Source organism: Mytilus edulis, chromosome 11, assembly GCF_963676685.1.
Source record: "Mytilus edulis chromosome 11, xbMytEdul2.2, whole genome shotgun sequence".
Taxonomy (NCBI): Eukaryota; Metazoa; Mollusca; class Bivalvia; order Mytilida; family Mytilidae; genus Mytilus; species Mytilus edulis.
The window spans coordinates 19,304,054-19,376,142 of record NC_092354.1 but is presented as its reverse complement, the minus strand read 5'-3'; the positions used below and the strand labels follow the sequence as shown (position 1 = coordinate 19,376,142).

Below are 72,089 nucleotides of genomic sequence, written 5' to 3'. Positions count from 1 at the left end.
TTTTTTCTCTTCTGTTGCCAATCTCTCTGGGTTTTTTTCATTTTTGATATCTATGTTTTTGTTTTCAGGTTTAAGTCTTTGTAATTAAGTTTTACATTTCTTGTTCTTTCTGTGGTTATATTTCTCTAGTGTGTCCCTGAGGTGGATCTTCTCTTAGAGTTTTTTCTCAATTTTCTGCTCATCAAAGTTATAGTAGATGTTGACTTTGATAGTGTGTTTTGATCCCTTAGTCTGTCTGATTTTTCTATTCAAGTAAGTTTAGTAAGTTTAGTTTTCATCAACTATCTTTCCCATCTTTCATTTATTTTAAGGTTGGATCCGCAAGATGAACTCAAAATTTGTGAAACTTTCAAAGATAAAAATATTGAATATGTGCAAAACTTCTTATTGTGGTAAATTCATGTCAGGAGTTCAACAAAATTAATTGTTTGTTTTTACAGTTATAATAATATAAAAAGTATTAAATGAAACCATTATTAAACTTTTGAAACTGAAATATTGTTTTTTTTTCTCATAAAATGCACAGTTATAGTAGATGTTGACTTTGATAGTGTGTTTTGATCCCTTAGTCTGTCTGATTTTTCTATTCAAGTAAGTTTAGTAAGTTTAGTTTTCATCAACTATCTTTCCCATCTTTCATTTATTTTAAGGTTGGATCCGCAAGATGAACTCACAATTTGTGAAACTTTCAAAAATTATTCTACACATCAAGCCACAAAATTCAGCCTATTTTAACCTTGCAACGACTGCCATTTACACAAATTGGTAGCGAAATGTGATGAGACGTGAACGTAAAAAACATTAAAATACTATCCTATAATTGTCAAGGACTTCACATGAAGGAATCAAAGAGCAGAATGTTCTGAGGGATACGATTGCCATAGTTTTGATTGACACATGTATAGCAGTTCTGCCAACCTTTTATTAAGCAAATGCGTGAGATTTGGCCAAAATTGAAAAGATCAAAGAGGAAAAAATAGATCCAAGGATAATGCCGCAAAAAAAGCATGAACATGCGTGAGTCGCACGCATTTTTTGCAGCCCTGGTACAGCTAGATAGTATTATTTTCAAAACTAATTCGACTGCACATGCAAAATGTAATAATCTGAGTAGTCACTCAACTTTAAAAATAGCCAATCCCGGATACAAGTGTATGAGCAATGTACTTATTGTGTTTTATTTTTGTACTATCAATTCCAAGTTTACTTTCCACAGCAGTCACTGAGAGTGAGAGAAAGTATTTCACTTCGTATCTTATCACCGTTAATTCTAGGAGGAACCCCATTTCTAACTCTTTAAATATTAATTTCCTTTGGGTCAGTGGGCATGACTCCTTTCCGTACACACTCCTCTGTTTAAATTGAGATCGTTCTTAATATATTAATACGACGTTTATCGACATCTAACGAGTTAATTTTTCTTGACGAGTCGTATTGTATTTCGATTTTGACGGGAAATACTTCCGGAAGGGAGACAACTCGAAACGATAATATGGAAGACTCCATTTCGGCTGAAGGGGTGTTATAGGTTAACCTACATTTATTTAATTTAAATGATGCATATGAATTAAAATTATGCAACAACAATAACTCTCAATAGCAGACAGACATAGAAAGAATCCAATGAGTTTCAAATTAATCAATGAAGCGTGGAATCCAGAAAACCCACTCAATCTGATACCCCTTGAAATCAAAGAAAACTTTACGCATGCGCATTAATACATAAACAAACCCGCGACTTGCAATTTGGAACAAGAACGTTTATTTTAAAAATGATATGATAAATGGTTCTCCATTTCTTTATGAGAGTACAGTATCAAATATCAGTTTCATAACGGTAAAATATATAGAAAAACTCCACTTCAGTTCTTATGTGACAGAAATAGAATTATCGGTCAGAGAACTCTTGCATTTATCAAAACTGGGAAATTCCCTCTGACGTGTTTCTAAATTTATAAAAACACTAAATATAAATACTGCTTAATTCTGATTTTCCGTGTTGTTAAAAACACGCATAAAAGTCAAAGGAAATTTCAAACATGAAGATTATGAGAAGAACATTACAGGAAAGTTGTTTATGTTCAATCCTTTTGCTTGTTTTTACCTTTTAAAGCAAGACAATCATAAGAATCTGAGATGTTGCTGAATGTTTAGAATAAAACGGTTGACGTGAGGGTAAAAGTCTACAGATTGCTTGAAAGCAATCGTATCCCAAAAAACGGGGAGATATTTTTGATTATCTTAATTCAAAAGATTTAAATATATATTGTCTCCAGGATACACACTTTATAAAACAATATGAAGTTTTGATAAAAAACCAATGAAAAGGCCATTGTGTTTTCATTTCATTTGCTTCAATCAAACGAGGAGTTGCTATACTGTTTTAAAATAATTTTGACTATAAAATACACAAAATTAAAAAAGATGGAGATGGCAATCTAATGGGATTGGATCTTAATATTGAAGACAAGAGATTTACTTTGATAAATGTTTATGGGCCAAATATTGATACTCCCTGCTTCTATGACAAATTAACAGAAATTATAGATTTCTTTGGAAATCAGCTCTGTATTATTTGTGGGGACTTTAATCTTGTTCAAAATTTCAACCTTGAAACCCATAACTATATAAATATTAACAATCCAAGATCTAGAGAGAAAATTGTAGAAATTAAAGAATATAAGAATCTGGTTGACCCATTCAGAGAAATATACCCTGATGTTAAAAGGTTTACATGGAGAAGGAAATCCCCTTTTAAACAATCGAGATTAGATTTCTTTTTGATTTCTGAAAGCCTTATAGGTGATATTTGTGAAGTAAACATTGGTAAAAGCTACAGGTCAGATCATTTACCAGTGATTTTGACTTTAAATATAAATGAATTTATAAAAGGCAGAGGCCTCTGGAAATTTAATAACTCTCTCCTTCATGATCCTGAATATGTAAAACTAATAAAACAACAAATTACTAACACAGTTGAGCAATATAAAATGCCAGTGCATAGAGGGGATGCTTTACATAGTATTGATAATTTAGATATAGATTTTTCAATTAATGATCAATTATTGTTGGAGACCCTTCTCCTTGGGATTAGAGGTAAGACTATTTCTTATTCAACATTTATAAAAAGAGAAAGGACAAAACAGGAAATCTAACTGACTGAGGAGATACAAAATTTAGAAAATGAGGTAAGTATAGAGGACACTCCTGATGAAATAGAAGCCAAAAAATGTCAACTTAGAATTTTGAGACAGAACAAGGTTAAAGGTCAATATGTTAGGTCACGAACCCAATGGATTGAAGAAAGAGAGGCCCAACAATTTTTTTTTGTAATTTAGAAACTCAAACTTTGTCAATAAAACTATTAAAAAACCAGTTACTGATGAAAATACTGTAGTAGAAAATCAAAAATATTTTATGAGAAACTTTACAAAAGACAAGAATGCCTTAAAAAAGTAAACTTATCAAGGGAATTACTATCTTTGACATCTAAATTAAATGATATCGAAAAAGAATCATTAGAAGGTAACATTTCTTTTGCTGAATTAACACAAGCTTTGAAAAGGATGAAAAATAATAAAAGTCCTGGGTCAGATGGTTTTACTGCAGAATTTTTCAAAGTATTTTGGATAGACATTGGAAAGTTTGTTTTGAGGTAAATAAATTATTCATATCAGATAGGGGAAATGTCTGTCACACAGAGGCAGGGAGTTATCACATGTATTCATAAAGAAGGCAAGTCAAAACAGTTCTTAAAAAAATTGGCTTCCAATTACACTTTTGAATTCAACATACAAACTAGCTTCTAGTTGTATTGCTGAAAGGATAAAGTCAGTTCTAAATAGAATTATCGATTCTGATCAAACAGACTTTATCCCGGGTAGATTTATTGGGGAGAACTGTAGACTTATATATATATAAAAAAGAAGATGTGGTATTATTGCCAATGAGACAACTATCCACAAAAGACCAAAATGACACAAACATTAACAACTATAGGTAACCGTACGGCCTTCAACAATGAGCAAAGCCCATACCGCATAGTCAGCTATAAAAGGCCCCGATAAGACAATGTAAAACAATTCAAACGAGAAAACTAACGGCTTTATTTATGTAAAAAAAATGAACGAAAAACAAATATGTAACACATAAACAAACGACAACCACTGTATTACAGGCTCCTGACTTGGGACAGGCACATACATAAATAATGTGGCGGGGTTAAACATGTTAGTGGGATCCCAACCCTCCTCCTAACCTGGGACAGTGGTATAACAGTACAACATAAGAACGAACTATAAAAATCAATTGAAAAAGGCTTAACTCATCAGATAGACAAAAAATACAAGTGGACGTGGCCGGGTACTTATACATCCCGACACAAAAAGACACAATGAACAGATCTGAGAGTACTCGCAGTTATCTGACAGCTAGTTCAAAGCCACTAACAACTAATAAAAGATTCATGCATCTAAGACTAAACAATCAATCTGTACACATCCAACATCCAATGGATTTAGTGTAAAGACGTCATAAACAGCCAGAGAAATACATGACCTTGTGCAATGCCAAGTTACAGGTATCGACAGATTGTAGATCCATGAATATGTATATGTATATAACATACTAGTACTATTTAGTTAGCTTTTAATCTACTGATAACAAAATCAATATTTATACCAATAAAAACAATATTCAATGATCTTATTACAGTGTTGAATAGGTAACCTTTTAGAATAAGTTTATTTAAAGGAGCGACAAGTTTACATGGATCATTTCTAAATTTCCGGGCACGGTTAACAACATTTCCGTAAAAATGAGGATGTGCTATCCCGTTTGAAATAAGTTTACTACAGGTACAACCAAACTTCAAAACCAAATCTTTATATCTATGGAAAAATTTAGTAAAGGTTTTAAGTAATTTATGGTAACGATATCCCTGGTTTAATAATTTACCAGTAATACATAGGTTGCGTTCGTTAAAATCAAAAACGTCACAACAGACACGAAAAACGAACAAGTTGTGAAATATAAACACCGTAACATGGTGCCAAAGGAACATCACCATCTAAAAATGGAAAATTAACAATAGGGAACGAAAAATCGTCTCTTTTGTCGTAAATTTTAGTGTGTAGTTTCCCGTTTACAACTGAAAAATCTAAATCCAGGAAAGGACAGTTATTACCGAATACATTTGATTTATTTAAAGTAAGTTCCTTGGGGTAAATTGCAGCAGTATATTGAGAAAATTCTTGATTATTTAACGAAAAAATGTTTTACAATTTACAGAAGAAAATGATATCCCTGGTATATTATTACTCATTGATTTTGAGAAGGCCTTTGACTCTATATCTTGGGCCTTTTTTTTGAAACACTGAAGTATTTTAATTTTGGAGACTCTATTATGAACTAGAAAAAAACATTTTATAACGATATTACATCTACTGTCACCCAGAACTGCTGTCTGTCAGACTTTTTCCGTGTGGAGAGAGGTTGTAGACAGGGTGATCCATTGTCTCCTTACCTTTTCTTGCTATGTGCTGAAATATTAGGCATTTTAGTAAGAAACAGAGATGAGATCAAGGGTATTACGATACACGATTCAGAGTATATCTTGTCTCAATATGCAGACGACACATCACTTATTTTAGATTGGTCGCCTTCCTCGCTGGATGCATCTCTCCGTATATTACAATTCTATGCTGAGATATCAGGACTGAAAATTAACTTAAACAAAACAAACAAGTTTTCGACATGGTTTAGTGAATTGAGAGTAGATTACCGTGAAGAGGAACACTGTGGGGATTTTGAAATTAGTTTAGTGTTAAAGGAAAATATTCACTGAATCGATTCATATAAGGTAGGGATTTTTAGCATTAAGTTGAAGGGTAGAAAAAGCGTCCGAAGCGGAGACTGTCGTGACCTAAAAAAAAATTCGTTAGCCACCTTCTTCTATATGGATAGTCGACCTTCCTATGGATAGAAACAAGTGCCTGTGCCATATAGTCAGCTATAATGAAAGGAATATTGAATTTTCTGACAATCATAAGGGGAGTAGGAAAATACATACTGTTAACTTATTTTCGCGAGTAGAAAAATAACGGGAATATAAATCGTCGCGAATATATATAACTTTCATTATTTATCAGATGGATGGGCCGGTGCAAAATGGGTCGGGGCAAGCACTTTTTTTGTGGAAATATTTGGATGGGCAAGAACTTTTTTTTTAAATGTTTAGTGGATTGGCCAGAACATTTTTATAGGTAAAATATTGCTATCAATTTTATTTTGTAGGAAATTTATTTTGCTGGCACTCAAAACATGTCTCAACAAACTAGGTTCATTTCTGTCAATTCTAAGGATTTAGTTAAGGAATAAATAAGCCAGAATTATCTGTTTGGACTATCTTTTAAAATATTTTGACCTTTTAAAATACCAAGTTGCTTAATTGTTTGGTGTATTGCTGTTAAATTAATGGATTTAATTGATAGGTAAGAAAAAAAAACACTCATATTTTCATTTTAGGCTTAATTCAGATAGTCACCTTTAATTTTTTTCATAACTTTTTCAAATCAACTTGGATTTTAATAAAACTCTACAGCTATCTCAATCATGTATTGATCTTACAGAAAGCAAGTTTGTTTGGTACTCTGGTGTATTGCTGTCATTTTTATGGATTTTATAAATAGGTAAAAAAAAAACTAAAATTTTAAGTTTAGGCTGAAACTAGATAGTCATCTTTAATTTTTTTTATAACTTTTTTAAATCAACTTGGATTTTAATAAAACTCTACAGCTATCTCAATTATGTATTGATCTTACAGAAAGCAAGTTTGTTTGGTACTTTGGTGTATTGCTGTCATTTTTATGGATTTTATAAATAGGTAAAAAAAAACTAAAATTTTAAGTTTAGGCTGAAACTAGATAGTCATCTTTAATTTTTTTTATAACTTTTTTAAATAAACATGGATTTGCATAAAACTCTACAGATATTTCATTTATACTAGAACGCACCCGTGATATCGCGGGTTCGTGACTGATATATAACTTTGCGTATGCCTTATTTTAGTATTGGTATTGTCATCTGATAAAGTCATGCCGATTATAACATGTATAAGGTGCACAGTTTTCTCTGCTTATAAAATCTTTCTGTTTGAACCCGTCGACCTGGAACCTATCAATTATTGGTAATATTAATAATTTGGAAAACAAAAGGGCCTGGAATGGAGAATTTTTACTCAACAGCTAGTATACAGCAAAATTCTAAATACACTGTTTGGAGGTGCGCCTGTCAGATGCGGAACGTACAGATAAGGTAATAGGTAACAGGTGAATATACTATTGGTATCAGTGTCGGACTCGATCCGGAACTTCTTAATTATTGGCAATATTAATTACGTGGAAAACAAATGGGCCTAGAGTGGTGTAATTTTTAATCAAAACCATTGTACTATATTAGTTATATATAAAGTTGAATTATTTGATTCATCGTTTTTACGTGATGACGGCTGACAAATTGGACCTCGTAATTTTAGTATTATAGATATTGATCTTACTGAATGCCAGGTTGATTGATATTTTATTGTGTTGCTGTCATTCTTGCAGATGTAATAAAAAGGTTAAAAAAAGCTCAAATTTTCAGTTTAGGCTAAATCCAGATAGTCATCTTTAAAAACAATTATAACTTTTTTCAATCAACATGGATTTTCATAAAACTTTACAGATATTTCATTTATATATTGATCTTATAGAATGCCAAGTTGTTTGGTAGCTTGATGTGTTGCTGTCATTCTTATAGATTTAATAAAAAGGTTGAAGAAAAATCTCAAATTTTCAGTTTTAGGTTATTTCAAGATAGTCATCTTTAACTTTTTCAAATCAACTTGCATTTTCATAAAACTCTACTGCTATATCATTTTATATTGATCTTACTGAAAGCCAGGCTATTTAGTACTTTGTTTTTTTCCTGTCATTTTATGGATTAAGTAAATAGGTTAAAAGAAAGTTACAATTTTAAGTTTAGGCTAAATTCATATGGTCATCTTTAAATTTTTTTATAACTTTTTCTAATCAAATTAGATTTTTATATAACTGTACAGCTATCTCATTTATATATTGATCTTACAGAATGCCAGGTTGTTTGATAGTTTGGTGTTTAGCTGTAAAATCTAGTGAATTAATTAATAGGCGAAAAAGGCTGCATCAACTATAAACATGCTCTGTTATTAGGACAATTATTAGTAATTCAGCATATGATAATATGTTTACTAGTCCAAGAGTTATTGTTCCTTAATTAAAATTATTTCCTTTATTTTAAATCAATATTGTATTTGAGGCCCTACATATAAAATCAAAATTCAAAACAGTGTTGCTGTGGCCATTGATTGACACATTAAATTCATCCATTGACTGGGACAATTTAGGTGAACGTTTGTATGTAACGACCATTGCTCACTGTGTACTTTTTAAAGACACTTAAACTATGGGGTCACCAAAGGTTCTCAACACCTTAATAAAGTAATTCGAAAAAATTAATCAGAAATAACACGATGTTTTGATTTATATCAATTATATAAATCAAAACATAAAGGTTATTTCTGATTAATTTTTCAAATTATTTTATAATAAAAGGCGTTAAGAAACCTTGGTGACCCCACAGTTTAAATGTCTATCGTAGGTACGTCGTGAACAGTGGTCGTTACAGACAAACGTTCACGTAAATTGTCCCAGTCAATGGATGAATTTAATGTGTCAATCAATGGCCACAGCCACACTGTTTTGAATTTCATTCTATATACATTATATGGAATTAACTAGCACATGTTAAATTTTGTATTAACACCACAGTCTATTCTTTGATTTCAAGATATACAAATTTAAAAACTTTAAAATAGAAAAAGAACCTAAATCATTTTTGATTAGTCGTATAGTTTTAAAGGGGCAAGGACTTTTTTATAGATTTTTTTAGATGGGCAAGGACTTTTTTTCAGAATTTAAAAGGATGGGCATTACCTTTTTTAATGAAACAATATTTAGAATGCACCGGCCCATCCATCTGGTAAATATTGAACGTTCCCTTATTTCGAATAGACAGAAAAAATATTACTGTCATTCCTTATAATTTAATTCTTATTTCCATTTTAAACCGGAATACATCATGAAAAAAACTTTGATGATGTCACGGTCGCATGACAAATTTATGTCTTTAAGCTGATAAACAAAACGACGTCAGCCAATCGGTAGATGTGTTACATCCAAAATTAAATCATACTCAATGAATGAAACGTGAAAGATACACGAACATTATCGGTTATTTGCTGATTTTGTGAATTAAGTAATTCAAAAGACCTTTTTTTGGGGACTTCGCGGTCTGGTATTTTTTAGCTCGGGATTTTAGGGTTGCTCCTTTCGCGATCCAGGAATTCTTCTTTTGAATTACGGGATGCAGGGATTTAAATTTCTTTAAATTCGATAATGATAAATTTATAATAATTTGTATTTAATGGATTAGTTAGAATAAAAAATAGAAATTAAACATAAATGCACATTAAAAGAATAAAATTATCCTACGCTTGAATAAATGTAATGTATGTTAAAAAAAACTCTAGGGTGAAAATTATTTTCTAAAAAATCGAATTTGACAGAAATAAAAAATAAAATATCTATATTCCGACTTAAAATAAAGTTTGAGTGTATACAATCAATTTAAAGTTAGAAATGTCTAAAACTAGATGCATTTTGATATGATAATCATATATTCATGATAATCTATTTTCAAAACCTAAACTGTTTTGTATTCTTTTTTGACTTGTTTGAAATGCCTTTTTTAGTGATAATTATCAAGAGAAATATCGTTTATTCCATTATGTCAATAATTATAATTAATATTTTAAAGAAAAATTTTCAAAGTTAACAGGGGTTGTTTCTACGAAATCTATTAGGGATATAATAAACATAAAATTGGCATTGAACTAAAAAAAAAAAAGTCGAGATTTTGACAATGCAAATGATAAAATCTCTGTGAGTAACATTTGATATCTTTTCGCTAATAATTGCGAAAATTTCCAGATTTATTTCACATATTAATATTCCCGATCCGATGACATTTAATTTTGAAACCAGATTCGGGTACGTTTAAGCTTGGATTAGAAGTTGCTTCATAAATTAATTAAGTTCCAAAAAGGAAGAAATATTCTGGGATCTATTAAAATTTCCGCAGGAATAAATATAATATTCGTAGCCTACGAAGCCATTTTGGTTACGCATCCCCACATGCTTCTTCCTTTCTCTGGATCTTTACACCCTTTATAGGGTAACCATACTTCCGTATGTCGAACAGCTCCACCACCAAAAAAAATAAAAATAATATATACATGAAGAATAAATTATTAACAATCGTAACACAACAACATTATATATATACACTGTATTTACATTTTTTCTAAGTCTTTATGTGTTTTTACAGAGGAGGTTTACATGTTTTATTTGACTTTTACATGGGAAGTTTACGGTTTTTAATACTTTTAACATGCAATTAAAGGATATATTTTAATTTTACTTTTAGCAGTTATTTTCCATATATTTTATTTATTTATTTTTTTTAATATTTTTTTTTATTTTGTTTATTATTTTTGGTTACTGATCAATATTCAATATGATACGCACATACACTGCCTTTAAATGTGGACCTATAATTGCTTCTGTGTCATTTTTGTCTCTTTTGGAGAGTTGTATCATTGGCAATCTTTTTTCTAAGAAGTGTTAATCTGGCGTTCCATCTATGTAATATTTGTGTTAGTGGTTGTCGCCCGTTGTTTGTGTTTACTTTTGAGTTCTCGGGCAAGTTTCCGTGTGAAATTAGAAGTACTTCTTATTATCAACAAGAAAACGTGAGTATACTCGGTTATATTATAAAAAAAAATATTATTGTCAGTTTTCCTCAATATAATACTGGTCAAATAATGCAAGAGAAAATATAAAAAGGTTGAAAATGTACAATTATTATTATTTTATTCAATTTGAAAAAAAATACCCCAATATACTTACGTTAGGATTATGAAGAGATGTGGTTGAGTTTTTACACAATCATAAGTACTTATATTGTAATAAGTTAGAGATAAAGAAATAAAATCTATTCTGAAAAGGAACTGTTTTATACTAATAACTATTTTTAGATTATCTTCTTAAGAAATATATATATGGAACGCCAGAATGACAATTTTAATTCATATTAGCCTGGGTTCATGGTCTACTGGTTAAGACCGATGGCTACAGTGCTGAAGGTCCCTAGCTCGATTCTCACTCCAGACGTTGAATTTTCAGTACATCAGTAGGGTGATTTTCACCATCCCACACACATCTCTGGTACATTCAGACCGGTGTTTAAACTAGTTTCGATACTTCGGCGGCCTCGGTAGGTCAAAGTTGTTCCCAGCTTGATCTGGAGATCAATCTTCTGAAATCTCTTCGGGTCATATGTTCCCGCCGAGATGCCCGGTGATTCTCTCCGAGTAGTTCGGCTTCCTCCACCATAATATCAGACCTGCCGATCTCCTACACGCTCCCTTGGGCGGTGTTGAGGTGGGGACTCTTCTGATGGTAGGTTAATATTGTAAAGGACACACCTCCATTAATCCTTAGGGAGTGTACAAAAAAAGGATCCGCTGTACCCTACCAGAATCAAGGGATGCGTCTTCACTCTCGAAGTACATACATACATTAGCAATAAATAGAATTTAGCCATTGAAGTGACGAAAGTAATAGTGAAAGACGTTTATCCTAATTTAACGAATCCATTATGTACCCTTATGTTGATTCAATGCTAAACATATGGTTATAAATTATTTTATAGAAAATCCACAGCCTTTCTAATTAAACTCTCATGTTTGATTATTTAATGCTTGGTAAATAGAGGATTATTACATGCAGTTTTTTGTGAACATTGCACATACTGTTACGAATATTATTAAGCAATACAATTCGTGTACATTGCAGATTGTTAAAGCAAATAAAATTGTATTAATAATTAATATTTCAATATTGAATTTAGGGTGCAATATATATATATATATGCATATTAAAACGGTACATGAATTAACATGATTGATGGTCGAAATGATCGGAACTGGAACACATATAGTTAACTTTCCGATATTTGATGTCCTATCCTGAGACGAGAAAGGTCTGTATTTCAATGAAAAAAAGTACACTATCAAATCATATTATGATTAGCAAACATGTTACAACTCTTCTATAAAAGCATGCAGAGCAAACCTTTTTATCAACTTGCTTGCTATTTGTTTGGTTGTTTGTAAACAACATGTAGATAGTATGTTTCAGACTGTTAATATATACTGGAATATGATTGGTCAATAAACATTAACTTCGTTTCATCTCAATTTTAATTTTCCAATCAAATCCTAGTATATGTTAATTTATTTTCAAAAAGTAGCTAGCTGAGCACACAGACGCAATGATCACTATTCTTTTTTTTTCATAATAGGGAAAGAGCAGACCGGGTCATTATGGATCAGACTTCAAATACAATCATTAATACGGGAGACAAACCTGGTAAAAGTATTCTTTTCAGAGACATCATGCATCAGAATACAGATACCATGGATACGGGAGACAACTCTAGTAAAGGTGTTTTTTTTCAGAGACATCATGCATCAGAATACAGATACCATGGATACGGGAGACAACTCTAGTAAAGGTGTTTTTTTCAGAGACATCATGCATCAGGATTCAGATACCATGGATACGGGAGACAATTCTGGTAAAAATGTTGTATGTAGTAATGGATTGGATCAAACTGGAATCTTACAGGCACAGAATAGTCATGATTGTACAAATAGTATTGCGAAGCCAATTCAATGTGATGAATGTGGTAAAGGGTTTTGGAGCCCTAATAACCTACAGGTACACATGAGAAATCACACTGAAGATAAACCTTACAAATGTAATGAATGTGGTAAAGGGTTCGGCAGAGTTTATGATTTACAGAGACATATAATGCGTATTCATACTGGCGATAAACCTTACAAATGTGGTATATGTGGTAAAGGATTTGGCGAACATTCTTATTTAAAGGAACACATGGGATCACACTCTAGCAACAAATTCTATCAATGTGGTTTGTGTGGTAAAAGTTTTGGCGATCATTACAGGTTAAAAAGACACAATAAAACTCACAATGTGGTCACACAATTTAAATGTGATGTATGTGGCGCGGGTTTTAGGAAGCAGAAAAAGTTACAAGTACACATGAGCACACACACTGGTAAATGTGATGTACGTTGCGCGGGTTTTAGTAAACAGGAAAAGTTACAAGTACACATGGGCACACACACTAGTGAATGCTTTAGTCAGCGCGATGACTTAATAACACAACTGGGAATACATCCTGGAGACATGCCTTATAAATGTGGTATGTGTGGTGAAGGTTTCAGTGAAATTCAAAATTTACAAATACACATGACAGTACACACTGGAGGTGAACTACACACTTGTGATGTGTGTGGTAAAGGGTTTAATGAGATCCGGAACTTTGAGAAACACATGAGAATACATACGGGTAATAAACGTCATGAATGTCATTTGTGTGATTTATGTGGAAAGACGTTTGGTAGAACGTATCGCTTAAAGAGACACATGAACACACATACCGGTTATAAACCCCACACATGTAAAATATGTAGTAAAACGTTTACGCAGATTAATAGCTTGCAAAACCACATGACCGTACATACTGGAGAAAAACCCCATGTATGTGATGTGTGTGGTAAAAGATTTAGTCGGTATGGTTCGTTATCGAGGCACACAAAAGCACATACTGGCGATAAACCCTATAAATGTGATGTATGTGGACAACAGTTTTCTCAGAAAAGTAACTTACAGAGTCATCTCAAGGTGCACTCTGGTGATACACCGTCTAAGTTGTGACGTATATGGACAAGAGTTAACTCAGAACAATAACTTACAGAGTCATCTCAAGGTGCACTCTGGTGATACACCGTCTAAGTTGTGACGTATATGGACAAGAGTTTACTCAGAACAATAACTTACAGAGTCATCTCAAGGTGCACTCTGGTGATACGCCGTCTAAGTTGTGACGTATATGGACAAGAGTTAACTCAGAACAATAACTTACAGAGTCATCTCAAGGTGCACTCTGGTGATACACCGTCTAAGTTGTGACGTATATATATGGACAAGAGTTTACTCAGAACAATAACTTACAAAGTCATCCAAAGGTGCACTCTGGTGATACACCGTCTAAGTTGTGACGTATATGGACAAGAGTTAACTTAGAACAATAACTTACAGAGTCATCTCAAGGTGCACTCTGGTGATACACCGTCTAAGTTGTGACGTATATGGACAAGAGTTAACTCAGAACAATAACTTACAGAGTCATCTCAAGGTGCACTCTGGTGATACACCGTCTAAGTTGTGAGGTATATGGACAAGAGTTAACTCAGAACAATAACTTACAGAGTCATCTCAAGGTGCACTCTGGTGATACACCGTCTAAGTTGTGACGTATATGGACAAGAGTTAACTCAGAACAATAACTTACAGAGTCATCTCAAGGTGCACTCTGGTGATACACCGTCTAAGTTGTGACGTATATGGACAAGAGTTAACTCAGAACAATAACTTACAGAGTCATCTCAAGGTGCACTCTGGTGATACGCCGTCTAAGTTGTGACGTATATGGACAAGAGTTAACTCAGAACAATAACTTACAGAGTCATCTCAAGGTGCACTCTGGTGATACACCGTCTAAGTTGTGACGTATATATATGGACAAGAGTTTACTCAGAACAATAACTTACAAAGTCATCCAAAGGTGCACTCTGGTGATACACCGTCTAAGTTGTGACGTATATGGACAAGAGTTAACTCAGAACAATAACTTACAGAGTCATCTCAAGGTGCACTCTGGTGATACACCGTCTAAGTTGTGACGTATATGGACAAGAGTTAACTCAGAACAATAACTTACAGAGTCATCTCAAGGTGCACTCTGGTGATACACCGTCTAAGTTGTGAGGTATATGGACAAGAGTTAACTCAGAACAATAACTTACAGAGTCATCTCAAGGTGCACTCTGGTGATACACCGTCTAAGTTGTGACGTATATGGACAAGAGTTAACTCAGAACAATAACTTACAGAGTCATCTCAAGGTGCACTCTGGTGATACACCGTCTAAGTTGTGACGTATATGGACAAGAGTTAACTCAGAACAATAACTTACAGAGTCATCTCAAGGTGCACTCTGGTGATACGCCGTCTAAGTTGTGACGTATATGGACAAGAGTTAACTCAGAACAATAACTTACAGAGTCATCTCAAGGTGCACTCTGGTGATACACCGTCTAAGTTGTGACGTATATATATGGACAAGAGTTTACTCAGAACAATAACTTACAAAGTCATCCAAAGGTGCACTCTGGTGATACACCGTCTAAGTTGTGACGTATATGGACAAGAGTTAACTCAGAACAATAACTTACAGAGTCATCTCAAGGTGCACTCTGGTGATACACCGTCTAAGTTGTGACGTATATGGACAAGAGTTAACTCAGAACAATAACTTACAGAGTCATCTCAAGGTGCACTCTGGTGATACGCCGTCTAAGTTGTGACGTATATGGACAAGAGTTTACTCAGAACAATAACTTACAAAGTCATCCAAAGGTGCACTCTGGTGATATACCGTCTAAGTATAGATACAAAGTATGAAGCATCCAGTCTTTTTTATGGGTCACTATCCCTATGTCGAGATGTCTGCCACACAAGTCGCAGACTCGACCAAAAACCATTACCCCCTTTTTTGAAAGCGAAATACATGGTCGTTCTTTTTTAATTCAACAATACAGTGAAACATGACTAAACCGAATCCTGCATGAACCGAAATTCTTTATAAATCAAACAAGTTCTTAAGCACCGTCATGTCAAATTGTATGCGCTGTGAACCTGATAAAACAGAACATCGGCCAAAATCGAACTAATTTAAAACCTTTAGTCCAGTAGAGGTTCGGTTTAAACAGGTTTCACTGTATATTAAAATGATGTCGTTTTAAATACTGTATGTTGTTAAGATTAAATTGTTGTATCATGTATATATGATTCTGCCCGCTGGGGGCCTAATTTGACAATTGGAAAATAAAGTATCTAATCTTATCTATAATACATATATGACATCAGAGACATATAAAACAAGAGATTGGCAACTCGGCGATATCCCGTAATATCACACGGCCAGATTTAAACCTCGCGAGATCTCTTTGGGTAATAGAGTCTTTATCAAAGTATTAAAAGTACTCGAAGAAAGGGTGAATGTTGAAGCATAAATTAACTGTTTTAGTGTTAAATTTCACATAATTAATTGAATAATTTGAGTTCATACGTAATTTTTATTTCAATGTCATTTTAATTTTGATTTGTATTATTTCTATTATTGAAAAAGAGACATTATTTGATATTGTATTAAAAAAACCCGATATTAAATAATAAACTCTTAATAAATTATATCGGAGTTAATTTTATTTGACAGTTTCATAATGGGTTTCTATTAAATATACACCTGTCTCGGAGACATAATTTCACAGTGTGACATGTATATTCGGCTGGAATTATCCGATGGTCAGGTAAATCACAACCTGCTGTTAAAGAGTTTTATTTGACACCTGGTACATAAGAAGTTGTTACACCACAGTTGTCCACACTCTTTCCGAAAATACTATTTACGTGTAGAAAAAAAAACTTAATTTGTTTGATAAATTTATCGTTCATCATTATCGACTTTATCTTTTATTCATATTTGTATAGATCATTAGTTTATGATTAAAAATTGATTACTTTCTGGGTTCATTATTAATTTGGCTTGTATTGAGTTTTTTTTTTTTATGATTGTCGGTAAATTGTTTTCTAAGTGTGTTTTTCGAAATTTATAATATGAGCTTGCATTGAGTTGTTTTTATGATTGTCGGTAAATCTATGGTTTCTCCTTTTCACGGATTGTGTATTATATGTCTCTGATGACATAGACCGGCATGATTAAATTCAGATTTTGAACGTGCTTAAACAATCGACAATCCTCGGGTGAATCCGCTACTATCCTTAAGATACAGAATCAGCCGAGTTGTGACGAATGCGTGCTAAAACTAACTTTGGAAATGACTGTACCAAGTCAGGAATATGACAGTTGTTGTCCATTCGTTTGATGTGTTTTATCCTTTGGTTTTGCCATTTAATTAGGGATTTTCCGTTTTGAATTTTACTCGGAGTTCATTTTTTTTTATTTTAAATTTTGGACATAAATTATTGACTTATCCAAGAGATACTAGTTCGCAAGATATCATATGACCTTTACCAGACTTGAGTTCTGACTCCGAATTCGCCGAATCTAATGCATTTTGGGTAATAATTCCAAAAGCGTACACCAAAACGTTGTGAGTGGTTTAAACGTGATTAACAATAGAATTTCAACCAATGACGTAATGTTAATTTCATTTTACAATGTGCGAACAATGAGATTACCTATAGTCCTCTATATTCTGAAAAGGCGAATTGACCAGTGTTTGCTTAGATGAGTTATTTTTGAGTCTTTCGTTTGACAAACAAGTCCGTTCGCCCTAATATCTGTTTGGCTAAAGGACTGTTTGTCGTTATACCATTCCGCCCTGGTTCGTTTTGCTCTTCTTTTTATTTTACTCTGTAGTCTTGTAAAATGATTGGTTTGTTTATGGTGTTTTAACGCCACTTTTAAGCACCGCATTAAGACCATGTAAACTATTTCGTGGCGGCCAGTTTTTATTGTCGAGTGTCCGAACATCACAACCTCAGTGTTGATTGGCTAGAGATTACAGTAGTAACTTCTTCGGCCACTGAGGCCCTTGTTGTAAAATGTACACTCATTATTTGAGTGAAGTATGTTAAATAAAATTGAGAATGGAAATGGGGAATGTGTCAAAGAGACAACAACCCGCCCAAATAAAAAACAACAGCAGAGGGTCACCAACAGGTCTTCAATGTAGCGAGAAATTCCCGCACCCGGAGGCGTCCTTCAGCTGGCCCCTAAATATTTGTTGAACATTTCGCCTAATATTAATGGAGTATTGCTGTAACAAGATAACTATTTACCTTCGATATGCACTGAAAAGAAAAGGAATATAAGAACTATAAGTTGTTATGCCCTACCTACGATAGTAGAGGGGCATTACGTTTTCTGGTCTGTACGTCCGTTCGTCCGTCTGTCTGTCTGTTCGTTCGTCCGTTTGTCCCGCTTCAGGTTAAAGTTTTTGGTCAAGGTAGTTTTTGATGAAGTTGAAGTCCAATCAACTTGAAACTTAGTTCACATGTTCCTTATGACATGATCTTTCTAATTTTAATGCCAAATAAATGTTTTGGGCACCAATTTCACGGTCCACTGAACATAGAAAATGATAGTGCGAGTTGGGCATCTGAACTGGGGACACATTTATTTTTTCTGAGCACTCACATTGTAATATTGCCTTCAAAGAAACTTTTAAACTAGGAGTTCCGAGTGTTGAAGTTGAAATCATCCCTTGGTAAAGTTTACGAATGCCTTCACGATCGAGTTGGTTGACCGTTATGAAATATCCATTTCACAGATGATAACGGATATGTTCCAAATGTTGTAACTACAATCCCATCCCCTTAGGCTTTACCCCGAATGTGACCTACCAATTCAATTAAGACTTATTAACGGGTGTGTACTAACATTTGTAGTAACTACAATCCCATCCCCTTTCCCCTGAATGTGAATTACCGATTGAAACTTATTAACGGGTGTTTATTAACATTAGTAACACGACGGGTACCACATTTGCGGCAGGATCTGATAAAACTTGTGTATCACCTGAGATCACCCCAGCTTTTTTCTTTGGTAATTTGTGTTTCCAGTTTTCTTTGCAGCACCTGCGTTTTATGTACTATTGTTTAATATAAAAAAAGAAGATGTGGTATGATTGGCAATGAGAAAACTCTCCACAAGAGTTAATAAGAGTGCACACGCTGACATGACTTGTCTCGCCTTCTTTACTTATCATTGATATTGTATTGATAGTCCTAAATAGGAAGTTTTATTACTTACAACTGTCATATAAACTTAACATCAACCAAGAAAACTAAACATTGACCAATGAAACATGAAAATGAGGTCAATGTCAGATGAACCATGCCAGGCTGTCATATGTACAGTTACGAATTCTTCCACACAACAAATGTAGTTTACCTATTGCTTATCGTTTAAGAAAAACAGACCAAAATACAAAAACTTAACATGGAACAATGATCCGTGAAAATGAGGTCAAAGTCCAATAAAACCTACGTGACTGACATAAAGATCATAAAACACTTCCATACACCATATATAGTTGACCTATTGCATATAGTATTAGAAAAAAAGACCAAAACTCAAAAAGTTAACTTTGAACACTGAACCATGAAAATGAGGTCAAGGTCAGATGACACTGCCAGCTAGACATGTATACCTTACAATCATTCCATACACCATATATAGTAGACCTATTGCATACAGTATTAGAAAAAAAGACCAACACACAAAAACTTAACTATAAGGTCAGATGACACCTGCCAGTTGGACATGTACATCTTACAGTCCTTTCATACACTGAATATACAAGACATATTGCTTATAGTATCTGAGAAATGGACTTGACCACCAAAACTTAACCATGTTTACAGATCCATGAAATGAGGTCAAGGTCAAGTAAAAACTGACTGACGGACACGAGGACCTTGCAAGGTACGCACATACCAAATATAGTTATCCTATAACTTATAATGGTAGAGAATTGAACATTACAAAAAATCTTAACTTTTAAGTAGTCACTGAACCATAAAAATGTGGTCAAGGACATCGGACATGTGACTGACAGAACCTTCGTATAATGAGGCATCTACATTTATATACAAAGTATGAAGCATCCATGTCTTCCACTTTCTAAAATATAAAGCTTTTAAGAAGTTAGCTAACGTCGCCGCCGCCGCCGGATCACTATCCCTATGTCGCGCTTTCTGCAACTAAAGTTGCAGGCTCGACTAAAATGACATAGAAAAAAACAACTATAGGTCACCCTACGGCCTTCATAATTTATAAAAGGACCTGAAATGACAATGTAAAATACATTAAACAAAAAAAATAACGGCCTTATTTATGTACAAACCAAATGCTCCGCAGGGCGCAGCTTTATACGACCGCAAAGTTCGAACCCTGAACTGTTGGGGCAAGTATGGACACAACACTTAAGCTTGATACAGCTCTGAATTTGGATTGTGGTTAAATAGGTTTCTGACACAGAATGAATGTGGTCTAAGAGCTTAAACTCAAAAACTTAAAAAATTTAAAGTGGACATTTACCTATCATGGTCCAATATCCAAAATCTTAATACATGGTTAGATTCAGCATATCAAAGAACCCCAAGAATTCAATTTTTGATGAAAACAAATAAAAAGTTCAATTTTAAACCCCTTAGACCTCAATGTTGACCAATTTGATAATCGGGCCCAAATATAAAAAATCTAAATACATGGTTAGATTCAGCATATATCAAAGAACCCCATATAGACATTTTTTGTTGAAATAAAACAAAGTTTAATTTTGGACCCCGATTTGGACCAACTTGAAAACTGGGCCTATAATCAAAAATCTAAACACATGTTTAGATTCAGCATATCAAAGAACCCCAAGGATTCAATTTTTGTTGATATCAAACAAAGTTTAGTTTTGGACCACGATTTTGACCAACTTGAAAACTGGCCCCATAAGCAAAAATCTTAATACATGTTTAGATTCAGCATATCAAAGAACCTCCAGGATTCAATTTTTGTTGAAAGCAAACAAAGTTTAATTTTGGACCCCGATTTGGACCAACTTAAAAATTGGTCCCATAATCAAAAATCTAAGTACATGTTTAGATTCAGCATAACAAAGAACCCCAATTAATTTAAGATTGACCAATGAACCATGAAAATGAGGTCAAGGTCAAATAGAACATGCAAAACTGACATATACATCCTAAATTATTTGCATACACCAAATACAATTGACCAGTTGTATATAGTGTTAAAAAAAACAGAACAAAACAGAGAAAAAAACTTTAACCACAGAATCATAAAAATGTGGTCAAGGTCAGATAACACCTGCCAGAGGGACACAGTACTAGTATTAAAAAATAGATAAAATCACAAAAACGTTTTAAAAACAGTGAACCATGAAAATAAGGTCAAAGTCAGATGACACCAGTCAGTTGGACATTTAGATCTACAAGCATTCTATGCACCAAATATAGCAGACCTATTGATTATAGTATCTGAGATATTGACCGAACCATGAAAACTTAACCTTGTTCACTGATCAATGAATTGAGGTCGAGACCCAAGTCAAGAGAAAACTGTCTGGCCGGCATGAGGACATTGCAATATACGCACATACCAAATACATTTATTATATTACCAGATTACTCATATTAAGAGAGAGGTAAATATTTGACTTTTTTTCAAGTCGTCATTGAACCATGAAATGAGGTCAATGACAATTAGACAGACGGAAATTCATAATATAAGGCATATATTTACAAAGTATGAATTAAGTATCCAGGTCTTATACCTCCTGAAATATTATATATAAGCTTATATATATAGAAGTTAGACAACGCTGCCACCCCCGACACACGATCACTATCCCTATGAAAACAAGAGTGTATACACTGAAATGTCTCCCCTTCTTTACTAATCATTGATATTATGTTGATAGTCCTAAATATAAAGCTTTATTACAACTGTCACATAAACTTATTAACATTAACCAAGATAACTAAACAAAGAACAATGAACCATGAAAATGACGTCAAGGCCGGTCTGATTAACCATGCCAGGCAGACATGTACAGTTAACAATTCTTCCATACAACAAATATAGTTGACCTATTGCTTAAAGTTGAAGAAAAATAGACCAAAACACAACCAGATGCTCCGCAGGGCGTAGCTTTATACGACCGCAGAGGTTGAACCCTGAACTGTTAGGGCAAGTATGGACACAACATTCAAGCTGGATTCAGCTCTAAATTTGGATTGTGATTAAATAGTTGACACAGCATAGGTTTCTGACACAGAATGAATGTGTTCTAATGAACTTAAAATTTTTGTTTCTCTTAGAGCAATTCACTATGCTGTTGAATATTAATCCTCTCAAAAAAATGTTTGAAGAAATTTTCTTTTTTATTTATGAAATTTCAAATGAGAAAAATTGAACCCAATTTTTTTAATCACATCCCCCTTTCCCTTATTCCAAAACTAATCTCAATTAAAATTTCTAATGGAGTTTGCAACAATAACTACTCATTTAAATACATCATAAAATATTAAGATGTAAAAAAACTGCTTGTTATCACTGAATGGTAAAGATTATTTTAATTTATCAGTTGGTAGTAAAAAGTGAATATACATTGTATATTGTATATTACAAAGATTTAAGTTGATTCTGGACAAAGAAAGATAACTCTAATTAAAAAAAAAATTGATATTTCACAATATTGTGCAATTAGATATTTCTTGCCATTGCGCAATACTGTGCAATTGAAAAGACTTGCTATTGCACAATACTTAATATAATAATTTTAGATCCTGATTTGGACCAACTTGAAAACTGGGCCCATAATAAAAAATCTAAGTACATTTTTGGATTCAGCATATCAAAGAACTTCAAGATTTCAATTTTTGTTAAAATCAGACTAAGTTTAATTTTGGACCCTTTGGACTTTAGTGTAGACCAATTTGAAAACAGGACCAAAAATGAAGAATCTACATACACAGTTAGATTTGGTATATCAAAGAACCCCATTTATTCAATTTTTGATGAAATCAAACAAAGTTTAATTTTGGACCCCGATTTGGACCAACTTGAAAACTGGGCCAATAATCAAGAATCTAAGTACATTTTTAGATTCAGCATATCAAAGAACCTAACTGATTCATTTTTTGTCAAAATCAAACTAAGTTTAATTTTGGACCCTTTGGACCTTAATGTAGACCAATTTGAAAACGGGACCAAAAGTTAAGAATCTACATACACAGTCATGACAGTTAGATTCAGCATATCAAAGAACCCCAATTATTCAATTTTGATGAAATCAAACAAAAGTTTAATTTTGGACCCTTTGGGCCCCTTATTATGTTGGGACCAAAACTCCCAAAATCAAACCCAACCTTTCTTTTATGGTCATAAACCTTGTGTTTAAATTTCATAGATTTCTATTTACTTATACTAACGTTATGGTGCGAAAACCAAGAAAAATGCTTATTTGGGTCCCTTATTGGCCCCTAATTCCTAAACTGTTGGGACCTAAACTCCCAAAATCAATACCAACCTTCCTTTTGTAGTCATTAACATTGTGTTTAAATTTCATTGATTTCTATTTACTTAAACTAATGTTATTGTGCGAAAACCAAGAATAATGCTTATTTGGGCCCTTTTTTGGCCCCTAATTCCTAAACTGTTGAGACCAAAACTCCCAAAATCAATCCCAACCGTTCTTTTGTGGTCATAAACCTTGTGTCAAAATTTCATAGATTTCTATTAACTTAAACTAAAGTTATAGTGCGAAAACCAAGAAAATGTTTATTTGGGCCCTTTTTGGCCCCTAATTCCTAAAATGTTGGGACCAAAACTCCCAAAATCAATACCAACCTTCCTTTTGTGGTCATAAACCTTGTGTTAAAATTTCATAGATTTCCATTCACTTTTACTAAAGTTAGAGTGCGAAAACTAAAAGTATTCGGACGCCGGACGACGACGACGACGACGCCGACGACGACGACGACGACGACGCCGACGCCAACGTGATAGCAATATACGACGAAAATTTTTTCAAAATTTGCGGTCGTATAAAAACTTAACACTTAGCTATCAACCGTGAAAATGAGGTCAAGGTCAAATAAAACCTGCGTGACTGATATATAGATAATAAAATATTTCCATACACTAAATTTAGTTGACCTATGGCATATAGTATTAGATAAAAAGACCAAAACACAAAAACTTAACTTTGACCACTGAACCATGAAAATGAGGTCAAGGTCAGATGACATCTGCCCGCTAAACATGTACACTTGCAATCATTCCATACAACAAATATAGTAGACCTATTGCATAAAGTACGAGAAAAACAGACAAAAAACACAAAAACTAATTAAAACTATTTTCACTGAACCATGAAAATGAGGTCAAGGTCAGATGACACCTGCCAGTTGGACATGTACACCTTACAGTCCTTTTATACACCGAATATTCTAGACCTATTGCTTATAGTATCTGAGATATGGACTTGACCACCAAAACTTAACCTTGTTCACTGATCTATGAAATAAAGTTGAGGTCAAGTGAAAACTGTCTGACGGACATGAGGACCTTGCAAGGTACGTACATACCAAATATAGTTATCCTTTTACTAAAATAAGAGAGAATTCAACATTACAAAAAATCAGAGTTTTTTTTCAAGTGGTCACTGAACCATGAAAATGAGGTCAAGGACATGGGACATGTGACTGATGGAAACTTCGTAACATGAGGCATTAAATCTATATACAAAGAATGAAGCATCCGGGTCTTCCACCTTTTAAAATATAGAGTTTTTAAGAAGTTAGCTAACGCCGCCGGATCACTATCCCTTTGTTGAGCTTTCTGCAACAAAAGTTGTAGGCTCGACAAAAATCAGGTGAAAACTCATCAGGTTGATTCAAATAGATAGAAATAAATCTAACAAAAACAGAGTAGACATGGCCCGGTACAAATTGAAAAACACACTAAGTACAGATCTGAAAGTACTCACAGTCACTGACAGCTAGTTCAAAGCCAATAACAACTAATATTGGCAGTTAGTTTTCTCGTTTGAATTGTTTTACATTGTAATTTCGGGGCCTTTTATAGCTGACTATGCGATATGGGCTTAGCTCATTGTTGAAGGTCGAACAGTGACCTATAGTTGATATTTTCTGTGTCATTTTTGTCTCTGGTGGAGAGTTGTCCCATTGGCAATCATACTACACCTTCTTTTTTATAATAAAAAATCGTGAATCTGAGACTAAAATATCTATCAGAACACATCCAAGGGATTTAGTGTAAAGACGTGTAAATACATTTTAGACTGTTGTCACTCAACCCTTTATTATGTTAATCACATGTATAAACTTCAATTCTAGTATGTGTTTTAATGTGTATAGGACAAACACTTTTATCATACAACCTTTAACCATATTCATATGACACATATATATTAATTTTTATGTTTTGTATGTGTACTTATATCAGGTATATGTCATTTATGTATACAAAAAAAAACAGGTGTTACTAAACTGTTCACTATAATGATATTAATCACATATATAGATGCACTATGTTCCTGGTTGGTGTTCTTAATTGATAATTCACCACACATACACACGATACACCATGTTGGCGTACACATATATGATTTCTTCAGGTCTTTGACTAATAAATATCTTACTACACATTATGTGCATTTGAAGCTTCAACTGTTGAATGCTTATGTTCAAACACTAACTTCTTCGCCAATAATACAAGTTCACATATCTAAATGTTTTCGTTTAGGTTTTTTATTACTAAATATCTGATTACACAATCTGTGCATTTGTAACTTCGACTGTATGGACTGCAGAATATTTATGTTCAAACACACACTACTTCACAAAAAATACAAGTACACATATCTACGTGTTGTTCTTCAGGTCTTTGACTACTAAGAGAGCTACCATTTGATTTTTATGGGGGGGGGGGGGGGGGGGGCTAGGATGAAATTTGAAAAAAATAGGCAGGACAGGAGTTCTGAGTAAAAAAAAGGCAGATTGAGACACTTTGCAAAAAAAAAAAAGGCAGGATGACAATTTATGAAAAAAAGTCAGGACAAACTAATAAAAAAAAAAAGGCAGGACCGAATAGAGTGAAAAATAAAAAGGCAGGACAGAGATTACAACTAAAAAAAAATGCAGGACAAAATTTTTCATCCTAGCCCCCCACAAAAATCAAATGGTAGCTCCCTAAATATCTAACTACGAATTCTCTTCGTTTGAAGCTTCGACATGTTCAACTGTCGAATCTTTTTGATCAAACACCAGTATCATACTATGTGTTCTCATGTGAATCTGTAAGCTGTTCTTGTGACCAAATCTGTTCCCGCAGATCTCACAATTAAAAGGTTTATCACCAGTATGTGTTCTTAGATGTCTCTTTAAGTTCGGAATTTGATTGAACCGTTTTTGGCATATACCACATTCGTAAGGTTTAAAACCAGAATGTGTTCTTATGTGTCTCTTTAAGTGTGAACCGTTCCCAAACCCTTGTCCACATATCTCACATTTATGGTGTTTATCACTTGTATGCGTTTTCATGTGTTTGAGTAAACTCTGATCGCTATTACACCCTGCACCACATATATCACACGTGTAAGGTTTAACATCAGTGTGTATTTTTATGTGTGTCTTTAAGTTCTGATTCGTACTAAACCCTTTACCGCAAATTTCACATTTAAAAGGTTTATCACTAGAATGTGTTTTCGTATGTCTATGCAAGTTCGAAATACGACTGAAATCTTTTCCGCAAACACTACATTCATATGGTTTTTCACCTGTATGAATACTTGAATGTGCCTGTAAATTCACTTTTTGACGAAACGTTTTAGAACACACATCACATTTAAACGGTCTTTCACCCTCTTCTTCGTTTGTTTGTGTCTGTAAGTGCCCTTTCTGACTAAATTCTTTGCCAGTCATATCGAATTCATGATGCTTATTTCCAGCATGTGTTCTTATAAGTTCTTCTAATCTTTCATTATGTGTTCTCATTTGTTCATCTAATTTCTCAGTATCTGTTGTCATATTTTCTGTTAACTCAACAGCATATGCTCTGATCTGTTCCTCTAAGTCTGCATTATATGTTCGCATGTGTTCCTCAACATCTGTGTTATGTGTTGTCATATGTTCTTCTAACTCTGTAGAATATGTTTTTATATGTTCCTCTGATTCTGCAGTATGTGTTGTCATATACATGTATTCCTCAACCTCTGCATTTTGTGTTCTCTTATGTTCCTCTAATCTTGTATAACATTTTGTCATATTCTCCCCTGGCACTGCAGTATGTGTGGTCATATCATCCTCTGATTCTGAAGTATCTGTTGTCATGTGTTCTTCTGATTCTGCAGTATGTGACACCATATGTTCCTTTGATTCTGCATCATGTATTGTCTTATGTTCCTCCGATTCTGAAAAACATGTTGCAATATGCGTTCTCTCAAGTTCCTCAGATTCTGAAGAACATGTTGCCATATGTTCCTCTGATTCTTCTGTAGGTGGTCTCTTGTGTTCCTCTAATCTTGCAGTACATGTTGTCATATGTTCCTTTGATTCTGCAGTATGTGTTGTTATATGTTCCTCTGATTCTGAAGTATGTGTTGTCAGATGTTCCTTTGGCACTACAGCATGGGTTCTCATATTTTCCTCTGATTCTGAAGTATGTGTTGTCATATTTCCCCCTGATTCTGCAGTATGTGTTGTCAAATGTTCCTCTGATTCTGAAGTATGTTTTGTCATATGTTCCTCTGATTCTAAAGTATGTGTTGTCATACATATATGTTCCTCAGGTACTGAAGTATGTGTTTTTACATGTTCCTCTGGAACTGCATTATGGGGTCTCATATGTTTGTCTAACATTGCAGAATGCTGCTTAATATGTTCCTCCAACTTTGCTTTACTCATCATTTCTTTACAACACACTTCACATTTATAACTGCTTCCTCCATCTGGAAAACTGATTTGTTCTTGCATAAACTGACCTGAAGTCTGGTCAGGGGAGATTATTTTTGAACTTGAAGCATCTTTGCTGTTAGACATTATATTTCCTCTCCCTTTTCTTGTCTGCTGTTGCTTTCTCTAAATGTTCTTGAGTCTGATAAAGAGAAGATAATAATGAAATTAGTTATTGGCACATATAACATATGACATGTATGGTGTAGCATTCTATTGTTTTCATTGGACAAGACAATCACGTGTTTCAAAGGTTATTTTTTACGCATCTGAACTTCAGAAGCCGTGTTTCTATGTTTATGTGTATCATGGAAATAGATGTTATGAATCTATTAAATATTACTAGAACACACCCGTGATATCACGGGTCCGTGACTGAATTAAAATATATAACTATGCGCAAGCCTTATTTTAGTATTAGTATTGTCATCTGATAAAGTCATGCCGATTATAAGATACACAGTTTTTCTCTGCTTTCAAGTCTTTCTGTTTGAACCCGTCGAACTGAAACAATAATATTAATTATTTGGAAAACAAAAGGTCCTGGAATGGAGTATTTTTTAATTAACAGCATTGTCCTATATAAGTTATAAATAAAGTGGAATTCTTTGCTTCGCTGTTTTACGTCATGCCCACTAACAAATTGAAAACTGTACCTATACGCCTTATTTTTAGTCCAGATTTTTAGTATTCGTATTGTTATCTTAGAAAGTGTTACTGATTAAAATACTACAATAGGTAAAAATTTGACAATTTAGTAGTGTCAACCCTGTGGTTATGACCCGTGTATATAGCATATTAATCCTGAATACAACGTTTGGTGGTGCGCCTGTCAGATGCGGAACGTACAGATAAGGTAATAGGTAACAGGTAACTATACTATTGGTATCGGTAGCAGACTCGACCCGGAACTTCTTAATTATTGGCAATATTAATTACGTGGAAAACAAAAGAGCCTGGAGTGTTGTAATTTTTAATCTACACCTTTGTACTATATTAGTTATATATAAAGTTGAATTCTGTGATTCTTCGTTTTTACGTGATGACGGCTGACAAATTGGACCTCGTAATTTTAGTATTATAGATTTACAAATGTAATATAAAAACTAAGGTCTTTCACTCAGTCCATACATTAAATATTGACCCGTACTATCGTAGGTGGGGCATAAAATGTAAATACAAGTAAATTAAACAACTCTATTTATTACTTTATGCTTTTCTTGAATTTTTCAGGACTTCTTTGCACTAATGGAATTTTTAATTGTCTGTCCTTTGCAGATGTTTTTAGCGTGCATAATTTTGCTACTAGTACTATGATCATTTAAGTGCAAATTCATGTTTTAGTTTGTACCTCGGATTTGTTTTTTCTCTATCGATTTATGAATTTCGAACAGCTGTATACTACTGTTGCCTTTATTATTCATGAACAATGAAAATCTCATATGTCTTCAGTCAGTGGTTCAGTCAGGGGAACTCCTTGTACAAGTAAACTTTATTTACTTGAAAGAGTAAAACAAAATAACTTTTGAAAGCTAGTTATAATGTTTAAATAATCTTCCAATAATTTTCTCAAAAATTCACTTGTATTTACAACAGTTACAGTATAAGTGAATTTTTTAACAATACCACAACGATTCTAAAGTTTTAAGATGTAAAACATGCCTTGATTGATCATGATAATTTGTCCCAGGTTAGGGAGCTACCATTTGATTTTTATGGGGGAGCTAGGATGAAAAATTTTGTCCTGCATTTTTTTTAGTTGTAATCTCTGCCCTGCCTTTTTATTTTTCACTCTATTCGGTCCTGCCTTCTTTTTTTTTTTAGTTTATCCTGACTTTTTTTTTTACTAAATTGTCATCCTGACTTTTTTTTTTTGCAAGTGTCTCATCCTGCCTTTTTTTTAACTCAAAATTCCTGTCCTGCCTATTTTCAAATTTCATCCTAGCCCCCTCATAAATATCAAATGGTAGCTCCCTTACCAGTAGCTCATATTTCTTTTTATTGGAGTTCAATGTTTCATCTCATTAATTCATCAAAGAAACTAATTGGGCAAAGATCTTAAGTATTTGTACAAGGCCTTCAAAACTTCTCCTTGTGGGGCTTGTAAATGAGAAGTGTTCTGAAGATAACAAACAAATGGGATTTTCATTGTCCATGACATTACACTTAAATGATAAGTAAAGATTGACATATATATATATAAAGGACACACAATTTAAAATATATTTGAATTTAGAGCAAAGAAATCCGAAGAATTCAAGAAAAGAAGATAGGATGACTTTTTAACTTGTATAAGTTAAAAACTCTGAATGTCTATATATATAGCTAAGGGATATAACTATTAAAGCCATATTGTTTTTTACCTATATAATACTCACATGATACAAGTAAATAAAATTAACTTGTATAAATATCCTACAAATTTACTTACATTGAGTATATATCATGTATATTATATAAAATATATTAACATTATATTAATAAAAATTACTTGTACAAGCAGTATCCCTAACTATAGTACAATGTACCTTTGACCGAATATAAACCCATATCGGAAGCAGCTCAAATGTCATTTCAGACCCTGAAGACCTACATACTGTTTTCATGGTTTTCAAACAACAGAAAAAAAAAACCAAGAATGTGCCCAAAGTACACGGATGCCCCATCCACATAACCATTTTCAGAGGACCATGAAATTGGCATTAAAATTAGTAACATCATATAATAGGGAACATGTGTACTAAGTTTCAAGATGATTGGACTTCAATTTCACCAAAAACTTTAAACATTTTGTTAAACAGAAATTTTAACCTGAAGCAAGACGAACGAAGGAACAGACAAACCAATGGATGGACTTACTGACGCACAGACCAGAAAACATAATGCCCATAGATTGGGCATAAATATCAAGGTAGTGTCATTCAATCTTCAACAATAGAATTGATGAATGTCAATTTTAACAATGTACAGTTCCTCTAGTTTAATATTAGATGCACTCATGAATTGTTCTCCATCAGACAGACCAAAATATCTGGAGTCAAAAAAAACCAGTTACAATTATAATTAAGATTTATCATATTAAGTCATGAACAATTCAGTATACAATCAATCTTGGTTGTGATTTTTTTTTTTAAACCGACTCCTGATTTGTTCTTTGGGCCATAAAAAGAATATGTTTGTTAGCCTTAACCCTAACTACCCCAAAAATAGCTGCCTACTCAAAATCTGTTATTGACTTGATGTGAAAATGTCTTTTTTTTAATCAAATAAGCTTAAAGATGAAAAAAAACCATGTATGACACTTCAATTTCTCAGGTTGTCTTTATGCTTTAAATGTGGTTTTTTTTTACATTTTAATTGAATTAAGCCTTTTCAAGTATAAAAATTCATTACTGAAAAAAGTAAAATCTGAAATTTATAATAATTGAAAGGTAGCTAAAGTCTACAGATATCAACTGTTACAATTTACCAAAGTTTCATAACATTTTGTGAAAGTGTTCATGAGTGATTGTCCGAAAATCCCCCCTTTTTTATGAATAAAAATTCATAACACGGAAACATAAATCTGAAATTAATAAAAGTCCAAAGGGAGCAAATGTCAATAGATATAAACAATTCACCAAAGTTTCATTAAAGTTGATGGAAGCATTTTGAGGTTTTTTCCGAAACTGGAAAATCATTCTTTTTTAAGAATAAAACTTCATAATATGAAAATGTAAAATCTAAAATTTATAAAACTTGAAAGGGAGCATGCATACATCAATAGATATTAAAAATTCACCAAAGTTTCATCAAAGTTGATGGAAGCATTTTTGAGTTATTGTCCGAAAAACTGGAAAATCCCCTTTTTTTAAGGATATAACTTTATAACATGGAAACCATGGAAACAAAAAAACTGAAATATATAAAAATTGAAAGGGAGTTTACGGCAATAAATATAGACAATTCAATAAAGTTTCATAAAAGGTGGTGGAAGCTTTTTTAGTAATTGTCCGAAGTATGGATGACGGACGGACAACGGTTTTACCATAATAAGTCCTGTCTTAGATGGGCATATAAAAACTAGAGGCTCTAAAGAGCCTGTGTCCCTCACCTGGTGGTCTATGTGAATATTAAACAATGGACACAGATGGATTCTTGACAAAATTGTGTTTTGGTGATTGTGATGTGTTTGTACATCTTACTTTACTAAACAGTCTTGCTGCTTACAATTATCACAATTATCTATAATGAACTTGGCCCAGTAGTTTCAGTGGAAAATGTTAATAAAAATTTACAAAGTTTATGAAAATTGTTAAAAATTGACTATAAAGGGCAATAACTCCTTAGGGGGTCAATTGACCATTTCGGTCATGTTGACTTATTTGTGAATCTTACTTTGCTGAACATTATTGCTGTTTGTAGTTTATCTCTATCTTTAATAATATTCAAGATAATAACCAAAAACAGCAAAATTTCCTTAAATTACCAATTCAGGGGCAGCCACCCAACAACGGTTGTCTGATTCATCTGAAAATTTCAGGGCAGATAGATTTTGACCTGATAAACAATTTTACCCTTCATCAGATTTACTCTAAATGCTTGGTTTTTGAGTCAGAAGCCAAAAACTGCATTTTACCCCTATGTTCTATTTTTAGCCGTGGCGACCATCTTGGTGAGTTGGCCAGGTCATGCCACACATTTTATAAACTAGTTACCCCAATGATGATTGTGGCCAAGTTTGGCTCAGTAATTTCAGAGAAGAAGATTTTTGTAAAAAGTTAAGGACGACGACGAAGGACGCCGTACGATGACGCGGACGCCAAGTGATGAGAAAAGCTCATTTAGCCCTTCGGGCCAGGTGAGCTAAAAAGTAAGGGTACCGTAGGTATGTCATTTACGTAGGTATTTCTGTTTATTTTATGTTTTCTTTCACATTTGTACATTGAGTCTTTGCAGGAAGGTAGTAAGTGAGTCTCATTGGGGTCTTGCAGGATTGCCGAATTTTTAGAAATTATTGTGCCGTGAAAACTCGAAATAAAGTCTAGTGGGACATGGTGAATTACAAAAAAATGAGGATTGCTTATGTACATAGTGTAAGCGGGATACAGGAATCTGACAAAACAGTAAGCATGGTAAGCAGGATCCGGGATCAGTACCCCGCAATGAGACCTCCTTGTAATGGGGGTAGGTACCTTAGGTACTTATAATTACATGCAATGACATGAATAACGAGCAAAATTCTTGACAAATAACATTAATCATTAATAATGGTAATTTTAGATGCATCACGATAAAATGTACACTTTCTTTAAGACAATAAAAAGATCAACTGATTTTAACCAATCACATTATGTTATTTTTTTCACCAAATAACATTGGTAATGATAATTAATTTGCCGTTTCAGAATCTAATGCATCCTGGGTTATATTTTCAAAAGCGTACACCAAAGTGTTTTGATTGGTTTAAAACTTCATAAACAATGGAAATTCAACCAATGATGTAACGTTATTTTCACTTTGGGGTACGAACAATGAAATTACCCATGATGCTTTAGATTCTGAAATGGCCAATTCAGACATGTTAGACCTTTGACCAAAAACAATAAGGATGCATTACAGTTAAATTAAACCAATTTGACGTTAATGGTAGCCAAAAATTACCATTATGCCTGACGTTATAAGGCATTACTACCCTTTGCATGCGCGTAGCTACGTTTACATCAAAACACCCGGGCGTACACTTGAATTTTGAAAATAAAACAAATAATCGACTTAGTATAAGAAAAACTGGTCAAAAGCTGATCTGAAGCCTTGTGCTTCTTTTTTCAATGCAGTCTTCGCGATGAACTGTAAAATCTACAGGACCAGAGCTCAATTTTTGAAAATTTTTAGTTACATTCTGTTGGCCTGTATCTGATTTTTACAGGCCGAGACCAATTTTACAAGCCTGGGCTGCCTGGGCTGCCACTCAACGTGAAGACTGCAATGGATTGTAATTTTGATAAAAAGGGACTAAATTTACTCAAATAGATCATTTAATATATTTGTTTGAATCTTTTGTAAAAGTCTGAATCTACTATGAAATCTATGTACTTTTCTTATATTTAAAGCAATTCACTATCTGCTCAGATTCTATATGCTGTTTGTATTTTTGTCGAGCCTGTGATTTATGTCCCAAAAGCGAGACAAAGCGGCGTCAATATTTAGGTTCGAATGTGGATAAGGTCTTTTGAATGACTCTCTGTGAAATTTTACGAAAGTTGGACAGAAACTGTTTATGATCAAAAGAGTATTCAGAGCAATATAATAATGCAAGTATATCTTTAACATGTTTAATTTTCCCGCATTTTAAGAACAAAATGTTTTTCTTCCTGCAATTTGCAATTAATAAGTGGTCGCAGTTTGGGCTTACATTTTGTTATTTCTCAATAAAATTAGCTACTTGTCAAACCTTCCTCAAATTTTATGAAAACGCTGAAGAAGCTTTTTCTATGACCTATAGATACATGAGATACATGTATGTCAGTATGTCTAAAGCTACCGGTAAAATTTGAAAGCATTTGTTTTCGTTCATTTTTCTGTTCTTTTCTGATAGACAGATAGCCGGTGTCATATGGTATTTTGAACCCCCAAAAAAGTGAACCCGGGGTCAAAATACCATGTGGTAAAATGACCCCGGGGTCATTATACTGCATGGTATTTTGACCCCGGGGTCATTTTTCACATATATGGTATTTTGAACCCCCCTGCGGTATATTGAACCCCCCTGTTTTTGATAAATAGTATTGCAGATAATCTAATTTACAATTAATTGGCTATCATATTTTTTACTTTGAGGTTTTAGGTAGGGGGTTCAATATACCACAGGGGGGTCAAAATACCATGGCTACATGTATGTAAAATTTTAAAAATATCTTTTCCAGCATGTTAAATACATAAAAACTCCTTATTGAACTATTATTACTATGTAAAGGAGTAAGGATAGCTAGAATTTTTGAAATTTAAGGTCTATAGTAGGGGTTCAATATACCGCAGGGGGTCAAAATACCATGGCTTAGTAAAATTTTCAAAATATCTTTTCCAGCATGTTTAATACATACAAACTACTTATTGGATTATTATTACAATGTTAAAAGTTAGAAAAGCTTGAATTGTCTATAGCAGGGGGTTCAATATACCTCAGGGGGTTCAATATACCACAGGCATGACAGGGGGTCAAAATACCATGGCTAAGTAAAAATTTCAAAATATCTTTTCAAGCATTTTAATACATACAAACTACTTATTGGAGTATAATAACTATGTGAAGGAGTTAGGATAGCTAAAATTTTTGAAATTGAAGGTCTATATATAGTAGGGGGTTCAATATACCGCAGGGGGGTCAAAATACATGAAATACCATGGCTAAGTAAAATTTTCAAAACATCTTTTCCAGCATGTTTAGTACATAAAAACTACTTATTGGAGTATTATTACAATGTTAAAAGTTAGAAAAGCTTGAATTTTTGAAATTCAAGGTCTATAGCAGGGGGTTCAATATACCACAGGAGGGTCAAAATACCATGGCTAAGTAAAATTTTCAAAATATCTTTTCCAGCAAGTTTAATACATACAAACTACTTATTGGTGTATTCTTACTACATAAAAGAGTTAGAATTGCCGGATTTTTTTTAATTAAAGGTCTAGAGTAGGGGGTTCAATATACCGCAGGCGAATCATTACGGTATCTCATTCTCGATAGCTGTCGGGGACTTCGTCCCTTTCGAACCCACTTCCAGGAGCTGCTTTAACATTGAGCGGTTGGCACCCTTCATATCCCTCGCCAAGGTTCGGGCGTACACGTAAAAATAACCCAGCTACGCCACTGCTTTGACAGTCCATATCATATGACATCTTGAAGGGCTAATTTAATGTTTTGATGCGACACCTTCCCTATAAATGTCATAGTTATTTGGACTACCCTCCTATACACCTTACTATTATTTGTCGACTTTTACCTGATTACTGGACATGTATCACAAAGTCAAAGATTCATGAATGGTGTGTCCAGAAATGTAAATAATAGGAAGGGAGGGGTGCTCTGGACAGTGATTCCTATCTACTATAAAGTGTAAAGCCTAGCTTGTCCTCTGGGAAATTTAATCATGTAGTATAATACTAACACTATAACCTGACGGTACCCAAATTGCACCTATTTTGACAGTTTTTTTCAACTAAGTTTTTTTATGATAAAGACAAAAATTTCCATTTTGTGTTTATTTTGTAGCCGTATCCTTCTTTATTATAAAGGTACACCAATTTGGTTTTCAATCCATAAGGAATCATAGAAAAATTGGTCTGAACTTACCTCCAAACCATCCCAGATTCTGTAATGAGGAGTACCCAAATTGCATCCATTCTTAAATTCGCATCGTCAAAAGTCGGATAACAGAGCTTTTGTTTATTTTTTAAAATATTTTGAACAATTGGATATTTGTCCATGCTTACTCTTCATTTTTTAAAGGGGCACTAGCTGTCAAATTCATTGTAACCGATTTGACTCAAATTCTCATATTTGGTTTATAACAATGTAAAACATTTATCCAAACTATCAAAAGTCTAAAATAAACAGTTTACAGAGCATGGGGTAGATAATATATAGGTTCGTTTCGTGTGTATTTTAGTCCAGACGCTATCTAATTAACTATCGATTTGACCTCAGATGACCATATAAGCGATGTAAACAAAAATAAAGATACGAATAGATTAAACCAACACGTGCAATTGCATTTTTATAGGTCTGTTTGATTTTATTTTATAGATTAAAAATAGATGTTTCTCATTGTTTTTAATCATATAAGAATGATTTTATGTGCATCGAATTAGTAATCAAATGATTTACCGTAGTTTCACTTTCATTGTTGACATTCTTTTTCTTTAAATAACCAGTACACGTACAATGCATGCGTTGTCAATCTCTAGCTAGGGGTTAACTTGAAGTTCACATGAATACCGGTTAGAATGATGATGACGTTTTCACTTGCAAGTGAATCAGTCAAAAATTATGTTTAATCGCTTATTTCAACAAAATTAAAGGAAATTGATTGCTAAAAGCAAATTATTATTTCATTATTCCAATTTGATTAATGATTGATCTAAAAAAAATCATACTTTATTTTTTTATATATATTGTAGCTAGTGCCCCTTTAAGAAATGGATACTTGAAACGTATTGTATTTGTTAATTTTAAAAAGATGACGTTTTGATGACGTCGCATGGCGACGTTTCAGTACATTTTGCTTTTTCAGTAAACACTTCATCTGTTAATAAATATTGTGAACGTTTTGTAAATATGTTTACCTATGTTGAAAGACGTGCATAGTATCAAATCAGAAAAATACCATTTTTTTAGTCTCTAGGAAATCTAGCTGCGGAACCGTAGCTCTTAGGTCCTTATGTTATTTTTTGACTTTTTGCGGATGGTCCGCAAAATCAAAAAAAAAATAAAAAAGGACCATACGAGTTACGGTTCCGCAGCTATAGGAAATCTTGTTAGATTTTCGCTGCTATTTTTGATAAATAGGTGCAATTTGGGTACTCGGTGCAATTTGGGTACCGTTACATTATAATAATAGTGACTGTCCAGCCTGTCCTCTAATTATAATTTATCAAGAAATTATAATAAGAATAATGATAACAGAGACATATTATCTTTTCACTGTAATTCTGATCACTGTTATTCAGTTATTATTTTTTATGCATTATAACTAGACTGTGTCATCAACTAGAACTTTTCATTTTAATTATAACGAGAAATAATTTGGCATTTGATGAGAACGTGTAAAAAAAATAAAGAGCTTCGCTTTTCGTAGTTTGCAGGGGAGATAATTTGGATTTCCAATAAATTTTCCATTGTTACACAGTCAGTACTTTGTTTGGTATGTAGATAACAGATATTTTGCAATTCTTTTCATACAAAATATACAATTTTTATGCAATACAAATACCTACCTACCCGGTTACTATACATGAGCATAAAAATATTGTAATTCTAATTTGTACACCTTGTCATTCAGCAAATCAAAGGCCGATAACCACGAACATATAAATTAATATATGGAGCGCCGGTTACACATAAAAGAGTTGACCAATGCCCTGGCTTAGAGAAAAAACGCAATCACTATGTTTTATTTATAATGTTACATCAAAATTTAAAACTTTTCATTGTTTTTTTTCAATGATATAAAAGAGTCAGTTAATGTTCTAAAAAAAAGTTTGATTAATATATATATATATGTTTAAATGGTAAACGGACAGAAAGTCACAGGACAAAAAGTCACAGGACATAAAGTCACAAATTTGGTAGGATAAAAAGTCACAGGACAAAAAGTCACAAATAATCTGTTGACATTTATTTGAATATATAAGAAAAATATCTTGAAATATTTACTTTTTAATACATATATTCATATTTTAATAAGTGTAGGAAATGTGTCATTATACTTGAAAAATTAAGATTTATTTAATTTTAATCATGCAAAGGGTATATTTCTTGGCACAATGAAGCCATTGAAGTGCAAAGCCACGGTGACATTTTGTTTTTTTAACAATTATTTGACCATCTTTAATATTTTTATGATAAAGTTTGTTTACAATGTTGGTTTATATGCAATAGTTATAAAAAAATACAAAAATATTTTTGTGGAAATAAGTGTTTTTTATTCAAAGAAAATATTCAGAAAAAATTAATTGTGACTTTTTGTCATGTGACTTCTTGTCCGTGATTTTTTGTCTGTGACTTTTTGTCCTGTGACTTTCTGTCCTACATTCGTCTAAATATACTTTTTCACTTTTTTGATCTTTTGGGAAATGTTGTTTGTGCTGTCTTTAGACCCTTCTACAACGAAATTTGTTTTACATGCACACGTATAAAAATTGCGGTTTTTATCCAACGTAATCATGGGTTTGAACGTAGTTTTCAATTTAGACTTGTATATATATGTTACAGTGAATTTGTATAATCAGTGATTATGTAGAATCCCTGAAATTTTCAGGGATTATGTAGAATAACTGGCCAGTTTAGGGATTATATATAATCACTAAAATTTTCAGGGATTATGTATAATCACTAGAAAAAACATCAGGGATTATACATAATAACTGAAATGAAGAAATAGTCTATTTATAAAGAAAATGAATAAAAGTCAATTAATTTATGCTATAAAATCATATTAAAACAGCATTACACTGTATACACATAAATTGTAAAATGTGAAGAACAAAATATCAAAATGATAACCCCAATTTTAAAAATGTTAGGCACAATATATTAAAATGTTAAACACAATATTTTAAAATAAAATGCTTCATATCTGTTTTTCCACAATATCTATATTTACAAAAAACAACTTTCCTTTACATATTGAATCAGATATTATGATCCGTCCAAGAGAAATAAAGTGTTCAGTAAAAACATCTGCAGGTACCCCCAAAAAAGGGAATTAGCAATTAACCTCAAACTGGTCCGGGCAAGATACCATGTCTTTTTTTTTTGCCAGGCGATATTCTTGTTCAGACTTTTGGTGAACAATTACCATTATATTTTTTTTGGATTCCCTTTCCTTTTTTACCCTGTGGAATTGCTTCCGCTAAAATTTTGTTCTAATTGTCAATCCTTAAATTTTCTATACATTTAGATGTGTAAGTTCTCTCTGTTTGAATTTCTTGTTCATTTGAACAAGAACAAAAAAAAAAAAAAAACAAAAAACAGATGTTCATAATCTTCTTCACCATTTGTTTTACATGTACCACAAATAACATGCTCCTTGGATTTACAAATAGAACATGAATATTTATTTAACGCTGGCTTTTAATAAACAAACACTACAAGTCAAGTTATCCGCGCTAAAAAGAGGGAATCTTTAGTTAATATTATTAATTTTGAAGTCTTCAACTTTATCTCGAAAACCCTGTGTTGGTTATATCTTTAAGATCATCCTCTGTGTTTAAAAGCACAATTATTTCATTTGGCAAGGAATATGAAAGTAAAAAATCATAATTTGTCTCTATTTTTTTTATCAAACAAAGGATCCTTAAATTATTCATATTCCCTGAAATTATATTAGGGAATTTGTGGAATAATAGGTAAAGTTTTCAGTGATTATGTAAAATCACTGGTCATTTTCAGGGATTATATATAATTACAAATGATTTTAGTGATTCTACATATTCCCTGAAAAATCAGGGATTCTACATAATCCCTGATTATACAAATTCACTGTAACATATATACTTTCCAAAAGACAAAAAAAAGTGAAAAAGTATATTTAAACAAAACGCATTTGATTAACAGGTCGAACAACTGATGTTCTTTAACCCTGCTGACTGCCATTGGCGATTGCCAAATAAAATTGATCACAAGATGTAACAAAATGGATCTTAATATAAATTTAATACTAAACAGAATTTTTTTTTAACTTGTAGCCACGATTTTATGCCACAAACATACGGTGTCAATATTTTTTTTGTACACCAGATCCGGATTTCGACAATAAATGTCTCTTTAGTGATGTTAGGGATCGAAACGGTATTTGGAAGGCCATATAAAAAGTACCCTAATTTTTAGATAGACACTTAAATGTTAAGAGTCAATATAAGATGAACGGATCATATAAACCGGAGGGAAAATATGATACAAGCCCAAACGAAAAAATATAAACGAGTCTAAATTGAAAACTACGTTCAAACCTATGATTGCGTTGGATAAAAACCGCAATTTTTATATGATCCGTTCACCCCCTCCTACTCCCCCTCCCATTACATGTAGTTACGACTCTATATATGTGAAAATGCTGTTTTTGTTTGATTGTTTCCGTTTTCTACCTCAACCAATTAATGTTATGAAACTTATTATAATTAATATAGTACATGTATGTGTTATTTTGATTGGATAACATTAAACGCCTGTGCATCATACTAAAACTCACATTCATATCCCAATGAAGTTTATGATGACACGTCACTAAAAAAGAGCACAGGTTATTTAAAGAAATAATTGATAAAAATGAATTTTTCATGAGCATAGCAAAAAAATGTAATTATAAGTATTGAGCTAAGGCTCCGTGTTGAAGGCCGTACTTTAACCTATAATGGTTTACTTTTTAAATTGTTATTTGTATGGAGAGTTGTCTCATTGGCACTCACACCACATCTTCCTATATCTATTGAATGCTTCTTTTAATTATTTCATACTAGGATTGTAAAAGCGTTGACCGTGCGCATATTTCCGCGCTTCGTACAAAATGTACTTTGGTCAACGCTTTAAAACACCCCCAATGAATTTATAAAAGAAGCAATTAATTCTTAACACAATGCTTATTAAGGTCATTTTGAAATCAAACATATAAAATTTTCTTGACCCCCCCCCCCCCCCCCCCCCCCCCCGATGAAAATTTCAGAGGCTGCCCAAAAGAAACCTTCATTTCAAAACTAATCCAAACAACCAGTAGTGATACACATAAACTTGAAGAATTAAGAATGCGTTTCTTTTCGGAAGTTAGAGATCGGGAAAATTTTCCATACAAGACAGCAACTTTGAAAAAGCGATATGGAGCACGTTCAAAAAATAGGGACACATTATTACAAAAATTAGCCAAAGATTGCTTTATTTTGTATGTTGCATTGAATGACAACTGTAACGACGAATTGCTAGAAACTATTAATATTCCAAAATCGCAAGGACCAAGGCAATCACAAAACTGTAGATCATCTGATAACGGACAAGATGTAGGAACAGACAGTTCCAACGACTTGTTCCTCAAAGAAGGCTTAGCACGGTTGGATCGCGATATAATGACGATGAAAGGTGAAAACGCACAAGATATCGATAATATTGATAAAAGGATACGAGATATGATTAAAGAAAATGAAACGTTAAAAGATGTCGTGAAGAAACAATCAGATAAAATATACCGACTTCAAAATTCGATTGACAAATCTGACTCTGCTTTAGTTGAATTCATGGCCGAAATAAGATGCGAAATCAAAACTCTTACAGATGAAAACAATCAGACTAAGCAAAATAGTCAAAACTTGATTGAGGTCAAAAAGGATATTTCAGAAATCGACACAGTAATAAGTTCTCTTGCAACCGAAACAGGAAATAACTCAACCAAGATACAGTCAGTAAAAGAAGATATTAATGCGTTGAAAATCTTCGAAAAGTCTGTAGATTCTAGGATAACAAGGCTGGAAGACTCGAAATTTAGCGGAGTAGATGCTTTACGTGCTAACTTAAAATTAGTGAGAAAAGATATATATGATTTGAGTGACGAAATAGACACAGTTAAATCAGACATCAAAGTGAACAACAGCAGTATCTCAGATTTACACAAAAGTGGTGACATTAAGAAGACAAAAACAAAAACAAAGAACTATCCAAAGTCCCCGAAAATAAGTACAGACAGCGACATTGATCTCATTTCTTTCGTGAGTCCAAAACGTCTGTCAAAATTTCAAATGGCAGACCTAACAGATAAAGACCAAGAAAAGTCGACAACTGAACATCAGTATGATGGAACAAAAGATATAGTTACTGATAATTCTACAAATATAGACACAGTCATCGATGATAGTAGTATGTCAGAATTCAGTTCATTTGAAATGTCCAAGACTATAGAAAATCATGGGAAAAAGCAAACACAGACTCAATCCTCAACAGAACACATTGAAGTTGTTATATCGAGTGATCAAAACATGGTTTCGTTAAACAATTTTAGGGGAGTATCGGATAAACGAGTCGAACGTTTGTATGTCGGAGGAATTAGGAAAGACTGCACCGAAAGTGACATGCGAGACTTCCTACTTGAAAACAATATCAAGTTCACCTATATTCGATTTTTCACCAAAGGATTATATAGTAACTCTGCTCAACTAAATGTTCGACACTCAGAAAAAGAAAGAGTGTATGATTCTAACTTTTGGCCAAACGGCATTTTTTTCAAACGTTGGTTATCCCGTCGTCAGCTACAAGAAAGAAACAGCTATAAGAATGAAAAATATGGCAATTAACAAATTAATATATCTAGTAATCATCTATATCTTATGTGACACTTTAATGAACATGTCCAGCAAACTAACATTTATGTCATGGAATTGTAGAGGGATTATGTCAAGTGTCCCATATTTGGTGGAGTGCTTGAAAAACCACGATGTTGATATATGTGCTTTACAGGAACATTGGTTGCGTAGACACTGTGTAAATGTACTCGAAAGTATTGATTCGACTTATTCATCTGTAAATCCAAAATGTGTTGATGATAGCTACCCTGAAGCGTTTAAAATTCGCATGGAAGGGGGTGTGACTTTTATTGTTAAATCTTCAATTGTCAAATATGTTGAAAGTATTGATATAGAGGACACGCGTATTACAGGAATAGAAATTCACACCATTCACTCCGAGAATATATATTGCTTCTGCGTATACTTACCTGCATCGTCAAAGCCATTCGAACATTTTAGAAATTACGTTGAGCGACTGTACGACACATACATGATATACTCTCAGCTAGGTATAGTCATCATTCTTGGAGATATAAACGCCAAAGTAATTGGTCCGAGATCATTTAATTCCGTTAGAGATAAACGATCAGTAACATTTGCGAAATTTTTGGACGAATTGCGTCTCGTTTCCTTACATTTACAACCCTTTGGTGAAGGAAATACATTTACATTCCAGTCTTATGAAAGTGGTCCATCTACTGCTATAGACCATATTTTGATATCAAAGGATAATATCAGTCTGATTGATTCTGCAAGAGTGTTAGACGATCATTCGTTTAATGTTTCGGATCATCATCCAATTATAGCCAAGCTAATATTAGACAATACAGTAAATGCAGACACGGAAACTATAATACAACAATCCAAGGTATCATGGAACAAGGCTAGAGAAAAGAACAATTTGGAAGACTTCTCTTTTGCAACTTCACAGCATCTTTGGGGCGTGGAGATACCGAGTTTAGGATGTTCTAATTGTGATATAGAGTGTTATTACTCGAACATCGTTGATGCAATACAACAAGCTGAAACAGAAACTTTACCACACAAAACTTTCGTAAAATACCTTAAACCATACTGGACTCATCAAGTAAATGCGCTGCATGAAAATATGGCTTCAAAACGCCAACAATGGATTTCTTGTAATAGGCCAAGAGGTGAACACGTCATATTTCAAGAATACAAATCAGCCAAAAGAAACTTCCGACGGGAATTACGAAATGCATATCAAAAGCATATGCAAGAAACATATAATTCACTCGAAAAGGATTTCGATATAGATCAAAAACGTCTCTGGTCATTTCTGAACAAAAATAAAAAGTCTAAAAGCTGCTTATCAAGACTAATTGTAAATGGGAGACAATGTTCGACCCAGGATGATATCTTAGATGGATGGGCAGAGCACTTCGAGTCAATCTTCAAACAAAATACTGAATCAGAACCGGTTAGTGACAAGGAACGGGTGATAACCAAGACTGTTGAGGTTGCTAACAAAGATTTCAGAGGAACATTTTATAACAACACTAAGCTAAATATTACAGTTAACGAAGTGGAAAAGGTATTGAAGTGCCTAAAAAATAATAAAGCGTCTGGATTAGATAACATCGAATATGAACATCTGAAATACGGCGGCAACAGTTTGAGAAATCACATGACAAAACTTTTCAACTTAGTTTGTTACAACTTTTATTCTCCAAAATCTTGGAAATCAAGTTTGATTGTTCCTTTATTTAAAGGAGGGAAAAAATGTAAAAGTGATCCAAACTCATATCGAGGAATAAGTTTAGCACCGTGTATTGGAAAAGTGTTTGATAAAATCATTGATTTAAAACTTGAATTGAAAAAAGACAACAAATGCTTTCCAAACCCACAGCAAACGGCATATCAGCAGTGTCTATCGTGTTTACATACATCATTCAATATTCATGAATCCATTTATCACCATATTGAAAGACTTGGAAAAGTTATAGTTGTTTTACTTGATTCAACAAAAGCATTTGACACTGTTTGGCACAACGGATTGTTGTACAAACTGCTTGAATATGGAGTAACTGGAAAATTATGGTTGCTTATGGCTAATATGTACTCGGACGCTAAAAGTGCAGTTCTTTACAACGGACAAATCTCACGTTTCTTCCCAGTTTACCGTGGTGTTCGCCAAGGGAGCAGCTTATCATCTAAATTGTATTTGTTATATATTAATGACTTGTTAGAAGAGCTTTCCGATTGTAGACGTGGCATACTCGTAACGGACATTCATATTTCATCACCAGTTCAAGCAGATGATATCGCTTTGATCAGTACTAACTGTTGTAACATGCAGACAATGGTTACAATTTGCGAAAATTATAGCATTGATTGGAAATTTAAGTTTAATCCACTAAAAAGCATTCAACTTAATTTTTCCAAATCAAAACAACATACGGATATTCTACTGTACAACAGCAGCATACAATTGGAAATTTCCGCTAGGCATGTAGGAGTCCTATTGAACAGTAATCTTAATTCTATGGACAGAACACTTCAAGCCTGCAGAACATTAAGATCTTCAGCATTAGGGTTGATCAAATCAGGTTTACATCCTTCTGTTATCAGTATTGACACTTGTAACCGTATAGTTCGTCAGGTATGTTTCACGAAAGCTTTTTTCGGATGTGAATTGTGGACCGAAATTACCAACACCGAGATTTTATTACTAGAACGTGCACAACGGTATGTGTGTAAATCTATACAGGGATTACCAAGGCAAACTAGATCTGATATGGTAACTGCGTTGATTGGATGGAAGTCCGCCGAGTCATACATAGATGAACGGAAATTATTATTTCTTGGAAAGTTAATATTAATGAAAGACTCAATGCTTCCAAAGCAGATATTTCTTACCCGAGCTATGGAATTTAAATATAACTGTGTTAAACACCAGCTTGGATTTATTCCTGATATACATAGAATTTTGGTCAATTATAGATTGTCAGACTTTGATACTTACCTGAGTACAGGTCATTTCCCAACTTACATTCAATGGAAGAAAACAGTTAAAGTTGCCGTCCAAGAAACCGAGGAATCATTGTGGCGTTTCAGGACACAAATAGACAAAGATTTTAAATTCTTCAGTCGTATACATACACTTTCAAAAGGTCTTCATCCTGCTTGGACTTTTAGCCGAAAACATCCATTACTTATAGAACAGTGCCGTTTTATTGTCAATCTGTGTACCTTAACCCGTCCATATGAAGAACCGTTTTTTCTGTGTGACAAGTGCGGAAGGTTTTTCGGTGATATAACTATTCACATTGTACTCTCTTGTGAAACTTTCCAGTCAAAAAGGGACAAGTTTTGGTGTGATTTAATAGATATAGGTCCAATCGAATTCAGTGCCTATCTACATAGTTTAACTGACGAAGACTTTTTAGCATGCATCTTATCATGTCATACAGACTTTGATCTAAACGAAGATGAACGGACTATGTTTCAAAAGGCCTGCATCACAAACATATACTGGATGTGTGCGACTTGAATTGGATGAATAGAACAATTTCTACATATTAGACAATTAGTTGTGTAAAAGATTCTACTGTGTGAACATTGGTACTTTCTTAGGCTGATAAACATTTAATTTTATTCTCTTGTTACGCATTCTTCACGTTTATATAATTGTGTAAAGGTTAATTTTGATATATTGTTTGTAAATATACTGTCCTATCTTCCAACTTTACTTTAACTATCGATCTAACTAATGCTCTTCATTATTGGAGGAAATAAAGATATATATAACAGGTCGAACAACTAATGTTCTTTAACCCTGCTGACTGCCATTGGCGATTGCCAAATAAAATTGATCACAAGATGTAACAAAATGGATCTTAATATAAATTTAATACTAAACAGAATTTTTTTTTAACTTGTAGCCACGATTTTATGCCACAAACATACGGTGTCAATATTTTTTTTGTACACCAGATCCGGATTTCGACAATAAATGTCTCTTTAGTGATGTTAGGGATCGAAACGGTATTTGGAAGGCCATATAAAAAGTACCCTAATTTTTAGATAGACACTTAAATGTTAAGAGTCAATATAAGATGAACGGATCATATAAACCGGAGGGAAAATATGATACAAGCCCAAATGAAAAAATATAAACGAGTCTAAATTGAAAACTACGTTCAAACCTATGATTGCGTTGGATAAAAACCGCAATTTTTATATGATCCGTTCACCCCCTCCTACTCCCCCTCCCATTACATGTAGTTACGACTCTATATATGTGAAAATGCTGTTTTTGTTTGATTGTTTCCGTTTTCTACCTCAACCAATTAATGTTATGAAACTTATTATAATTAATATAGTACATGTATGTGTTATTTTGATTGGATAACATTAAACGCCTGTGCATCATACTAAAACTCACATTCATATCCCAATGAAGTTTATGATGACACGTCACTAAAAAAGAGCACAGGTTATTTAAAGAAATAATTGATAAAAATGAATTTTTCATGAGCATAGCAAAAAAATGTAATTATAAGTATTGAGCTAAGGCTCCGTGTTGAAGGCCGTACTTTAACCTATAATGGTTTACTTTTTAAATTGTTATTTGTATGGAGAGTTGTCTCATTGGCACTCACACCACATCTTCCTATATCTATTGAATGCTTCTTTTAATTATTTCATACTAGGATTGTAAAAGCGTTGACCGTGCGCATATTTCCGCGCTTCGTACAAAATGTACTTTGGTCAACGCTTTAAAACACCCCCAATGAATTTATAAAAGAAGCAATTAATTCTTAACACAATGCTTATTAAGGTCAATTTTGCTGGTCATTTTGAAATCAAACATATAAAATTTTCTTGACCCCCCCCCCCCCCCCCCATAATGTTACACTATGTTATTTGATCCCCCCTCTATTAAACATACCAAAATTGTAACATGCAAAATACTTAATAATTATGTTATTTCACAAAAACATTGCAAACATGAAATATTATCAGTGGATTGAGTCCAAAAACATGTTTTGCCTTGAAATGGGGCTTTTCCATGAATATTAGTAAGTGGAGCAAGCCAGTGCTTTGAACTTTTTCTGACTTTTTTCTGATTTCCTGTATACTGGACTATTAAAAAAACTTGATGTAGTTCATACTTTCAGCTTGGACAATTCAATTACTCATTTATTGTTAGAATTAGTTAATAAATGTGTGATAGTAACCTCAAAATTTTGATTTATTTGCCTTAAAAGTACAAACTTTGAGGTATAAAGGACCCAGCTGGATCTTGTAATGAAAACAAAAAAGTATATAAGTGGCGTTTTTCATCTCGGAATCACCTTTTGTGTCAGTATTCATCTTTTGTATGTAGAGTAGATGAATATTTAATCATTTACTGGAGAATTTATTGTTCTACACTATATTCTCTTATGATGCAACGTGTTTTAGATTTTTTGATGAAATTTTGCACAAATTTCTATTGATTTCGTTTGATTTTATACTTAATTTCTCACAAACTATTAAGCTGATTAAAACAAAAACGTGACAGTAATTTTAGTGACCCAATTCAAAGAAATATAAGGACTGAAGTATTTGGGTTATGAAGCATGCATTTTATGTGACACAAAAAGGCAGCTTCCTTCATCACCAAAAATAAAGTCTTAATTGTGATGTTTAACTTATTAATTTTATATGAATGGTGTTAACCTTGACTTTTGTTATGTTTTTCTTGACATTTTGTCTCATGATGTATTTTAACTATACTTAGTTTTTTTCCATGTGCAAAAAATATTGATTCCCCCCCCCTCTTTGAATTTATAAAAAAAAATGAACCCCCCTTTTCCAAACACAGAAAAAAATGCCCCCCCTACATTTTGACCAGTCCACCCTCCCAGATAAAAAATGATACGTCCCTTAAATTGCACACAACAAATCAGGTAGGTAGAGGACAGTTGTTTTCCACTTGATCTGTTGATTGATAGCTGAAGTTTCATTTATGGACGTCGCCTTTTGATTAGCCTTGGAGTTTGTGTACACGTTTTTATTTGTTATACTAGAACAAACCCATGATATCGCGGGTCCATGACTGAATTAAAGTATATAACTATGCGCAAGCCTTATTTTAGTATTAGTATTGTCATCTGATAAAGTCATGCCGATTTATAAGATACACAATTTTCTCTGCTTTCAAATCTTTCTGTTTGAACCCGTCGAAATTGAACTTATCAATTATTGGTAATATTAATTATTTGGGAAACAAAAGGTCCTGGAATGGAGTATTTTTTAATCAACAGCATTGTCCTATATAATTTATAAATAAATTTGAATTCTTTGATTCGCTGTTTTACGTCATGCCCACTAACAAATTGAAAACTATACCTATACGCCTTATTTTTAATCCAGATTTTTAGTATTCGTATTGTTATCTTAGAATGTCTTACTGATTACCAGTCTCCCCTTTTATGTACTTTAAAATGAAACATAGAAAATGCTATGAAAAATTGGCCAAACTTTTGAGAAGATAACATTATTTGAAAGAGAGACAAAATGTGATAACATTATCATTCGGCTAAATTTTAATCACATGTTAAACCACAGTTAATTTTAAACTGGCACTCCATAAGTAAATAACTGTAATTATCTCCCTTTGTGTTTATATCTTTTTATACATGTTTCATCTGTCGTGAATATTTGAATAAGTGAGTACACGATCTATATATTCCTGTATAATATTGTGTTACACAACTAATGGTAGGGTTATACATACCTTACATAATCAAAACTACAAACAATGCTTCCGAAACATAGAGAGGAGTGGCCTCCTGTCTGTTTGAGATGCGCCCGAGTCAATATATTACACTTTTATAGAGTTCGACTCGTAACCGGGAAGAAGAAGAAGAAGGATACATAACTTTTTATAATTTGATTGTGCAACAATTTTTCACGGATAAACCCGACCATAAGTCAGATGGTTTCAGATGAGAAAAAAATTTAGTTCAATCTGAAATACACTAAACAGGTTAACATACATCAATGAATTTATCTAATTTTACGATGTTTCGATTGTTTGAAAAAAGTAAATATATGGAACGCAAGGATAACATATTTATATTAAAAGCAAAACAACTTCCCACATATTACAAGTTTAAAAAGGAATATAAATCTCAGACTTATACAAAGTTAAATAACTCAAAACAATATATTTGACAGTTATGTAAATTAAGAATTTCAAACCACATTTACACATTGAAAAAGGCAGATATAATAATACCAAGGATTTGTATAGTAAATCCTTGATCATACGCTTCAAGTTGGATCAAGAATATGTAAACATAGTATTGATAACAAACTTGAATATGAGTTTCATTTTATATGTGAATGCAACCTCTATCAAAACGAGAGGGATTGTTGTCTGTTATGTTTTATTGTTGTTTTGTATATGTTTATATATATATATGTGTTCATGTGTTTCAGCGATGATCCTTTTGTAGGACTTTGTACTGGATTTTACACTGAATAAAATTAGTTATTTATAGTTACTTATAGTTATATAATTTGTTTTCAATTAAATTCAGCATTGTGTTGTAAAAAAATATCTGAAAGGGTGAGGAATGTTCAAAATAACTTGGACACAGTGGGTAAAATTGAAATGGGTCGATAATTGATAACGCCATGGAACATGTTGCGTTAATTAGGTTGCAAGTCGTATAACCTTGGAAAAGCAAACCTGAAGTATCGTTGTGTAATCGGGAAGTAGCTATTTTCTGTACTTGAGTTATGTGCAAGTATACAGAACCATACATTTTTTCAACTTTCAGATAATACCAGAAGTGACAATTTTAACGTCTGGCGTACTAAATTATAATCATGGTACATTTACCTTTAATAACTATTTACACCACTGGGTCGATGCCACTGCTGGTGGTCATTTCGTTCCCAAGGGTATCACCAGCCCAGTAGTCAACATTTCGGTATTGACATGAATATCAGTAATGTGGTTTGTCAATTTTATATATTTCCGGTTTACAAAAATTAAAAAAAAAAACTAAGGATTGTCCTACACCAGGTATATATAACCTTAACCGTATTTGAGACAACTTTTTAGGAATTTTGGTTCCTCAATGCTCTTCCATTTTGTACTTGTTTGGCTTTATAAATATTTTGATATGAGCGTCACTGCTGAGTCTTATGTAGACGAAACGCGCGTCTGGCGTACTAAATTATATTCCTGGTACCTTTGATAACTATTTACACCACTGGGTCGATACCACTGCTGGTGGACGTTTCGTCCTCGAGGGTATCACCAGCCCAGTAGTCAGCACTTCGGTGTTGATATCAATATCAAATATATGGTAATTTTTATAAATTTCCTGTTTACTTATTTTGTTAGGGATTATTTACTTTCAGATGTTGCCGAGTTTACATGTATAAGTTTGTGTTTAGGTTTGTTTAAAGGCAACTACTTATGATAAGTCAATAGTATTTGGATGCAGTTGTATCAGCATTTGCACATTTTATTTCCATTGGGATGGTTAAGCCATGTACCTTCAGTCAGGGTTCATTGACTTTGAATATTTGCAAGACTTGCATGTTAAAGTGTTGCTATTTTGATTTCAACATTTTGCATTATCGAAATTTCAAAAAGTCGAGACATATCTCTGTGATAACAGTTTATTTATAATGTCTATAACAGAGAAAAATACAAATAGTATGTGAATTTGTCGAAACACAACTTTTAATTTCACTTGCTTAATTGGGCAGTGCATATTGTGGCGGTTACTTACCAAATGACGACATGCATTTATTTCGTCCAATCAGATTCCCTGATTTCAATCGACAATCCTCGGGTGAATTCGATAGTCTTCTATCTAGACGAAGGTACGGAATCGGCCGAGTTGTGATGATATGTAACTGCCTCAATGATGTACATCTTTTAAAAATTCTACAAATAACAAATGGCACGAAGATAGAGAAAAAAATCAAAATTTAAAGTTCATTTTTAGACTCAAAAAGGAACAACAACTGTATATCAGAGGGATACTTCTTGAATAGCATGACCCATAGCTATTATTAAAACGTATTTACGTGTATAAAAAAAACCTAAGATATTTAGAAAATGTTAGATATTCAAATTAAATTCACTGATTTATGTTTTTCTTTTCTTTTTGTTAAGAATGAAAGCCAGACAACAAAAGCAAAAACGGAGAAAAAGGGGCAAAACACAGAAAATGACTGACAACAAAATTACAATGGGTTTAATTAACGTGTCCCCTGATCATAAACCAGACCACTTTATAAAAGAAGACACGATATGTAATAATAGGGGTAAGAATTGCACTTGTCAACTGTGTGGTAAGGGATTAGAAAGGGAAGAAAATATACAGAATGAGTGTCAATTGTGTGGACAAGAATTGAAAAGGCATGACAAGTCCGAAAAAAGTGCTAAAGTGTGTGTTAAAGGATTGGAAAGGGAAGAAACGTTAAAAGATGAACCTAGTGAATCAAAGACACACACAATTCTGCAAACTGCTAACCATCCTTATAAATGTGAAATATGTGGTAAAGATTTTAATCGTGGATATCACCTACGGATGCATATGAGAATACACACTAGTGATAAACCTTTTGAATGTAATGTGTTTAGTAAATCTTTTAGTCTAAAACCAAACTTAAAGTCACACATGCGTATACACAATGATGATAAACCTTTTAACTGTGACGTTTGTGGAAGAGAATTTAAACGACCTAGTGAATTAAAGTCACACATGATAAATCACACTGGTATGACTGATGATAAACCTTATACATGTGATATATGCAGTAAAGAATTTGCACAGAGTTATGACTTACAGTTGCACATGAGAACTCATACTGATGTTAAACTATTTAGCTGTGATGTATGTGGTAAAGCTTTTAGACAGAAGCTGCACGTAAAGAAACATATGCTTATACACACTGGTGATAAACCTTTTAGCTGTGATGTATGTAGTAAATCTTTTAGTCTTAAACCATACTTGCAGTCACATATGCGTATACACAATGATAATAAACCTTTTAACTGTGACGTGTGTGGAAAAGATTTTAGACAAATTAATCAATTAAATTCACACATGCGTGTTCACACTGGTGATAAACCTTATACCTGTGACGTGTGTGAAAAAGATTATAGACGACTCAGTCAATTAAAGTCACACATGCGTATGCACACTGGTGATAAACCTTTCAACTGTGACGTGTGTGGAAAAGATTTTAGACGACCTAGTGAATTGAAGTCACACATGCGTATTCACACTGGTGATAAACCTTATACATGCGATGTATGTGGTAAAATGTTTAGTCTTAATCAACAATTAAAGTCACACATGTTTATACACAATGAGGATAAACCTTACATCTGTAAAGTTTGTAGTAAAAATTTTAAACGACCTAGTGATTTGAAGTCACACATGCGTTTTCACACGGGTGATAAACCTTATACATGTGATGAATGTGGTAAAAGTTTTAGTCTTAATCAACAATTAAAGTCACACATGTTTATACACAATGAGGATAAACCTAACATCTGTACAGTTTGTAGTAAAGATTTTAAACGACCTAGTGATTTGAAGTCACACATGTGTATACACAATGATGAGAAACCTTTCACCTGTGACGTGTGTAGTAAAGATTTTAAACGACGTAGTGAATTAAAGTTACACATGTGTATACCATGTATACGCAATGATGATACACATTTTAATTGTGTCGTTTCAGGGATGATTCCACTTTATCGTGTAATACCGACAAACTTTTGAATTGTGACGTTTGTGGGAAAGCGTTTAAAGCGTTTAAACGATCTAATCAATTAAAGTCACACATGATATATCATGATGGTGATACACCTGGTGTATGCGATTAAGGATTTGCTCAAAGTTGTAACATACGGATGGACATGAGGACACACAGTGCAGGATAAACCTTTTAGCTATGGCGTAGGTAGTTAAGGTTAAAGTCTTAAACAACACTTTAAGTCACACATGCGTTTTTACACTGGAGATTAACCTTATACATGTGATGTATTTGGTAAAGATTTCAGGCAGAAGCCGCAGGTTAAGAAACACAAAGAGTATACACACTGGTGATAAACTGTGATGTATGCAGTAAACGGTTAAGTTATGCAACGATTAAAACTACAAATGTATGTGTGCCTATGAAAATACACACTGGTGAAAAGCACAATTTTAAGTGTGGTGTATGCGGTAGAAGATTTCGTCAAACTTGTGAGGTATAGAATCACATGACAACACATAGTTTTGGCTTCTTTGTGTTAGACCTGGGAAAATTAAAAATGTAATTGTAGTTAGCTGTAATTAATGAAATTTTTTGAAAGTTATTAAACATGTGTTAAATGTAATGTGTAATTGAGCATATGTCTAATTAAAAGTAATTTAAAGTTATGCATTACATAATATTTTTCTTTTCAATTACTTTGAATAACCTTCAAAAAAATTGATAAATTGTTTTTCTGATGTAACTTGTAGATATTTTTTCCTTCATTTAATATGCATTCATTTTTCTCAATACTTTTTAGTCATTTATTTTAATATTCCTTAATGTTTTTTTATTAGACATTATACATGTTGTAGCATTTATAATATTCATTATTTGTACTTAACTCACCAGTATCATGTATTGTTCCAGTGGCGGATCCAGAAATTTTCATAAGTGGGGGCCCACGGACTGACCTAAGAGGGGGCCCGCTCCAGTCACGCTTCAATGGTTCCCTATATAAGCAACCAAATTTTTTCCCAAAAAGGGGGGGGGGGGCCGGGCCCCCTGGGCCCCCCTCTAAATCCGCCTCTGTGTTCCATACAAAGTCATTAAATAGACTGGAAGCCGTTGTTTTTGTATAATGCGAACTTCAAGGTAAAAGAAAATACAATTATCGGCAGATATCAAAAGGTTGATTTTTTATAGCTATTTTACAACACTGAAAGCTTCATAGGCATGTTAGGTTTCCAAATTAACTTCAATCTCTCTGCCGAATTGGCAGATTATTCTCTCCAGATTTTTAAAAAATCTAGGCAAAATTATTTTGCCTTTAACATGTTTAACATCTTTAACCTAAATTTAGATGATGTTAAATCACTAGCAGGACTTGAAAAAAATACAAGACTATCTTTTATTTGCAAGTAATTTCTATTTTGGTAAAAACAAATGGAGGTTTATAAAATCTAAAGATTTTTTTTTTCAATTATCAGAAAACTGGGTAAATAGAAACATTTTATAAGAAATTGCAAAGACAGTTTATTCCTTCAAAAACTGGATAGCAAATGGATTGTTATATGAACGACATACTGGATCGTGAGAAAAAATTATCAAAAGCACCAGCTGGATTATAAATAAGTACGCTAGACATGTCTACATAAAACTCATGGACAAAAAACAAAATCGGGGTAACAAACCAAAACCGAGGGAAACGCATCAAATATAAGAGGAGAACAACGACATAACACTAAAATGTAACACACATAGACAAAATCCCACGAGAATAACAAATATAACATATATATATAACATCATAAGTATTCTAATGTCTTAAACTCTGCAATCAAATTTGACTTATAGCTAAATATTTCTAAAATACCAACCTGATACACCACTGGGTCGATGCCACTGATGGTGGACGTTTCGTCCCCGAGGGCACCACAAGCCTAGTAGTCAGCACTTCGGTGTTGACATGAATATCAATTATGTGATAGTTTTTTTTAATTTCCTGTTTACAAAATTTTTGCATTTTTCGAAAAACTAAGGATTTTCTTTCCCATTTCCTATTTGCTTTTTTTTTACTGTTCTGTAAATGTACTTCAAACATAAAGCATATCGAACACAGTAGCATAACTGCTCATCATTATTCTGTTGTATTTTTGATAAAAAGTCTGTTGATTCCACTTGATAAAGAGGCTTACACTGGGCCTTTGCGTTGTCGTTTCGTTATGTATGACATTATTGTAAAACTTTCTGTGCCCGGAACATTTCCCTTTCGGCTGTAGAGATGAGGAAAAATTTCAACATGATCAGCTCATGAAACATCAATTTGAATATCAAAACAATGATCCAAATACTCCTGACTACATCATGTACATTATTGAACTCAAAGCCTGTTAAAGATCATATTTCCTCCATTTCAGAAACATCTTGCAATCACTTCATCTGTGTTTAGATGTACTGCTTAGCTTTTCAGGCCTAGAAATCCGAAAAAAGGCCCGTTTATTTACTGTTTATTTAACTTTCCCTTAACAATTACAAAGTCTTGAAAAGCTTTTGTTTTATTTTTTTTTTGCTGTGAGCGACCCTACAACTTCTACAACTTACACAATCATATATCATGTGTGTACCATTATTTCTCCAAAAAAAAAACTTCATTTCTTAAGACAAATTTCCGAAGATCTCTTCAGACGAAAAAGAATATGGCCGTGTTAACACTGCAAATTTTACTACTATTATAATAGTCATCAAATGTTGTTATATTCAGATATTGACACTAGTGTTCACATGTAAATCGTTTAATGAGTAATGCGAAAATGTTTAATCTCAAAATGATTGAATTTTCATACTTATCTGCTCTTGATAACTTAGATAAATCAGATTTATATGGTTGGATAAATGTCATTTTATGTGTAAATGTTAATTATTATGTTGATGTTTGATGACTGTCAATAAAAGAGGGACGAAAGATACCAGAGGGGACAGTCAAACTCATAAATCGAAAATAAACTGACAACGACATGGCTAAAAATGAAAAAGACAAACAGACAAACTATAGTACACATGACGCAACATATAAAACTAAAGAATAAGCAAAACAAACCCCTCCAAAAACTAGGGGTGATCTCAGATGCCCCGGAAGGGTAAGCAGATCCTGCTCGTCATGTGGCACCCGTCGTGTTGCTCATGTTATAACAAATCCAGTAAATAGTCTAATTCGGTAGGTCACATTCATAAAAGGGAAGGGGATTGTAGTTCGACGTAAGGAACATATCCGATATCATCTGTGAAACGGTTATTCCATAACGGTCAACCAACTCGTGATGGCGTCTGTAAAATGTACGAAGGGATGATTTCAAATTCACCATTTGGAACTATTGGGTTAATACCTTCCTTGTGAGCAGCAACCCTCTATCAAGAAAATCATGATAGGAAATACAAGCACGGGATATATACCCCGTATGCAGGTGCTGTTAGTCAGGATATGAGGCCGACTTAACTGTATCTGTAGTATCCTTTATCTCTAGTACGATGGGATAGATGCCTTCAACATAGTCACCTAATTTTGAATTATTAGTTGAAAGAACATCATCTATATAGCGGAAAGTAAAGTTAAAGGATATTGCTAGCCTCTTATCTTTCTTTTTAAGAAGTTCCTGTATGAAGTCAGCCTCATAATAATAAAGAAACAAGTCTGCAAAAATAGGGGCACAATTGGTTCTAATTTGAATGACGACAGTCCGTTGAAAACCACGTCCTCCGAACGTAACAAATATGTTGTCAATAATAAAAAAATCGATCATCTTGATAAAGTCAGTTTATCCCTTCCTAAGACAAGATACTTGTATCTGCGTTGGCCATTCTTTTTTTTATGAAACAAAGCAATACCAACTCGTTCAATTGTTCTTTTAGTTTGGAATGTGGAATACTTGTGTAAAAGAGGGACGAAAGATACCAAAGGGACAGTCAAACTCATAAATCTAAAACAAACTGACAACGCCATGGCTAAAAATGAAAAAGACAAACAGAAAAACAATAGCACACATGACACAACATAGAAAACTAAAGAATAAACAACACGAACCCCACCAAAAACTAGGGGTGATCTCAGGTGCTCCGGAAGGGTAAGCAGATCCTGCTCCACATGCGGCACCCGTCGTGTTGCTTATGTGATTACAAATCCGGTAAATAAATAAATGTAAAGTGTAGAACATCAAATGTTTTAGTACTATTTCAAGATGACAGAGACTTAGATTGAATGTACTCTAAAAGATCTTTGGATTCTTTTAGTATCCACATCTGATTCACGCCACCTCTAGAAAAAGCAGTTTAACAATAACTTTGAAGCCCGGATTAAATTGCTGATAAAATAGATGTTAATAATTTAGTCTGAAGTTTCGTGGAGCACTTGGAAGACCCAACAATATACCATTGTTTGTAAGGACACTAATGTAGTTTAAGTTCTAAATACAGTGATGGTAGATCTAGTTTGTAATTTTGTTGAAATTCTAAAGGAACATAGAACAGACTTATGATTATCCAGGATTTCCTCTTTGGTAAGTGTCGTGAGAGTTTATTTTGAGTTTCCATTAGTTGACAATAAAGTACATAAGAAAATGCCTGTACCAAGTCTGCAATATGACAGTTGTCATCCATTCGGTTGATGTGTTTCAGCTTTTGATTTTGCCATTTGATTAGGGATGTTATTTAGTGAAATTTCCTTGGATTTAAGTATTTTGTGATTTAACTTTGTTTTTTGGACTGATATGGAAAAAGTTGCTTTATATTTGAATAATCAATACCAAAAATAACAAGCCAAACAGTTAACCATAATAACTCGAGTTATTTGTAGTACATATCTACCTTTCAGCGACTGTTATTGTAAGCGAAAATCCAACTCGGAGTACCACAGTCAAAGCATACATTACTTTATCTTTATTTCTTACTCGCTTTACGAATTTCAGCAAATGTATCCCCCTCCTCAATACTTTTCTCTGGTTTGAATTTCCGATCTATTCCAAGGTTCGTTTTCGCGAATGTTGATCAATGTATTTTTTTCTCATATTTTCAGTGGTATTACCACTATTATTTCCACTGATCGGGCGAAGCTTATGTTTTAATTTGCATAAGGCCAGTCTATTTGAAGATGTGTGCAATAAGGATGATTGCCGTTATAATACTAATTGATTTCTAATCACTTATCCGTGTCACCAAACGCATATACATAATAACTGAATGTATGATATGGGGCGAATAACTCGACACTTCATTGATGAGCTTATCCCAAAACTCCTGTCTATAGATGGACTGGTCTTAAATGAGCGAACCTTTTAAACTCCGCCCAGTCAAGTGAAATAAATCTAGTTTAATACATTTTCCTTAAATGTTATGAAACAATTTTTTTTATTAAATGAAAATGTTGTCTTACATACAAATTCCTTTCATGATAAAAAAAAAAGAATATTACCTTCAAATGTACAAGACTTCAAACTTTTGAAACCAAAATAAGCTGACAACACTATGGCTAAAAAAGAAAAAGACAAATGGACAAATAATAGTACACAAGACAACATAGAAAAAAATAGACTTATAGCAACACTAACCCCATACAACAAATTTGGTTAGGGTTCCGCGGAACCCAGTGTCTCTTCTACTTTTGATGAGAATCGCAGATTCAACCAAAACTAGGAAACAATCAATGAAAATATTTCTCTCGATAATATCTTTTGATTGTAAGAAGCTTCTGTCAAAGTTTGGTAAAAATCCAGGATAGTTTATGAATCTAATAAATGTTTTAAAAACTTTAACTGCAGACTGTTTGTAATGTTAACTGAAAGAAAAACTAAGTCCATTAAAAAGTAACAAGCGGGAAAATGGACTTTTGTTTATACAATTTTCTTCTGGATACTATCTTTTGATCAGAAACAAGCTTGTCAAAGTTTGGTACAAATCGAGGATAGTTTAAAAAAATATTTAAATTTTAAAAACTTTACCCACAGAGTGAATGTAATGTTTCCTGGCAGAAACACTATATAAGTCCATTTATAAATAAAAAAACGGAAAATATGGAATTCTTGTTTTACAAAATTTACTTCTAGATTCTATCTTATGAACTTTTAGGAATTTTGGTTCTCAATGCTCTCCAACTTCTTACTTTGTTTGGCTTTTTTTAACTTTTTTTTTATTCGAACGTCACTGATGAGTCTTTTGAAGACGAAACGCGCGTCTGGCTTATATACAAAATTTAGTCCTAATATCTATGATGAGTTTATGATATTAATCAAGCTTCTGTCCCAGTTTGGTACAAATCCAGGATAGTTTTAAAGGTATTCAAATTTTAAAAACTGTACCCACAGAGTGAATGTAATATTTCTTGGTAGAAAAAGACTAAGTCCGCAGTGGTGTAGCTTGCCTTCTGCTTATACCGAGGCAGGGGGTCAGTGGGGCTGCGCGCCCTGAAGCTATAGAGATTTTTACAATTTGAACAAGAAAAAATCGTTAAAAATAGTTGCTATTCAATGTTATTTCATCATATTAATGTTAATTATATGTCGTACTATCTATACGTAAAGCTATAAAAATGACAATATACGTGAAGGTATCACATTAGAAAACCAATGAAAAGTCAGTTTCCTGACTTGCTAGCAGTTACAGAAAGCAGGAACATATATATTGACATACTGTTCCCAGCAGAAAGCCAGCTCAAATGCCTAATGGCTCCCAATATATTTCCAAGCCGTAGTATACTCTAATATAGTTGGCTGTACCTCACACGTCATATCACAAGAAATCATGACCTTGCTCGGTGGATAGAAGAAACATGTACAAAATGTTGAAATACAGAAAAAAAACACGCAAACATTAAGGCATATTTGTACTAAGTTTTGTGGTGATCATTTATTTGGTCGTAGGTCACGAATCAACGAATTATAGATAATCTGACCACAAAATGACAGCTGGATTGAACAAACGAATTTCAGGATAAACTAGGAGAAAAACATATGCTTCATGTAAAGTGTGGCACGGCACTTGTTTTAGTGGTGTATTCCTTCGAAGGTCTTGAAATTAAATATTGAATGATTTTTAACTTTTTTTTTCATTCACGATAAACATGACAACCGGCGAATATATAACATTTACTTTATTCTGAAGTTTTGGTTGATTTTTTTATATATAAAAACTGACATTATGTATTAACTAACTGACATATTTCTCTGGAATTAGTGATTCCTTTAAATATTTTAAATTCCCTGCTTGTGAAAACGTACTATGAATTTAAAATAGCGAGAATAAAACTTGAGAACCACAACATATAAATTATTTTCTATGCACTATAATATATATAAATGCATATTTTGTTTTGTTTACTACCAAAGTCAATGAACATAGTCGTAGGGGAACATGTCAACGGTTATAAATGAGGGTTTGAATGCTTAGAATGGGATTATCAAATATTTATTTTTTAATCATTGTCTCCCATAATTTGATTTTCCTTATTTTATAATTAGCATCATTTTAAATCCATATTCTTTTAAATTTAAATTAATTTCAGGGCCGATTTTTCTGTTTTCTTAAAAATTTCAAGCCCTCATATACTTGAAATTATTCTGACACAAAATTAACTAATTGACCTAATTCAATGGTAAAGTGATTTGATCGGGTGACTCGTGAGTTGGATCCTCATCTATTCTACTCACTGTTTTCGCTTGTTATGGGGTAAGACAAAATAAATCTGTTGTCGATTTCCTTTTACTCTGACAAACTTGAATTACAGAAAACTACCGTAAAGAGTATTTCCAAATAGAGGAGGGAAAATTAATTCAAATGTTTCCGTAAGTCTTAAATAATTCGTAAAGGGTATGAATCAATAACCTCGCCAACAAGACATATCAAGTGGCTACATTATTGTTTAGTAGCCAGTTTGCTGCAATAATCATTTAAAAGAAAATACAGTGAAGGAAAATATTTTTTTTTTACTGAGGCAACTACCTCGGATGTCTGAACGTAAGCTACGACTGTCCATTTATAAGTAACAAACGGAAAAAATAGAATTTTATGCATATAAAATTAAATGTACCACTGGATACTATTTTATGTAAATAAGCAAGCTTTCGTTTAAGTTTCGTAGAAATCCAGGATGGTTTCAGAACGTTATTAGAATTAAAAAAACAACAACAACAACTTGTATTTTTGTGGACGCCGACGGAATGTAGGATCTCTATGTCTCGCTTTTTCAACTAAAGTCGAAGGCTCGACAAAGACGCGGGATGATCAGAAGTCCAATAATAACAAAAAATATGTTCACATTAGAGACTAATAGCCTGAATGCCAGGTTGGGTAACGAACCGATTAATTGCGAATGAAGCAATAATTATATTTATGTTTACTATAGCTTTTACATTGCATTACTGTTACATTAACGCAATTTAATGTACATTGGGATTTCTTATATGTTTCTTATATGTATTACTATAAAACTTTAAAAAAAACCTTTTTTTAAAATTTTTTTACAATATTGCATATTATACAAATTAATTCTAAAAGTTTATTTCATGACAATCCCAGCAAACACATAACATTTTATAAACATTTTTCAAATGTCATATGGAGGTCGCTCACAAAATATTTAAATAACATATTATTTAAACATCAGAAAAATGTTTATGTTATTGTTTTTCTAAATGTTTTATTTCTTACAATTGAGTCAAATGTTTTAACAACATTAACACAATATTATTTGCTTATATTTTTTATTCATGTTCTCAAACATTGTTCCAGAATATCCCGTAGATATTTAATCGTATACAAATAATGATATTTTCTTCAACTGATATTTCTTTAAAGTAAATATACTCCAAATGTCCAAATAAACATTCCTCAAAAACGTTTTACAGAAAATATAGTTTTGCTATTTGCATAAAATACATTATAAACACAAAATAAAGGAATAGGTCACCCGGTTGCCTAGACAACGAACGGGAAAACCAGAAGTTTATAATTGAAATCCAAACCGATACCGACGAATGCCCAGGCAGCTGTTTTTCCTTTTTATCCCTGGATTAAAAAATATAATATTAAACTGGCACTCCATAAGTAATTTACTGTAATTATCTCCCTTCGTGTTTTAACCTTTTCTTTCAATGCTATTTTTAGATTACTCTACTTGAAAATTTGTGATTTGAATAAGTGAGTATACGATCTATATGTTTATGTGTATTGTATAATAGAACTAAAGGCAAGGCTTTAACATATGGTCACATATTAAATCAAAACTACAAACAATTCTTCCGAAACATGAACATATAATTTGATCATATTGATGTTTTGTAAACTTTAATGAAATCCAACAGTAGTTACGCTACAATCGTTAACATCTAAGCCTGTACCCAAGTCTCATGGTTTCAGTTGATAATAATTCAGTTCATTCTGAAATACAGCATAAAGCATACCAACGTATTTATCTTAGTAAATTAGTCGATATTTCGCTCAAAAAATCTGTATATGGAACGTAAGGTTAACATATATGATTTGTTCTTAATAAAATTAAACATTAATATGTAAGTATATGAAAGGGTGAAATATGATAAATAAAGACAATAACAGCTGAATCGTTGTACTATAAACATGATAAAAGAGTTATTTTATAATAATAATAATAATAATAATAATAATAATAATAATAATAATAATAATAATAATAATAATAATAATAATGATAATAATAATAATAATAATAATAATGATAATAATGATAATAATAATAATAATGATAATAATGATAATAATAATAAATTTAACAACAATAATAATAATGATAATAATAATAATAATAATAATAATAATAATAATAATAATAATAATAATAATAATTATAAAAATAATAAGGTGAAGACAGTAAACGTTGAATCTATGTACTATACTCATGGTAAAAGAGTTAATAATAATAATAATAATAATAATAATAATAATAATAATAATAAAACTAACTATAATAATAATAATAATAATAATAATAATAATAATAATAATAATAATAGTAATAGTTTTATTATTAATACTAGTATTATTAATATTAGTAATATTAATAATAATAAAAAATAATAATAATAATGATAATAATAATAATAATAAAAAAAAAAAAATAATAATAATAATAATAATAATAATAATAATAATAATAATAATAACAATAATAATAATATAATGATACTGATAATAAAAGAATAAACATAATGAAAATAATAATAATAATAAATATAATAAATATTATGATAATGATAATAGTAATAATAATTTTAATAATATAATAATGATGGTAATAATAATAATAATAATAATAATAATAATAATAATAATAATAATAATAGTAATAATAATAATTATATTATTAATAATAATAATAATAATATTATTGATAATAATAATAATAATAATAATAATAATAATAATAATAATAATAATAATAATATAATGATACTGATAATCAAAAGAACAATTATAATGAAAATAATAATAATAATAATTATAATAAAAATATAATGAAAAGATAATAGTAATAACATTAATAATGATAATAATAATAATAATAATAATAATAATAATAATAATAATAATAATAATAATAAATAATAATTATATTAATAATAATAATAATAATAATAATAATAATAATAATAATAATAATAATAATAATAATAATAAATATAACAATAATAATAATAATAGTAATAAAATTAATAATAATAATAATAATAATAATAATAATAATAATAATAATAATAATAATAATAATAATAATAAATATAACAATAATAATAGCAATACAGTAGTAATACTATTATTATTATTATTATTATTATTATTATTATTATTTTTATTATTATTATTATTATTATTATTATTATTATTATTATTATTATTATTATATATAATAATAATATTATTAATAATAATATAATAAAATAATAATAATAAGAATAATAATAATAGTAATAATAATATAATGATACTGATAATAAAAAGAACAATTGTCGTTTGTTTTCTTTTATTTTTGAGTGTAAATTCACATTGCGATAAGATGTGTCAAGGTACTTGTCTATCCCAAATTCGTGCATTTGGTTTTGATATTATATATATATGTCATATTTGTTATTTTCGTGGGATTTTGTCTATGTGTGTTACATTTTAGTGTTATGTCGTTGTTTTCCTCTTATATTTAATACGTTTTCCTCGGTTTTAGTTTGTTACCCCGATTTTGTTTTTTGTCCATGGATTTATGAGTTTTGAACAGCGGTATACTACTGTTGCCTTTATTTATAATGAAAATAATTATAATAATAATTATAATAAAAATATAATGATAATGATAATAGGAATAATAATAATAATAATAATAATAATAATAATAATAATAATAATAATAATAATAATAATAATTATAATAACAATATCTTTTTTTGAATAGAAATCTCAAGATAGCTAAACTGTGCAATATTTTTTTATAACCTAAAAAGTAATGATTAAAAAGAAAAGAAAGAGGGAATACACATAATATGTTAACTTGCCGATATACAGAATTTAATTTAACTTGCCCAAATCGGGCAGTACCCTGTTACGGCTACTCTTTTAAAAGATGACAGTACAGAAGCGTCCGAGTTGTGATGATATGTTACTGTCTTTTGAAATAAATCTTTTTAAAAAATCATCAAAAGACATTAGGCACATCGACGATAGAGAAAAAAACCAGAAATTCAAATATCTAAGACGCAAAGATCATGAAGATAGAGGAAAACAAATAAAATGTAATGATCAATTATACACGCCAAAAAAGGACAACAATTGTATATATCAGATAATCCTCGAATGGTGACGGTATGAACCATTTTTCTTCTTAAAAAAACCCCAACTTACTTACGTTTACTAAATATATTTAGATGTTTAGATATTATGATATTCAACCTTAAATTGACTGATTCAAGTTATTTTTCTTTTGTAAAAGGCGCAAGCCAAGAACACAAAAGAGAGCAAGAAGGGGCTAAACACAGAAAATGACTGACAACAAAAATACAGTTGATTTTATGAACGATTCGCTTGATCATAATCCAGATCACTTTATAAAGGCAGACACAATATATAATAATGGGTGTAAGAATTGCACTGGTCAACTGTGTGGTAAAGGATTAGAAAGGGAAGAAAAGATACAGCATGAGTGTCAATTGTGTAGTAACGAATGGAAAAGACATGATAAGTCCGAGAATACTTGTCAAGTATGTGTTAAAGGATTGAAAAGAGAAGAACAGTCAAAATACCAACCTAGTGAATTTAACACAATTATAATTCAGCAAACTGCCAACAAACCGTATAAATGTAAAATATGTGGTAAACATATAACATATAACACTGATGTTAAACCTTTTAGCTGTGATGTATGTGGTCAAGCGTTTAGACAGAAGCCACACGTAAAGAAACATATGCTTATACACACTGGTGATAAACCTTATACATGTGATGTATGTGGTAAAGGATTTGCTAGAAGAAGTAACTTACAGAGACATATACGAATACATATTGGTGATAAATCTTTTAGCTGTGATGTATGTGGTAAAGCTTTTAGACAGAAGACACACGTAAATAAACATATGCGTATACACACTGATGTTAAACCTTTTAGCTGTGATGTATGTGGTAAAACTTTTAGACAGAAGCCGCACGTAAAAAATCATATGCGTATACACACTGGTGATAAACCTTATACATGTGATGTATGTGGTAAAGGATTTGCTGGAAGAAGTAACTTACAGAGACATATAAGAATACATGTTGGTGATAAATCGTTTAGCTGTGATGTATGTGGTAAAGCTTTTAGTCGGAAGCAGCACGTACAGGAACACATGAGTATTCACACTGGAGAAAAACCTTATACATGTGATGTATGTGGTAAAGGATTTGCTCGAACCGGTAAATTACAGACACATATAAGAATACATACTGGTGATCATGGGGATTAATCTTTTAACTGTGATGTATGTGGTAAAAGTTTTAGTCTTAAACAGCTTTTAAAGTCACACATGTGTATCCACAATGGTGATAAACCTTTTTAATGTGACGATTTAGGGATGATTCCACAATATAGTTTAAGGCCACTGAGCGGCTCAATAGTGGACAAGCGGACCACACAAAACGTCTATGAATAAAAGTTCCAAATTCAGAAAAATAAAGTAACGATTGATATTTCCGGAAATGATGACACAATTGTGAATTGTGATGTTTCAGGGAAAGCGTTTAATCGATCTTATTGATTATAGTCACACATGATACAGCATACTGGTGATTAAACTAATACGTGTGATGTATGTAGTAAATGCTTAGTGTTAATCACAAATTAAAGTCACACATGCGTATGTACAATGATCATGATGATGATAAACCTTTTAACTGTGACGTGTGTGGAACAGATCCCAAAGGACGTAGTGAATTAAAGTAACACATGATAGTTCATGATATGACTGATGATACACCTTATGCCTGTGATGTATGTGGTAAAGGATTTACTGGAAGAAGCAATTTACAGACCCATATACGTCATTAAGAAACCATATTGGTGATAAATCTTTTAACTGTGATGTATGTGGCAAAAGTTTTAATATTAAACAACTCTAAAATTCACACATGCGTGTACACAATAAAGATAAACCTTTTAATTGTGACGTTTCAGGAAATTGTACTTAAATGATTAGTAAAGACATCTGCAAAGGGTACACAATTTAAAATTCTATCAGGGCTAAGAAATCTTAAGAATTCAAGAAAAGAAGAAAGGATTACTTTTTTACTTCTACAAGTAAAAAAATCTGAATGTCTAAGGGACATAACTTTAGCCATTTTTTTTTTACCTATACAAGTAAATAAAATTCACTTGTTAAACTTCAAATTTACTTATATGTGTACATTTATTTTTATACGACCGCAAAAATTAAAAATTTGTTCGTCGTATATTGGTATCACGTTGGCGTCGTCGTCTGCGTCGTCGTCGTCCGAATACTTTTAGTTTTCGCACTCTAACTTTAGTAAAAGTGAATAGAAATCTATGAAATTTGAACACAAGGTTTATAACCACACAAGGAAGGTTGGGATTGGTTTTGGGAGTTTTGGTCCCACTATTTTAGGAATTAGGGGCCAAAAAGGGCCCAAATAAGCATTTTCTTGTTTTTTGCACTATAACTTTAGTTTAAGTAAATAGAAATCTATGAAATTTTGACACAAGGTTTATGACCACAAAAGGAAGGTTGGGATTTAATTCGGGAGTTTTGGTTCCAACAGTTTAGAAATTAGGGGCCAAAAAAGGGCACAAATAAGCATTATTCTTGGTTTTCGCACAATAACTTTAGTATATGTAAATAGAAATTTATGAAATTTTAACACAAGGTTTATGACTATATAAGGAAGGTTGGGATTACTTTTGGGAGTTTTAATCCCAACAGTTTAGGAATAAGGGTCCAAAAGGGTCCAAAATTAAACTTTGTTTGATTTCATCAAAAATTGAATAATTGGGGTTCTTTGATATGCCGAATCTAACTGTGCATGTAGATTCTTAATTTTTGGTCCTGTTTTCAAATTGGTCTACATTAAGGTCCAAAGGGTCCAAAATTAAACTTAGTTTGATTTTAACAAAAATTAAATCCCTGGGGTTCTTTGATATGCTGAATCTTAACATGTACTTATATTTTTGATTATTGGCCCAGTTTTCAAGTTGTTCCAAATCAGGATCCAAAATTATTATATTAAGTATTGTGCAACAGCAAGAAACTTTCAATTACACAGTATTCAGCAGTAGCAAGAAATTTCAATTGCACAGTATTCAGCAGTAGCAAGAAATTTTCAATTGGACAGTATTGTGCAATAGCAAGAAATTTTCAAACACACATTATTGCGCAATAGCAAGAAATCTTCAATTGCAAAGTATTGTGCAATGACAAGTATTTTCAATTGCACAGTATTTCGCAAGTGCAAGAAATATCTAATTGCACAATATTGCGCAATAGCAAGAAATTTCAATTAGAGTTATCTTTCTTTGTCCAGAAGAGTAGTTGAATCAACTTAAATCATTGTTTTATACAATATACAATGTATATTCACTTTTACTACCAACTGATAAATTAAAACAATCTTTACCATTCAGTGATAACATGCACTTTTTTACATTTTAATATTTTATGATGTATTTAAATGAGTAGTTATTGTTGCAAACTCCATTAGAAATTGGAATTGAGATCAGTTTTAGAATAAGGGAAAAGGGGATGTGAAAAAAAATTGGGGGGGGGGGTCAATTTTTCTCATGTTTGACGTATGTGGTAAATTATTTGCTCAAAGATGTAACTTACGGATGCACATGATCATGATGATAACTTACACCTTTTACCTGTGTACTATGTAGTGAAGGTTTTACTCTTAAAGAACACTTAAGGTGGTACCCAACACTTTGACTAAAATGAATTGTGTTCGTTTAATTTTCGTAAAATATTGACAATGTACATGATATATTAACTTTGACCCTTTAACAAAAATATAAAAATTTCAAAAATTTTGAACCAACCGTTTGTTATGTAGCAGTTAGAGAAATAACAATATTGATCATTGAGAAGCTTGATTTTACCTTTACCACACAACGTTATTAAAACGTTTAGCTGACTTTACAAAGTTATCTCTCAGTAGTGTTAGGTACCACCTTAAAGTCACACATGCATATACTAGACAATGATGACACACGTCATACATGTGATGTTTGTAGTAAATGTTTTAGTCTCAAACAACACTAAGAGTCACACATGCGTATACACAATGATGATAAAGTTTTTAACTCTGACGTGTTTGGAAAAAATTCTTAAAGGATCTCGTCACACATGGGAAGCATGATAAGTCACATTTGCATGACTGGTGATAAACCTTATACTTGTGATGTATATGGTAAAGGATTTTCTGGAAGAAGTAACTTACAGAGACATATAAAAATACACACTGGTGATGAACCTTTAATATACATGTGATGAATGTGGTAAAAGTTTTAGACTTAATCAACAATTAAAGTCACTCATGCGTTATCCCAATGATGGTAAAGCTTTTAACTGTGACGTTTGTGAATAAAAGTCACACATGCGTATACACAATATGGAAACTTTTTATGATGAGACGTGTACGATCGAAGTAATGGTCAAAATAGTTCCTTAAACATGCCAAAGACACACATAAAAATTCATACTGATATCAAACCATATATATGTGATGTTTGTATTTAAGTCGAAGTGATGCCTTAAAGAGACATATGAGAACAGATATGTTTGAAAAATATTGAATTTGTAAAGAATGTGATAAAATATTACGCCAAGGACACGATTTACTAACACATTGGAATGCATACTTGCTAAAAACCTATATATATATATATATATACATAATATGTGTCACGTAAATGTTGTACTATTTAAAGGTTAACACAATAACACACACGGATAATAAACCTTTTAACTGTGATATATGCAGCAAACGGTTTAGTCAACGATTAAAACTACAAATGTATATATATGCATATGAAAATACATACTGGTGAAAAGCACATTTGTAAGTGTGGTGTATGCGGTAGAAGATGTCGTCAAACTAGTGAACTACGATTCCCACAACACATACTGGTTCAAAAAACGTATATGTGCGATGTGTGTGGTAAAGGATTTAGTCGGATTGATACTTTACAGGGATATATGAGAACGAATACAGGTAAAAAAACCTTATAGATGTGAAAACAATTTTTGTCATAGACAAGACATTCAAGACTTATGGATGCATATAGCTCTGTATTTCTTTTTGGAACAATTCTTTGCTTAATGTCGATATATTGTATCTTTTTAAGGCCATATGTCATAAGTAAACTTCTTGATATCGCATGGTAATTTGGTTCATGATGTTGTGGGATCGTTGGAGTATCCCTGATATCTTTTTTAAAACTCTGGTCGTTTGTTTCATCGTTTGCAATAAAATCATCTCTTCGTATTTCTAATGATAAATTGTGTTTCATTTTTGTCGATACACTGTGAAGTAGCCTTGATATTCTTCGATTATTTGTTTGATGATGTTGTTGTATATTCGATACTCGATATTCGATATAACCCTTAGAACTGATCTCCACTTGTATATATATTGCCTATCATTGTTGACGTTTCTTGAAATGACGACTTAAGATTACAATGGGTTATATACCATGTCGTGGTTCTCAAACTGATAACGCTATTGCAAACCGAAACTAGAGGGGCAAAGGACCCTGTGTCGCTCACCTTAGATTTTTGTTGACATTTGATGCAGGAAATAATAGTAATACTTTTTGTTAAAGGAAACATTGTGAACCAAAATCTAATCTTTCTTGTGAATAAACCACTTTCAACAAGTTTATTATTTTCAGTTTTGAAGTCTAAAACACACTTTTCAAGTATTGTGTTGTTCTCTCATGAACTTACATGTTTATATATTTGTTCTATATAAACTCATCATCGATACCAGGACTACATTTTGTATATACGCCAGACGTTATCATTACTGGTCAAGGATCGTTAAGGAAACTTTAATTGATTTGTTCCATATATGTATATAAGTTGTTCAATTAGTTATGACAGCAAAGTAACTGATCATTATGGAGAATGGCAACAGATCAACTGTATCAATCTTTTTACTGGACCCAAGATTATCATCTTTTATGAGTGGTGACCTGATCTTTAAATTAAGATTCAAAGTGAATAGGTATTACTTGAATTGAACAAGGTAGACACAGAGAACTAAGTTTTTGCTAGCTTAAATAGAGACGACCTTTATAGTAGTTCTAACATGTGTGAAGCTGCTATTTGTTTGTCATTTTTGGGTTGTGACTCATTTTTATTTCTCTTTTTGACTGGAAGTTTTGTTCTTATCAATTTCAAAAATGAATGTGGTGTGAAAAATAATAAAAGACATCAAATTTAATTGTTTATTATGAAAAATTTGAACACATCAAATACTTCAAATAATGCATTATAATATTCATTGTGTTATACATTTTTTATTTTATATATGTGCATTAAAACAGTTCACTTATAGAAAAATATTTACATTCTTTAACAACACACATTCAAAGTCAAACTATGACAGTAAAAACAGTATATATAAAAAGCTACACAGAGATTATATTATGATATGATTATTGTTTCCATAACTTGACCTTCAAAATTTCTTGAAGTCAATGTGTAAGGACTTGTCGAGAAGAATATTCAACAGTTTTTCCAACTTAAAGAGTTTAGATTCTATATATAATTTATTTTCTCTTGAGCATTTAACAACTAGCTGTCAAAGTAATTGTCATTGTTGTTTCATTTCTATTCATGGTATACTGAGTTACAGTCCATAGTATCTCTGTTTTAAACTCTATTCATATCAGATCTGGTGCATTTGCTTTAA

The 72,089-nt window shown here is 32.3% G+C and overlaps 4 protein-coding genes across 10 annotated transcripts; 3 read left to right on the top strand and 1 right to left on the bottom strand.

Moving 5' to 3' along the window:
* The first annotated feature begins 10,790 nt into the window (after nt 1-10,790).
* On the top strand, nt 10,791-16,875 carry LOC139495279 (zinc finger protein 227-like). Of its 5 annotated transcripts, none has more exons than XR_011657308.1 (3): nt 10,797-10,888; nt 12,502-14,165; nt 14,340-16,875. XR_011657308.1 is itself a non-coding variant. In XM_071283575.1 (2 exons), exon 2 carries the CDS (start codon nt 12,666-12,668, stop codon nt 13,941-13,943), a length of 1,278 nt encoding a protein of 425 aa, XP_071139676.1. In that variant the 5' UTR covers nt 10,791-10,888; nt 12,502-12,665; the 3' UTR covers nt 13,944-16,875. The 5 variants fall into 5 exon arrangements, 1 of the variants encoding a protein (XP_071139676.1); XR_011657306.1 differs by having other exon boundaries at nt 14,255-16,875; XR_011657305.1 differs by having other exon boundaries at nt 12,502-14,764; nt 14,854-16,875.
* An 8,327-nt stretch (nt 16,876-25,202) lies between these two features.
* Nucleotides 25,203-37,930, bottom strand: LOC139495277 (zinc finger protein 596-like). 3 transcript variants are annotated; one of them, XM_071283571.1, is made up of 2 exons: nt 37,849-37,930; nt 25,203-28,014 (listed from the first exon to the last, which is right to left on the bottom strand). In XM_071283571.1, exon 2 carries the CDS (start codon nt 27,957-27,959, stop codon nt 26,124-26,126), a length of 1,836 nt encoding a protein of 611 aa, XP_071139672.1. In that variant the 5' UTR covers nt 27,960-28,014; nt 37,849-37,930; the 3' UTR covers nt 25,203-26,123. The 3 variants fall into 3 exon arrangements, with proteins under 3 accessions (XP_071139672.1, XP_071139670.1, XP_071139673.1); XM_071283569.1 differs by having other exon boundaries at nt 37,845-37,928; XM_071283572.1 differs by having other exon boundaries at nt 37,898-37,916.
* A 3,439-nt stretch (nt 37,931-41,369) lies between these two features.
* On the top strand, nt 41,370-42,902 carry LOC139494064 (uncharacterized). The gene has a single exon (XM_071282233.1). It carries the CDS (start codon nt 41,370-41,372, stop codon nt 42,900-42,902), a length of 1,533 nt encoding a protein of 510 aa, XP_071138334.1.
* Nucleotides 42,903-49,499: 6,597 nt separating this feature from the next.
* LOC139494063 (zinc finger protein 271-like) lies at nt 49,500-70,672 on the top strand. The gene is made up of 3 exons (XM_071282232.1): nt 49,500-49,573; nt 52,048-53,665; nt 65,660-70,672. The coding sequence occupies exons 2-3, from the start codon at nt 52,049-52,051 to the stop codon at nt 66,626-66,628; spliced, it is 2,586 nt and encodes an 861-aa protein (XP_071138333.1). The 5' UTR covers nt 49,500-49,573; nt 52,048; the 3' UTR covers nt 66,629-70,672.
* Nucleotides 70,673-72,089: the final 1,417 nt, after the last annotated feature.

Bases quoted from the DNA above. Each gene is read 5' to 3' on its own strand.
- LOC139494063 (XM_071282232.1), top strand. From the start codon at position 52,049: ATGAAAGCCAGACAACAAAAGCAAAAACGGAGAAAAAGGGGCAAAACA. The intron at 53,666-65,659 runs TGAATTGTGACG...AGAAGGGGCTAA, and splicing joins GTGTAATACCGACAAACTTT to ACACAGAAAATGACTGACAA.
- LOC139495277 (XM_071283571.1), bottom strand. From the start codon at position 27,959: ATGTCTAACAGCAAAGATGCTTCAAGTTCAAAAATAATCTCCCCTGAC.
- LOC139494064 (XM_071282233.1), top strand. From the start codon at position 41,370: ATGCGTTTCTTTTCGGAAGTTAGAGATCGGGAAAATTTTCCATACAAG.
- LOC139495279 (XM_071283575.1), top strand. From the start codon at position 12,666: ATGCATCAGAATACAGATACCATGGATACGGGAGACAACTCTAGTAAA.